Genomic DNA, 72,089 nt, shown 5'->3' with positions numbered 1-72,089 from the left:
TTGAACACTTTAGTTACTTTGTAGATTTTGATTATTATCACAAAACACATTTCGCCATTTGAAAATGCAAATAAACAATGCATTGTGATGTGATGCATTGTGAGCTCATATTTATTTCAGGTCGAAATAAATATGAGTAATTGATGCAACTTCTTGGATCAAGTGCAACTTCCTGCCCCTGATCAAGAACTGTGACTTTATTTTTAGATTGTTGGAAAAGCCACAATATTAGTTAAACTCAAATGACTAAAGAACAATACAGTAGCTGATGCACTGTGAGCATATAGCCTCTTATATTGTGTGTGAGTGCGCAAAATATGATAGCATAATAATACTGGCCTAATAACAATAATAATGATATTAATATTTTTCCCCTTAACATCATTCTGAATAATGTTGAGTACTAAAATAGGCTATAGCCTACTTTTATTCTCATAATTATTAACCCAGACATGCGACAGGAATCATTAATCATATGGCATCAGTGTTGCAGATCTACAAGCTCACAACATGTTGCTGATCGCTGCGTTGTGAGCTTGTAGATCAGATAAATTCGGGCTGTCATTACTGGACTGGAGTGTATTATTTGGGGGTGGGGGAGGCAGCTTTAGGCCGGTATACATTGCTGTCACCTTAGCGCATATAAAGACAGCTTACCTTATGTAGGCTAAATAGAACAATTAACATCGGGAGGTTTCCAGCGCGCATAATGACGCACAGATACATTAGTGGATTTCAAAGCTAACATTAAATACAATACACACCATACTGTAGCCTACATGTAGTCTACTGTATATTAATTGGGGGTGCCTAGAGTGTGTTGAAATAAAGCTCACCCAAGCACTGTCTATTGACCTGCTTTCTGCGTGTGACAAATGCGCTCTGAAAAAGCTGCTGGTGGTTCTGATATCTCCCAATGAGTCTCCCAGTTTAGTAGACCTTGTATTGTGAATTTGTACTTCCATGTAGGCCTACTGATGTTCTCATGTCTTACTAAATAAAGTACATCAATCAATCAATCAATCCCCGAAATAATGCACGGACACTCATGTGGGGTTCGGGACTAACGGGAGGTCGAACCACTGACATGTTACCATTATCATAATGTATAGAATCTATAGAATCAGATCTACAAGGTCACAATGAGTCACATTGAGCATTGTGTGCTTGTAGATCGGCTATTTTCAAATAGCCAACGTTTAAATAGGGCGGTTGGGGATGTAATAATATCATTCTAAATCTACATCATAACTAACGTTTTCAAATATTTGTTGCAGATTAAAAGTACAATATTTTTCTCTGAGATGTAGTGGAATAAGTAAAAGTATAGAAAAATGGAAATACTCCACTAATAATAATAATAATAAGGTCTATTATTGCAATAGAGGCTAAGGTATATAATAATAATATTAACAATAATAATAATAATACTGGCACCGGTGATAAAAACACAATGTATTGACACGAGGAATTAACAGTCACACTTTGGTGGATTAGCCTACAGTAAAATTGGAATGACAAATCCCAAGGTGAACTCTGCAGCCGCACTAAGGCGCTCCAAGCCGTCAGATATTCCCCGAATGTTGGTTTCCAAGCTATAACCTTGGATTGCCTTTCAAGAAAACCATATTTGATGGGCATATGTATCACCTACCTGTTACTGATTTGAGAGAATTTTATATTATTGTAATCAGTTCATTATTTCCTGTGTAATCCATGAATAAAAGTAAAGTGCGTCATTTGGAGCAAATGGCATTGCGCGGCACAAATCGTCTTCTTTGAATAGACTATCATCTTACATAAACACAATTGACACAAGGAATTGACACTCTCACATCTGCTGATAATAGGAAAATTACAATCACAGACATTCCTGGAGAATTAGAAGATATAGGCCTAATGTTGCAGTGCCAGGCTGTGGGTGTGTGTAGATATGCGCACCAGCGCATTCGTTTGTATTGTATTGGACCAGTGCACAACGAATAATGATAATATTATTATTATAATAATAATAATCCTTGAATAGCATACATTTCTCTACCATAATAAAGAATATGATGAATGCACATAGGCTATTATGTTGCATAATCCAAGTCAAAATGTCTCTAAACATGGCCTGAGTACATTTACTCAAGTACTGTACTTAAGTGCAAGTAAATTACTAATTCGTTCCCTCACTTTACTAAAGCGAGGCCTCGCTTTAGTTTATTTGAGGCAATGAATTAGCTAACTTGTTCCCTCGAATAAAGTAATGCGTTCGAATGAATAAGGTAATGCGTTGCCATGCATTACTAAAGCGTTCCCATGCATAACTAAAGCGATCCCACGCATAAATCTTTTTAAAAAAAATCCCCCTCAATGGCCACTGGAGGGCTCCGTAGATAAGACCTAATCTGGAAGGGAATGTCTGTGTCATTATTTTCAAAAGGTCTCGGTTCCCACAAAGCAATGCAAGAGTTGTCAAAACTAAACATGGTCAGCAGTGTTTTTAAAGATCTCTGGAGTCAGAAACGGCAGATTAGTATGGATGATAAGTAGAAACAGCAAAACGTATGTGTTTCAAACAAACAACATCCTAGTGTAGATGTGTGTATACATGGACTGTGTACGTTTGTGTGTGTGTGTGTGTGTGTGTGTGTGTGTGTGTGTGTGTGTGTGTGTGTGTGTGTGTGTGTGTGTGTGTGTGTGTGTGTGTGTGTGTGTGTGTGTGTGTGTGTGTGTGTGTGTGTTTCATACTGATCATAAGTTGTTTGTTGTTCTGTGGGACTTCCACAACATCACATCTCTCCAAGACCAGAACTTCCACTGGATCACTGCCCTGCATGCAGATAGAGCGAGAGAGAGAGAGAGAGAGAGAGAGAGAGAGAGAGAGAGAGAGAGAGAGAGAGAGAGAAGAGAGAGATGCGTTGAGATGCGTTGAGATGCGTTGAGATGCGATGCAATGTGCAGATTAGCCTACATCAACCATCAGGGTCCAGAGCTCTGCAGTGTTGCCAGCTCTGCTGTCACAACGCAGAGTGTTTACATAGGCGGTGCAACCCCTTCCCCTCCCAGGTGCGCTTTGGGTTGGCTCCCACAGTGTCAGTTTGATCACTACCAGTTCCAGGTGCCTGACGCAATGCCCACAGTGTCCAGCCAGCCTTCATCCTTCTCTCTCTGACCTTGTCCTTGACCCACTGGAGGTCTCAGTCAGTAGAGGTCAAGGTTTCTGATATTCTAACTAGATTAGGACTGAATATCATAATGCTTTATCAGTAGGATGCTTTGATTTAGTCTCAATGACCATACTGAATGACAGGAAAATAAAGCTTGAACGTTTTGTTGCCGTCTTTCACCAAAACGACCGATCAGTGCCAAATTTCTTGTGCACACTGCCAGTAAGGTCAGACTTTAATGTCTTTTGCACACTGCCAGTAAGGTCAGGTTTTACTGTGCACACTGCCAGTAAGGTCAGGTTTTAATGTCTTTTGCACACTGCCAGTAAGGTCAGGTTTTATTGTGCACACTGCCAGTAAGGTCAGGTTTTAATGACTTGTGCACACTGCCAGTCAGATCAGGTTTTAATGTCTTGTGCACACTGCCAATAAAGTAAGTTTTTAGGCAGAGATCCATATTGGAGTCACGCTGTTCACATGTGGATCCAGAGAAGCACATGATTTGAGTTGTCTCCGCCAGGCTGAAAGGCATGGCCGAGACTATGTTTTGCACCCTGTCAGTCCGTCCGTCCGTCTGTGTGGATTTGTCTGTGAACAGCTAATCTCCGGCACTGTTGGCTTGATTGCAGCGAAACAGTGCACACACACTCCTTGGATGCCAGAGCAGAGCCTCTGCCTCAATTTTTTCACATGGGCCTGTTATAGGACCACCAGGAGGCCGATTTTTTAAAATCATTATTTTACAGTACTCCTACATATTTTCTCCAAACATCAAGCAAATCGTCATTAATCGAAAAGGGTCTTTCAGATTTTTCCGATTTCATCCTGATTTGCTAAGATTGGCTTCCAAAGTTTGCAGGAGTGCTCCGTTTTAAACAAAATCCCTCAAATCATGAACAAAGAGTGCAATTACCGTGAAATTTTGAACGCATATTCCCACTAGGCCGAGGAAGAAATGCCACTTGATTCGTGTTTTTACCTATAACTGCAGCAATCTGTGTAAAACCTGAATGCGCACTCCCTAGATGCCAAGGAAAAACCTTTGCCCTGCATTTTTCACATCTGCCTTTTATAGCGCCACCAGGAGGCCGACTTATGTAAAACATTTTTTTAAATATTACTTCTTCAGATTTTATCCAAATTTCACACACATCGGTATACATGATCTCTATAGTCATGTGATCAAGACGGATCTGTTTGATTTTTCATATTCCATCCTGATTGGCTATGATTGACATCTAAAGTTTGCAGGAGTGGCCGTTTTGAACATTTCAAAATAACATTTTTATCTTGAAGAGGGTTTAACACTGGTATGTTCCTCTAACAGGTTTTAAATGTAAATATACAAGAACTTGTCTAAAGACCAAACACCTCTCTCTCACCGGTTTCTTCATGATGAACAGCAGGTTGCCCCTCAGACGACAAAACCTCTCACTGAGACCTAAGAAAGAGAGAGACAGAGACAGAGACAGACACACACACACACACACACACACACACACACACACACACACACACACACACACACACACACACACACACACACACACACACACACACACACACACACACACACACACACACACACACACACACACACACACACACACACACACACACTATATTGATGCCCAGTAGCTATCAGAAAAAAACACACCCTGTGTGAAAGAAGCGGTGCCTTTGGGGCGGGGCTTAACTAATTTCAGTTCGTCCCTATTGGTGGTGGAGTCCACTTACCAAATTTGTACTTGGTAGCATGCTGCAAACTGGAATAATGGCTGTTTAAAGCCCAGCCAATGGGCAGACAGAGGGGGCGGGGCTTAAGTAATTACAGTTCGTCCCTATTGGTGGTTTTAGTCCATGTACAAAATGTGTACTCCGTAGCATGCTGCAAACTTGAGTTATGGCTGTTTAAAGGCCAGCCAATGGGAAGACAGAGGGGGCGGGGCTTCAGCAATTTAGTGCTGGTCCCTATTGGTGGTCTAAGTCCACATACCAAATTTGGACTTGGTGGCATGCTGCAAACTGGAGTTATAGCTGTTTAAAGCCCCGTGCTCATACGGACGGACGGACATAACATACGGACAGACACACGGTCAAGTGTGTGTGTGTGTGTGTGTGTGTGTGTGTGCATGTGTGTGTGTGTGTGTGTACGTGTGTTCGTGTGCGCACATGTGCAGTGTTGGCTTGTGTGTGTGTGTGTGTGTGTGTGTGTGTGTGTGTGTGTTTGTGTTGAAGTGGCGCATGTGTTGCTTCTTTGCCGTGCTCAAACATTCGGACGGACGGACGGACGGACACACACACACGATAAAATGTAGAGCGGTTGGCACCGCTTAAAACAGCAGAGAATAGAATAGATGTACCAGTTTGGTTTGGTCCCACTCTGAGCGTTCCTTCTCTCTGGAAGTTTCCAGAATGTCCTTTAGACAAAAATACCAGCTGTCTGCAGTCTACCCTAATCTTCCTCATCTTTTTACCATCCTCCTCCTCCTCCTCAGTACTGCAACATGTCACCTGGTGGTGACCTTCGCTGTCATCTTCTTCATCATCATCATGGTCTTAGTGCAGGTCATCATCTATATATCAAAAACATGAATCAGTTTACCATGATTTTGTTATGTTGTATAATTTAGGGCTGGACAATTAACCAAAAATATATCGAAACTTATATTTAGAACCAATAACCGACATCTAGCTCATGTAGGTTAAAAGATTAATCAAGAAGCATGTTTTTTTTTTATTCATTATGTATTTATTTGTATTTGTATTTTTTGTATCAACGAATTGACATGAAGAAATTTGAAAAGATAGAAAAATAAATAAATATGCATTGAATATACTGTATACCCTACACTGGTTAAAGTCCAGTGAATAACCTGAAATGGTACAATGGTAAAGGATAAATGTTTGGTTATCAAAACTGAAAAATAATGTACATTTATGAAAAAGAGTATTTTCTGGGAACAAGTATCTTCCAGCTGTTCAGCAGCTGGAAGCAAATTAAACCTTGAAAGTTGATACAAACAATTCCTACATGTGTCATGTGTCCCTCCCAACATGTGATGACTGTGTGTGTGTGTGTGTGTGTGTGTGTGTGTGTGTGTGTGTGTGTGTGTGTGTGTGTGTGTGTGTGTGTGTGTGTGTGTGTGTGTGTGTGTGTGTGTGTGTGTGTGTGTGTGTGTGTGTGAAAGCAGTGTTGGAACAGACTGTATCCAACAGTTTATTTATTTGTTCTATAATTTCAGAGTACACTGAGACAAAGTATAGGATATTGACTATACAACAATAACCACGGAGAGAGAAAACTTAATTAAATAAAGTTTTCTATCAGTGTTAGTAGAATCAGAGGTGGAAAGTAACTAAGTGTACTCAAGTAACAGTACTTAAGTACAAATTTGAGGAATCTTTACTTTACTGGATTATTTTCAATTTTCAGTACTTTTACTTCTACTCCACTTGATCTCAGAGGCAAATATTGTACTTTCTACTCCACCACAATTATTTGAAAGCTTTAGTTACTAGTTACTTTGTAGCTTTGTATTATTATTATTATTATTATTATTATTATATAACATGCATTCACCACTTTATCCCTATATACTTTGGCTATTTGAAAATAGCAGATCTACAAGTTCACGTTGTCAGCTTGTAGATCTGCTATTTTCAAAAGATTTGGACATTTTGGACATTCTGCAAAATGAGTACCTTTACGTTTGTACTTTAAGTATATTGATACCAATACTTTTGTAATTTTACTCAAGTAAAACCGAGTACAGAGTATTTCAACATTGCAATATTGATACTTTATCCATCACTGAGTAGAATCAACAAACAGTAGTTGACATTAGAACACCACACCAATAAACATTACAACAATAATGAAACAACAATAACAGACGCTCATAGATATGAATACACAGTATAGAATGCGTCAATCTTCACTGTGTCAGTTGTTTTATATGTGTAAGAATGTAATAATATAATAACTCTTACCTGAGACAGATCATATTATGAAGTTATTCTACATGAACAACAACAACGTTGTAACCAGTGTTGCCAGATTTTGTGAGAGAGATAAGCAACCAGGTCTAGGAAAACAAGCCCAAAAAGAAGCCACATGAGAACTTTTAATTTGAAACCTATCGGCTGTTTGAAAATAGCCAATCTACAATCTTTACAAGCTATTTTCAAAAACTCTTCCAATAAAATGTGGAATATTTTGATTTTTTTACATTCTAACAACACAAATGCTCCCTGGCACAAAACATTTTCGTGAACATATTTGAGAATGAGAACCACTGGTTTATTTTAAATAATAATTAAAACACTAGGAAACAAGCATACACTTTAGAAACGAGCCCAAAAAACCGCAACCCGCAACTAACCAATATTTACAAGCAACTTTACAGCAAAATAAGCCCAAAACCGCTTATAATAAGCAGATATGGCAACACTGCATTGTAACGGTCGGAAGTTGAAAGCGAGACGAAAAGCTGTTCCAGTCTCACGAGATTGCAACTCCTCGACAATTACCCAAATCAACCACCAGGTGTCACCCGAACACCACTTAATATCCTGAAAGACATTAGACACAGACAGCTGTGAACATATTAACAATAATGTCTGGCTTAGCCTCTTGGCATGGAGCCAGTGGTGGAAAAAGTACTCACATGTATCAATACTGCAATGTAGAAATACTCTGTTACAAGTAAAAGTACTCCACTAATGTAAAGAATACCTCAAAATTATAGTCAAAATTATACTAAAGTATAGTACTTGAGTAAATGTACTTAATGACTTTACACCACTGCATGGAGGGGCACATGCATGTACAGCAGGTACTGGGGTAGATATCAAGCATGCTTCACATGGCCAGCAAGGAAGAAGTACTTCATCATGTGCTCCATGAGAGAGAAGATGACACGTTATTATTATCACCTTTGTCTCTCTGAACATTCAAATTGGTGGATGTGAAGTGTAGGAAGAATTAACTTGTCTACCCACTGTCAGTGCCAGTAGGATGGAAATGTGCAGTGTCCAGGTACTGCTCTATTATATATATATATATATATATGTGTTTAAATGTTCTTGGTCCAGACAGTTGATAGAAACCACTTAGGGGCTGCTGATACACTTCGAAAAGGCACTCATCACTTTCGCTCAGGACTTTGCCTGCATTTCCAGTGCTGAACCTTGCACCAGTTTTGCAATGCAGCTGAGGAATGACTGTATAACATGGATCCTACCAGGATGCACATTTACATTATAGAACTGTACCAGCCGGTTCCAGCATACCTGCTACACTGTAGGTTACAACAAACAGCAGCATATCAATGGTGAGGTGAATACATACTGTACATGTCATTTCCATAACAACCAGTGATCATATCTGCTGCTTGCATGCTTGGATGAGAAGGTGCAAGACTGACCTTGACCTGACCTTTAGCACATAAGATTGACTCACTAATATGTATCCATAACTTTGACAACTTTTACTGTCTTCTGGCCTCTGTTGCATTTTTATTGTTATTACTTTGGAACAGCATCTTCATATATTGACCCATCACATTTTCGGCTAGTGCTATAAAATAAAATGCATGATCGCATCCATAAAGCTATCTCTGGTGCAAGGCTATCACATGTTTTCTAACTGTAGACATCTATACCTTGTGAAGTTGTGAAGTTGTAAAGTTGTGAAGTTGTGAATGCATGGTGACTCAGCCGTGGAACGAAAGGGGAACCAGACACGGCTTCACAACCACTATCAGACTTCAGGATTCTCCTCTGCCCTTGGCTTCAAGGTGGCTCGGGGCCCAGCTGTGATGTTACTCCGCTGCTCAGGTCATACTGTGGGGTTAATTTGGAACCATTCCACGAGACAAATTTGCTGATATTGTTTATAATTACAGTAAAGTTATTGTCAGGATGCAGGGTACCTATTCTGCTACTTTCAATACATTTCGGGAACATGTGATGTGGTGTCCTTTCTTTCATTAAAAATAAAAAATAATAGAACCCATTTAATCTCTCAATTAAAAATGACAGTCCTTTAATAATTTGAAGAATTGAAATGTATGTATGTATGTAATCTAATTAATGTTTTTCTTCCTTTTCACTTCACTCTAGATTCATTATTCACCCAACAATGTAAGGCCTATTCTCGTCTCTTTCTTTTGGATAATGTCATAGGGTAAAAGACTTGATCACCTTTTGATTCTTTTGACTTATTCCAATTGTTACAACAGGATGGACTTGATAGGTCTGTTTTTTATCTACTTTATCAATTAATAATTACTTGTATGTGTAACAATTTGCATAAGACCAAATCATATTACTTTTCATATGATGATGTATTGTGCAGCTCAAATCTGGGGTCAAGCTGTTGCCTTTCACCTAGAAGTCATAACCTGACGCTACCAGATCCAAGAAGCTTGCTCCACACATTTGTTTCAGAACCTGGTTACTCAATACCGCCACCTCTGGCAGGGTCAGGTTATAGAAGTCAGGCCTTTCTCGGCATGTGTTTTGAGCTAAAAGACCGCATGCCCTCCAAGGTCACAGACTGTCTCTTAACGAAGACCTGACCCTACCCATTTCAAATGGGACAGCCCTCAAGCCCTTGCAGACTTCACATGAACGCGTGCCAAAGTCAGTGAGTCTGTAAGGGAGCAGATTGGAATTGGGTTCATTCTCTCTTTCTTTCTCTCTCTCTCTCTCTCTCTCTCTCTCTCTCTCTCTCTCTCTCTCTCTCTCTCTCTCTCTCTCTCTCTCTTGTCACAGGCATATGTCAAATAAGTCATTGCTACTGTAAGTGACATATTTATCAATTTATTCTAAAAATTGCAATAATGTTACATGTGACAAGGGAGTGAGACACGGGTCTATCCTAAACAACCGAGAAATTCGGAGTAGAGACGTTGCTCCTTTATGTGGAAAGGAGCCAGTTAGGTTTGGCATCTACTAGGATTGCTTCCTGGGTCCTTGGGGTACGTCCAGCGGGAATGAGGCCATGGGGCATACGCATACCAGAGACCGGATGGGGGGATTATATCTCCACGCTGGCCTGGCAATGCTTCGGGATACCCCAGTATGAAGAACTGTCACCACCATGGCCTTACTCTGGATAAGCGGATATGGATGGATGGATGGATGGATTGTTGCATATAATTATTATTTTACTTTTTTTAATGTGCAGTCTCAGCTCTCAGCTATTTGAGTACTTACATATTTACCTTCCTCACTGAATGTTAACATGTTCCAAGCAAGGACACAAGATAATACATCTTAATACACATAACACATCAAATGCATAAAAATAGTAATCTAATAATAAAGTAATACATAGTAAACCAAAAATCTAATAATAACTAATACATACGTAAACCAAGAACCTATCATCAGCCTACATTGAAACTATACACACTATGGGATGCCAGGTCAACAATGACCTGGCATCTGTCTACATAACATTCTATCTGAGTTACATTTTAGCCTTTCCATAATCCTGCAAGGTCGTCAAGGTTAGGGCAAGTGCTAAGTGCTAGTTCAACCTCACTCGGCTCCCCTCATTCCCATTCGCTAATGGACCATGGTACATCTTTTTAATCAGAACACAGTTCACTCTTCATGCTCAGCATTGGCCACAGTTCCTGCAGCTGTCCTGTGCCATCTAAATGTATGATTATGTGGATTGTATGATGTTATATCTGTGTATCTTAACTTATGCCTTTGTAGGGCTTAATACTTAAATGAATGTTTATTCGGAGTCACACTGCCAAACTGAACGCAATAGCATTGCAATAAATGTTTAATCCTGGTGATGTCTAACTGAAATGCAGTTCCAGTAGAATCTCATTGGAGCTCAACTATAACCGTTGGGTACATTTATTGTTGACAACACATGTAATGTCAGTACTACTCAGGAACAATGTTTTATACTTACTAACAACAGGATTGTTGTATTTTTTTTGCTCAGAAAAATATTATGAAATTGATATATTCAAACAACATATTTTCACAATTCCTAGCTATTGTTTGAAAGAGTATGGGTTACTATAAAGTATCATCATCAATGTTGATGCTTGACAGAACAAGCAAAACAGACCAAAATCCTTGGTCAATTCAATTCATTTAAGGTATAGAGCACAGACAATCACGTGTCTCCTCCAATACGCATGTCATCAAGGCTGCTTATTTTCACCCAACAGTGAGGAGTTTCCCAAAGAGGACGTGATGCATGTGTAGAATCAAGAAGAATCAAGTAGAATTAAGAAGAATCAATCAAGAAGGTTTTATTCGTCACTGACTTATTAACAAATAACTTATTAACTTAGTGTGTAGTTTCTCACTCCTCCTAGTTCCACAACCAACTGAACAGGCCCCCCAGACTCATTTTACTGTGTACTAGTTTCTTTGGTAAGTGGAAAAAAACATCATGGCATTCCAATCGTCACCTTGCTAAACTAATGGCCTAAGACATTTTTTGAGGAAAATTATATTTTTGCCTAAGTCAGCTCCTCATGACACTGGCCACCTCTGGTAAAATCGCCCATCTCCTAATTGAAAAGGATCATGCTGTTCACTCCCATTTTAGTATAATGGCCTAACTCCCTAGTGTGACTTAGGCCAAAATAGGCCATTTTTTTGGGCCTAAGTCACATGGTTTTGTGACTTAGGCCAAAATATTTACTGATTTAGGCCTTTTTTTTTTGGCCTAAGTCAGATTTATCCTATTTAAACCTATTTAAATCTCTTATGTTACATAACTGACAGACAGTGTTATTTCTATTTAAATAGTCATCATTTTTTATAAACATTTTGGGTGAAATGATTAATAAATATCCTATAGTTTTGTTTTGGATCAGTTTTTTTTATTTTTCCTGAAAAACTTAAAAAAATGACATAGGCCATTCGTTTAGCAAGGCGACACACACTTAGTTAATGCTGTGGCTCTTGGGCAAAGATGTTTGGCCTAGTTTTCTGCCCTGGGTTAAGCACATGACCCTTGGTGTCACTATTTTGGGCATGTCATTATAAGGCGCCAAAATGCAAGACAGGCCCTCACATACAAGCCATAAGTTCTTAAGACGTATAGGCTAATACCAATTACACGTTCTACTGGCAAAATGACAGCATGAGAACTGAACAGGCCCCCCGGGCCAACCTGGAGGACTAGTGCAGAGATAGCCCTCCCCACCTGCCTTCCTGCGGAAAAAAAATGTTGGAGCGCCTGGTCCAGCTGGAGGCTTTGAAACCCTAGTCTTTTACCCCTGAACCCCCAGAGAACCCTATAGAGCAGGGGTCTTCAACAGAACTCTGAGGACCCCTAGGGGGTCCTCAGAGTTACCACAGGGGGTCCGCCAAATCTTTGTGTGATATGATTTTTTTTGCCTTAACCACTTGAACCCTAACATCCCTTTTCTGAGGAGAACTTTAGCCAAAAATAGCAGATCTACAAGCTCACAGCGCCTCACGAGGCACTGTGAGCTTGTAGATCGGCTATTTTTGGCCTCTATAGCAGGGGTTGAAGACCCCTGCTATAGAGCAGGTATGTGTGTGATATTGGCGCAAGTGTGTGTGTGTGTGTGTGTGTGTGTGTGTGTGTGTGTGTGTGTGTGTGTGTGTGTGTGTGTGTGTGTGTGTGTGTGTGTGTGCGGGGCATGCATCGGTGCGTTATTTACATCTGCTTCCGCATCTGCATGTGATGACAGCACATCAAGGTGCTGTGCTTGCGTTGCTCCGGCAAGCCTGAAAATCTTAGTAAAACCCTGTAGAGTGGGGTCATCTGTGATGCACCATGATTATTATACGGTGAAAATACTGTATAAATACATGGCGTCACTTTGACAGTGTCTCTGCCACTGTCAAAGTGAGGTAAGACAGGAACCATCACGAAATGGCTGCATGGCTGATACATAATTGGCAGATAGGACAGATAGGACACTTATATAGACAGGAGGGATATGACACTTACACAGACGGATAGGACACTTACAGTACACAGACAGGACGGATAGGACACTTATACAGACAGGACGGATAGGACACTTATACAGACAGGACGGATAGGACACTTATACAGACAGGACGGATAGAACACTTACACAGACAGGACGGATAGGACACTTACATAGACAGGAGGGATATGACACTTACACAGACAGGACGGATAGGACACTTACAGTATACAGACAGGACGGATAGGACACTTACAGTATACAGACAGGACGGATAGGACACTTATACAGACAGGAGGGATAGGACACTTACACAGACAGGAGGGATAGGACACTTACATAGACAGGACGGATAGGACACTTATACAGACAAGACGGATAGGACACTTATACAGACGGATAGGACACTTATACAGACAGGACGGATCGGACACTTATACAGACAGGATGGATAGGACAGTTAGAACATAAGAATTAGAACATTCCCAACATTCCCAACACAAGTCTGGTAAGAGTGAGGTAAGACGGGAACAATCACGAAATGGTTGAGAAATGGCGGATACTGTAACAATTGGATAGGACACTTACACAGACAGGACGGATAGGACACTTACACAGACAGGACGGATAGGACACTTACATAGACAGGACGGATAGGACACTTATACAGACAGGAGGGATAGGACACTTATACAGACAGGACGGATAGGACACTTATACAGATAGAACATTCCCAACATTCCCAACAGCGGAGAGTTGTGCTCCGAGGAGCACTTTTTCTAGTTATTTTTGCCTTTATTTATATAGGTGAAGTCTCGAGATTGAAGCAGAGGTGTAAAGTAACTACATTCGTTTACTCAAGTACTGTTTAGTACCCTTTTTGAGGTATTTATTTACTTTACTGGAGTATTTCCAATTTTCAGTACTTTTACTTCTACTCCACTACATCTCAGAGGCAAATATTCCTGATCCCATATTCCAATATGTTTAATAATTTAAAGTAAATAGGAGGCCGATATTGACAAGAGCAATACTATATTTAAAAGATTTGCTTCTTTTCAGTGTTTACCATGAGAGTTGTTTATATATAGTTTTGCCTTGGCCTCCTACTTCAATTAAGTTGTTTATATATAGTTTTGCCTTGGCCTCCTACTTCAATTAATTAAATATTGGAATATTGGATCAGGAATGTGACCAAAACACAACCTCCATGAATTCAAGGCTTCATGGGGTGAGTAATTGATTAAAACAAATAAAAATAACTACCCCTTGGTAGTAGGGCTCATTCACTTTTCACCCTTTTTAGGGGCCCAGCTAGTTCTGTGCTCAGCCCTGACTATGGTCTATTCATTAAACCCACTAGATTTGGGTTTAGGCTATTTTGTATCTGCTTGATTTGATATAGGCAAGCGGTGACATTGACCTTGGACTGTATCAGCTGTGTGAGGCTGTGAGTGCAATTATCTGTCAATGAATGCATGTGCAACAATACGGTGAAATGTAATGTGATGAGTGCAAGGAATGGAAATAACGTTATGGGCCAGTAAAGGATCAAGTGACAGTGCCCATACAGTGAAGCCAGTACCAGACTATTTGTTGGAGCTGTTAACAGCTCATAAACATCCGAACTATGACCTACAAAAACATCAAAGTGTAAAGCTGTCAAATGTAGTTTCCTGAAATGCCATTTCAGAAAAAGTTTCCTCCTGAAAGTGGAGTGGAAGTATGAAGTACTGTAGCATACAATGGAAATACTCAAGTAAAATGACAACTTTCTCAAAATTACAGTATTTGAGTACTTACGTATTTACCTTCCTCACTGAATGTTCTAAATAATAATAATAATAGCTCAGATTTATATAGCGCTTTTCTAAGAACCCAAAATTGCTTTACATAAAGAAAAGGAAGGAACCAACTTTATTAAAGGGATAGTTCACTCAAAAATATGCTTTTTTTCTATCGATTAGTCAGCCCATGGAGACTTGAATTCATGGATATTTATTTGTGTTTGTCGCATTCCTAAGCCAATAATTTGATGACCGGCAGCGGTTCCGGTAGAAGACTCAAAGGAGACTTTTTGTGTCTCCTAACGGAACCACTGAATACCGATTCGCTGGTCACCAAATTATTGGCTTAGTAATGCGAGAAAAACAAAAGAATATCCATGAACTCCATGAACCATGTCTACATGGTGTGACTAATCTATAGAACTATCCCTTTAAGAAAGACAAAAAAAACAATAAAAAAGATTGCTAGAATAAAATGCTAGAATAAAATGATCATAGACCATCATCAGCTAGTAATGTATCTGACAAGAGGTGCAGTAACGTAATGACTTTGCCAAATGAAGAAACCCAGCACGCCGACCTGCTGCCAATTATACTATTTTTATACCATAGAAGCACGCACTAACAAGTGTATGAGTGTGAAGTATAATTTTACAAGTTTATGAATAGCTTTGAAATGTTGTTGCTTTTTCTAATGGGTAAATGGATACTCTATCAATTATGTCGACATGAAAGGACCTTGAAAGGCAACTACTACTTTTACTTTCTGCATAGGCTGCAATTAACACCTAATACTGTATATATGCATGCTGGGATGGTTGACATGGAACCCATTGCAGAGGAGTTCGGAGTTCCATTTGGTGGTGAGTGAGACTCTCATCTGTCCGTCATATTACTGTTTGAGTGATGTTAGCTATTCATAGTTATACACATCTATTAGACACGTTAGCTATTCATTTTTAAAATGACTCCGTACATAGTGTCACATAGCCACAGACATGATCCGAGGTTACACACACACACAGAAGAATGAGTGGACAGAATCATTTCTGTTATATTGTACAGATTTAAATGATTGATTGTGTATTATTTTATTTATAGTGATATGGTTTAGGTCAGATTGGAATTTGCTTTTGTTCATTCATCATTCTATTTAGACATTTCAATTATGTTATGATTATTAAATAATAATTTGCATTGTATGTGCTTTTACCAGATACTTTCTTATTCGTAATCAAGTAATTATTTGGAAGAGTATACTTTTACATCTACTATTATTACATCTAGTTATTATTTTAAAGTAACAATATTTTTACTTGAGTACAGTTTGGCTAGTCTACCCAGCTCTGAATGTAACCTCAATAAATACAATGGAATTAAAGTGTAAGAAACAATATCTAGCATTGCTTCAGTACAAAAAAGAACTAGGAGAAATTAAGAATAAGCAATAAAAAAAGAGGGGAAAAATGATAATTTAATTTCCTTGCATGTAAATAATATTGAAATTAATAACTCTTTTCAGATGTGGAATTAATGAGACATTTAAAAACGTCTCTCTTACAAAGTGGTGTGTGGCAAGAATGAACATTAGGATTAATATAATCCAATTTAATTCATGATTATAAATTGTATTAAATCATTCAACTCATGTTAATGTCCTCAAAGTATGTACTTTTTCCACACTTAGGGGTTGCACACACGATTCCACTGCTAGTGGTAGAAAGGAAAAGTGAGTGTCCATATTTTTTTATTAAACCTACAATAAGCTATAACCATAAGAATAGTCCTACAATTATCTGCTCAGATCTCAAGTCAGCAAAGGCATCAACGCCATCTATTTGTCCGTCTACAGAAAGCCGCCACCATGAGTACGGACGCAGAGATGGAGCAGTATGGCAAGGCTGCCATATATCTCCGCAAGCCAGAGAAGGAGAGACTTATGGCTCAATCTGCTCCCTTTGATGCCAAATCTGCAGCATTTGTGGTTGATGCTAAGGAGCTGTATGTCAAGTGTAAAATTCTAAAGAAGGATAGTGGCAAAGTCACCGTGGAAACGCTTGACACAAAGGAGGTAGGTAGAGGTGTATCTAAAATCAAAAAGTGGCACAGTATTTGTAATCATAATACATTCTGAAGTTGTTCTTTTTTGGGGGGTAATTTTAGGAAAGAACTGTGCCTGAGGCTGATGTCACACCTATGAACCCTCCCAAGTATGACAAAATTGAGGACATGGCCATGATGACCCACCTCACTGAAGCCACTGTCCTGTATAACCTCAAAGAGCGTTATGCAGCATGGATGATCTATGTAAGGTTTTCTACATGCTGAGAACAGCACAGTACTGCACCTGTCGATAGCAAAGAAAGAAAAAACAGAGTACAAGTTATGTCATCAAGTGAAAACCATAGAAAAACTAATTCAAGCAAATTCATGGTTCTGAAGTTAACTTGCTCATTAGTTGATGCCACTTGCAACTCGTGTCTGTAATCTCAACTCTAGTGATCGTTGTCCCAGATATGTGGCATGCTCAGTGCTATGTTGTTATATATTGTATGATGTTAATGTTCTCTCTCTTCTCCCCTTCAGACCTACTCTGGCTTGTTTTGTGCAACTGTGAACCCCTACAAGTGGCTCCCAGTGTACGACCAGGAGGTTGTAAGTGCCTACAGAGGCAAGAAGCGAATTGAGGCTCCACCCCACATCTTCTCTGTCTCTGACAATGCCTATCAGTTCATGCTGATGGGTACGTACTAATCAGGACGATGTAAAAAATATATAACTAATGATTTTGTGCTGTATCCATGACTAAAAGTTTGCTTTACATTTTACAGATCAAGAGAACCAGTCTGTCCTGATCACGTAAGTTTCCCATCTACTAGGCATTAAAAAAAGAACATCGTACACACATTCACTACTGCATTTCTCTGAATGTATGCATTTATAACCAGTGGAGAATCCGGTGCTGGAAAGACTGTGAACACCAAGCGTGTCATCCAGTACTTTGCAACAGCTAGTTCTGGTGGAGACAAATCAGCAGCCGATAGCGGTAAAATCAAGGTACATGACATGTTTTTGAACATAAAGCATTTATTTGCAATATAGCAATTTGATTTAAAATAATTCTGACCAAATTTTAAACTGGGCGATGTCTGAAACATTCTAGGGGTCACTGGAGGATCAGATTATTGCAGCCAATCCCTTGCTGGAGGCCTATGGTAATGCCAAGACTTTGAGGAATGACAACTCCTCTCGCTTTGTAAGTGAAAAATGACGTAATTTTATGAGAAATCCTGCAATAATTCCACAATGTAGAGGGATGCAACAAATTGTGCTGTATCAAACAGGGTAAATTCATCAGAATCCATTTCGGCACAACGGGTAAACTGGCCAGTGCTGATATTGAGACATGTAAGTATGAAGTTCACAGATGATAATTTATATAGTATGCCTTCATTTGAGGATTACATTTTGAGTTATGTACAACCAATATAGATTATGATTATAATGAGTTATGTACAACCCATATAGATCTGCTGGAGAAGTCCAGAGTGACCTACCAGCTTGCTGCAGAGAGAGGTTACCACATCTTTTTCCAGATGATGACCAACCACAAACCTGAGATTATTGGTAAGTGGAATTACTGATGATGCAGCGAGAACATAAATTAATGAATAAAAACACATGATCACCCTTTTTTAATCCCTTTTAAGAAATGTGTCTGATCACCTCCAACCCCTACGACTTCCCGTTGATCAGCATGGGTGTGATCACTGTGGCCAGCATTAACGACAAAGAGGAGCTGGACGCTACTGATGTCAGTGAACATTATTTTAATCTGTCTAATACTCACTGTGCACTGCAGTCAGTTGCTCTGCAAAACGTATTTTCTATAGCAGTGGTTCTCAAAGTTTTCAAGCCTTGACCCCCCAAAAAAAAATTAACTGAGGACCCCTCCCCCACCCTGACAAGCACTTGGAATGGTAGCAGTTGAGGCATTACATTTAGTTTGACTCGGTTTCACAGATAAATATTGTGAAAATAGTCGATCTACTGTACATGTTTTCAAATTGTTCTTTGGTAATATCTGTCAATTTGTCCAACGTTTGACCATTTTCATAGTATAGTTTGTTGATTACTTTTGACGCAGTAATGGTATCACATGTTTTATTTTTATGTATTTATTTTATTATTAAAAGGTCTTAAAAGTCCTTAAATTGTCACTTTAGAAATTCTGCAGATGCCCTGTATACACTTATACTGTATGTTGGTTTGTTTACTGTTGAGTTGTACATAGTTTTAAGGATGTTTGTTAATCTAATGCTTAATCTCAATCTTTTGATACATCTCTGCTTATTGACATCAGGATGCTATTGACATCCTGGGCTTCGACGCTGAGCAGAAACAGTACATCTATAAGTTCACCGGTGCAGTGATGCATCATGGCGTCATGAAGTTCAAACAGAAGCAGCGTGAGGAACAGGCTGAGCCTGATGGCACGGAGGGTGAGCTGCATCTTCAACTAAGGAATGAAAATAATGGATACTTTGTCACAAGTATTGTATTATTTTACTTATATTCTAAATTAATAAAGCTAAATATATTTTCAATATATTTCCATTATTTTTTTTTTAATATTATACTGTTTAGACTGATGGTTATTTGGTTAACCTATGATCCTAGATGACTATGGCATTTGACGTATTACCTCGTGTTTACCTTGCTTACTGTAAGTCGCTCTCTGGATTAAGAGCGTCTGCTAAATGCCTAAATTGTAAATTGCAAATTGTATGAACATTTCAGAGGCTGACAAGATTGGCTATCTGTTGGGTATAAACTCAGCAGAGATGCTTAAGGCGTATTGCTACCCCAGAGTGAAAGTTGGAAACGAGTTTGTCACTAAGGGACAGACTGTGCCACAGGTGAGTAAATTACATTATTTCCATGTTCTGATTTCATACACATCTTACAGTATATACTCAACACAGAATACCATTAGAACTCTAATATCTTTTTGAGTTGTGTCCAGACTGTCTTAAATCATCTTCTGTAATTGAAATGATCCTCCAACATTATTCAAATTATTAATTATATATTCTAATTATATTTATTTATTTAACATATGAAGAGCATACAAAATATAGCACTCTGCAGAAACATGTGCAGTTCCATGCACCTCTGACATATTATTTTAACAGTATTGTTATACCTGTAAAAAAGAAAAAAGAACACTTTGTGTATCCAACCACACAACCCCTCCCGCTCACTCAGATCAGCTAACACAGGGAAGCTGTCAGAACCTTCCCTAAAACACCCGGGACGGACACTTCTCCAGTCCTTTCTGGCTTCCAAACTGTTGAACGAACTCCCCATTGCAGTTAGAACTGCAGACTCACTGCCAATCTTCAGCCGTAATCTGAAGACTCACGTCTTCAGACTTCACCTTAGCTCGTATCACTTGCCCTAGCCTTGACGACCTTGCAGGCTTATATATGCAAAGGCTAAAATGTCCTTTTTAGATAGCATACAAACCAGGTTCATTTGTAGACCTGGCATCCTACAGTGTATATAGTTTCAATGCAGCCTACAGATTATCGATTTTTTTTAAATAATATACTGTTCAGACTGATGAGATGATAGGTTCTTGGTTTACCTACTGTACATGTTTTCCTTGCTTACTGTAATTCGCTCTGGATTAAGAGCATCTGCTTATGCCTGAATTCTAAATTCTAAATTGTGTAATTCCCACCCCTACCTGTATGTCCCTAGGTAATGAACTCAGTTGGTGCCATGGCCAAGTCCCTCTATGAGAAGCAGTTCTTATGGATGGTCATTAGGATCAACGAGATGCTGGACACCAAGCAGCAGAGAAACTTCTACATTGGTGTGCTGGACATCGCTGGTTTTGAAATCTTTGATGTAAGCATGGACTTTTTTTTAAAGTGGGAGACTAATTATTTTTGCCACAATTACAAGAGATTGGGCTAATGATATTTCCACTCACAGTTCAACACCCTGGAGCAGCTGTGCATCAACTTCACCAATGAGAAACTGCAACAGTTTTTCAACCACACCATGTTTGTTCTGGAACAAGAAGAGTACAAAAAAGAAGGCATCCCCTGGGATCTCATTGACTTCGGCATGGACCTGGCTATCTGCATTGAGCTCATTGAGAAGGTATGTAAATGGACTTGAGAGAAGATATACTATTATTATTATACTATAGTATTATATATTGTCATAGACCTGGCTGTCTGCATTGAGCTCATTGAGAAGGTATACAATTATTATTATATTATGTTAATAAATTATTATATATTATCATGGACTTGGCTGTCTACATTGAGCTCATTGAGAAGGTATATCATTATATATTATATATATATATATATATATATATATATATATATATATATATATATATATATATATATATATATATATATATATATATATATATATATATATATATATATATATATATATATATATATATATATATTAACATGGACTTGGCTGTCTGCATAGAGCTCATTGAGATGGTATACCATTATTTTGTGCTTTAATGGACATGATGTTAATATTGTTTTTGTCATTGTCTCTTTTGTCTCCTTTACAAAGCCCTTGGGCATCTTCTCCATCCTTGAAGAGCAGTGCATGTTCCCAAAGTCTTCAGACAAAACTTTCTCTGACAAGTTGATTGACCAGCATCTTGGGAAGAACAAGGCCTTTGAGAAGCCCAAGCCTGCCAAAGGCAAGGGTGAGGCCCACTTCTCCCTGGTTCACTACGCTGGAACGGTGGACTACAGCATCACAGGCTGGCTTGAGAAGAACAAGGACCCCCTGAATGACTCTGTCATTGGGCTGTACCAGAAGTCTTCATGTAAACTGCTGGCTATGTTCTATCCTCCGGCTGAGCCTGAAGGTATGTTTATTAATATAATAATATGATATGTGTTCTATCCTTCTCCTGAGTCTGAAGGTATGTTTATTAATATATTAATAAAATATAATGTGTTCTATCCTCCTCCTGAGTCTGAAGGTATGTTTATTAACATAATAATATAATAGAATGTGTTCTATCCTCCTCCTGAGCGTGAAGGTATGTTTATTAATATAATAATATGATATGTGTTCTATCCTCCTGAGTCAGAAGGTATGTTTATTAACATAATAATATAATAGAATGTGTTCAATCTCCCACCTGAGCCTGAAGGTATTGTTATATTAATACTATAAACACGCAGAATCTGACAAGAAGGGAGGCATTTTAATTCTTTATAACTAAAAATACAATATGTCTGTTGACTTTAACAAAATAATGAAGAGGGGGGGGGGGGGGTGTGGGAGAAACTGTCCACTCATGATTCTAACATATAAACAGATAACACAAAGAAGGGAGGCAAGAAGAAGGGTGGTTCCATGCAGACTGTGTCTAGTGCTTTCAGGGTAAGAATATTTATTCATTATTATCAACATCCATGTAAGAAATTGGCATGTCTTTTCATGTTGGAATTAAACAATTTCTGTATCAGATCAGCTATCTTTGAATGGCTGAAGTAAAAAATGGGGCTTAAGTGGTTAATGTGTATTTTAGAAAAATCTAAATCTGTAAGTAACTAGTATCTAAAGAGTTCAAATAATTGTAGTATAAGAAAAAGTACAATATTGTATCACTTTTGACTAATGATAAGCCTTATTGGCTCTTTTAATTTATGTCTCATAGGCGAACTTGGGTATGCTGATGACCAACCTGAGGAGCACTCATCCTCACTTTGTGCGTTGCCTGATTCCCAACGAGTCCAAGTGTCCAGGTAAACACAAAAACCCCCGATATAATTATATATATAATAATAATGATATATGATTTCCAACGAGTCCAAGACTCCAGGTAAACACAGAAAATACACGTCTAAACAATGATTGTGAGGTGGTCATTTAATGCAACTTTGGCCAGTTTGTAACTATTTTGTCCTAAGAATAATGAAGGAACATCTTTACAGGCCTGATGGAGAACTTCCTGGTCATCCACCAGCTGAGGTGTAATGGTGTGCTGGAGGGCATCAGGATTTGCAGAAAGGGCTTCCCCAGCAGAATTCCCTATGCTGATTTCAAGCAGAGGTATTCATTCCTTTTTCCAGAAGCTTTTAGTTCCTGCACCTACTAACACAAAATGACTCACTTTTACAAAACAGGTACAAAGTACTGAATGCCAACGCAAAATGACCATGAACTTTTACAAAACAGGTACAAAGTACTGAATGCCAGCGCATGTCCAGAGGGCGCGTTCATGGACAACAAGAAATCTTCTGAGAAGCTGCTTGGGTCCATTGACGTACCTATTGATGAGTACAAGTTTGGACACACTAAGGTAAACACACTCCCAATCTGGTTTAACATTATACAGAGAGGACTGACAGTAGAGTTTACGGTTGCTTAGTGCAGTGTTTGTAACATTGTATTCAGGTGTTCTTCAAAGCTGGTCTGCTGGGTACGCTGGAGGAGATGCGAGATGAAAAGCTGTTTACTCTGGTCACCATGACTCAGGCTCTCGCACGAGCTTACCTCATGAGGAAAGAGTACGTCAAGATGACGGAGAGAAGGTACTTTGCAAACATCAGTTCAATATTAAGTACAATTTGTAAGTAGATGTTGCCATTGCAAAAGAAATGTAAATGTCAAATCCCTATTATTATAAAATAGCAACAATTGCAGAGCAAGCTTTTGGTGATGGTGGCGCGGAAAAAACTGTCGAAACCTCGAGCAGAACTAAGCTCTAGGGTGGGCGGCCATCTGCATTTACCTTGCCGGGGATAAACAACAATAATACCAAATAATAACGAAAACAATAGCAACAATTATGACACAATAATAGCAGCTATAATAACAGCCTGCAGTCGTATCACATGGAAACCCTCGATCTGCAGCTCGGGGGGGTCCTCAATCATGATCCACTGAAACTGTTTTCCAGAGAGGCCATTTACACCATCCAGTTCAACCTCCGCTCATTCGTCAATGTGAAACACTGGCCATGGATGAAGGTCTACTACAAGATCAAGCCTCTTCTGCAGAGCGCCGAGACTGAGAAGGAGCTAGCCAATATGAAGGAGAACTACGAAAAGATGAAGACTGACCTGGCTGCTGCCCTGGCCTCAAAGAAGACAATGGAAGAGAAACTGGTGGCTGTGGTGCAGGAGAAGAATAATCTGATGCTGGCAGCGTCATCAGTAAGTAGCTACACTTGTACAAGAAATGTTGCTAATATTTCATATTGTTTATCATCCTATCTTAAATCTTTTATCTATTTAAGAATGGTGGTCGAACGGCTGTTAGCATCATTGCATAGCTACATGGCTACCATCACAAAGGCCTGACCCAATTTGTTGTTATTCTGTGGGGAGGGTGAATCTGCATAATATTCCACTACTCACCCACCCACACGCTACTTTAGTATGTCATTTTGGAGGAGGTGGGAAGGGTTAGCCATGACAGCCTCCAGCTTCTTCCTTGTTCTCACCTGCACCACTGCCTCCGTACCGTCCAGGCTCTAACAATGATAGAGCCTGCCTTTTTTCACCAGCTTATTCAGTCTGCTAATGTCCCTTGTGTTAATGTACCCCCCCCCCCCCCTTCCCCCAACTAGGGAGAAGACAGTCTTGCAGATGCTGAGGAGAGATGTGAGGGTCTTATCAAAAGTAAGATCCAGATGGAGGCAAAGCTCAAAGAGACGAGTGAGAGATTGGAGGACGAGGAGGAGATCAACGCTGAACTGACTGCCAAGAAGAGGAAGCTGGAAGATGAATGCTCTGAGCTCAAGAAGGACATTGATGACCTGGAGCTCACCTTGGCCAAAGTGGAGAAGGAGAAACACGCCACTGAAAACAAGGTTCAGCATTATACACTCTAGCCGTCTTATCAAGTTATAGAACAATAATGATCCATTCATGATTATACACTCTAGCGTCTTATCAAGTTATAGAACAATAACGATCCATTCACGATTAGCGTCTTATCAAGTTATAGGACAATAATTGATCCATTCATGACAACTAATTCTGTTCTGCTTATTTAGGTGAAGAACCTCACTGAGATGGCCTCTCAGGATGAAGGAATTGTTATTAATATTATCATTATTATTATTATTATTATTTAGGTGAAGAACCTGACTGAGGAGATGTCCTCTCAGGATGAAGGACTTGCTAAGCTGACCAAGGAAAAGAAAGCCCTCCAAGAGGCACATCAGCAGACCCTGGATGACCTGCAGGCAGAGGAAGACAAAGTCAACACTTTGTCCAAGGCCAAGGCCAAGCTGGAGCAGCAAGTTGACGATGTGAGTTCATCAAGTCAATTGGATGTTTTGAACTTAATACTGTACATTTATTGTTGTACTGAATGATAAGAAAAAATATAATGTTGTGCAGTTGGAGGGTTCTCTGGAGCAAGAGAAGAAGATCCGCATGGACCTTGAGAGAACCAAGAGAAAGCTTGAGGGTGATCTGAAACAAGCCCAGGAATCCATCATGGATCTGGAAAATGACAAGCAGCAGTCTGACGAGAAGATAAAGAAGTAATGTGGACCACAATATGAATAATTAATCCATAATAATAACAATATGAAATGCCATGGAGAAAAACTTCCACTAAAATATGATGTACTGTATTCCACAGAAAGGACTTTGAAGTAAGCCAGCTTTTGAGTAAGATTGAGGATGAGCAATCTTTAGGGGCCCAGCTGCAGAAGAAGATCAAAGAACTCCAGGTACTGCTTTTTTTCATCTTCTTTGAAATCATTGATAATTATTAAGTGTATGTTAAGATTTTAATATGTTCATTACTGAAAGGCTCGTATTGAAGAACTGGAGGAGGAGATCGAGGCTGAGCGTGCCGCTCGTGCCAAGGTTGAGAAGCAGAGATCTGACCTCTCCAGGGAACTTGAGGAGATCAGCGAGAGGCTGGAGGAGGCTGGCGGAGCCACCGCTGCTCAGATCGAGATGAATAAGAAGCGTGAGGCTGAGTTCCAGAAGCTGCGTCGTGACCTCGAAGAGTCCACCCTGCAGCATGAAGCCACTGCTTCTGCTCTCCGTAAGAAACAGGCGGACAGCGTTGCAGAGCTGGGCGAGCAGATTGACAACCTCCAGCGTGTCAAGCAGAAACTGGAGAAAGAGAAGAGTGAATACAAGATGGAGATCGATGACCTGTCCAGCAACATGGAAGCTGTTGCTAAGGCTAAGGTAGAATAGAATGCTTGTGTAATTCTTGACAAAATACTTGTTTAATGAACTAATCAGAAAAAAAACAAGGGAATACATTGTAGGTTACTGTAGTGATTGAATTTGGCCATGTTAATCAACAGGGAAATCTTGAGAAGATGTGCCGCACCCTTGAGGACCAACTCAGTGAAATCAAGGCCAAGAGTGATGAGAATGTTCGCCAGATAAATGATATTGGGACTCAGAGAGCAAGACTGTTGACGGAAAATGGTAAATGTTCATCGTATAGTCTACTAGCCTACATGGTTTGTCAATGGTTAAAAAAATATTATTTTATAAATGTTTGAAACTAATTTTCAAATTTCTAACTAGGTGAGTTTGGTCGTCAACTTGAGGAGAAAGAAGGTCTCGTCACTCAGCTCACCAGAGGCAAGCAGGCCTTCACCCAACAGATTGAGGAGTTGAAGAGGCACATTGAAGAGGAGGTTAAGGTAAGGGACAGCTTTTTTTGCGAATAGGCGTAATCCTATCTTTTTGTAATTTCAACCTGCTGAATTTATTTGGGCATTTTTCTTTTGACAGGCAAAGAATGCCCTTGCTCATGGTGTGCAATCAGCTCGCCATGACTGTGACCTTTTGAGGGAGCAGTTTGAGGAGGAGCAGGAGGCCAAGGCGGAGCTGCAGCGTGGAATGTCCAAGGCCAATGCAGAGGTGTGTCAGTGGAGGAGCAAGTACGAGACTGATGCTGTCCAACGCACTGAGGAACTGGAGGAAGCAAAGTAAGTGATCAGTGTTTTTACACCATCAGGTACCACTCACTATACAAAATATTGCTCATAATAATTTGATTCCATTCCAAACTGATCAACAGGAAGAAGCTCGCCCAGCGTCTTCAGGAAACTGAGGAGCAAATCGAGGCTGTGAATTCCAAGTGCGCCTCTCTGGAGAAAACCAAACAGAGACTCCAGGGTGAAGTGGAAGACCTCATGATTGATGTGGAGAGGGCCAATGGTTTGGCTGCCAACCTTGACAAGAAACAGAGGAACTTTGATAAGGTGCTTTGACATACATTATTTTAAAACAAAAATAATTATTGCCTCCTTAAAGTGGGGTAAATTACACTTTTCATCACAAATGCCGTGCAGGTCCTGGCAGAATGGAAGCAGAAATTTGAAGAGGGCCAGGCCGAGCTGGAGGGAGCTCAGAAAGAGGCTCGTTCTCTCGGCACTGATTTGTTTAAGATGAAGAATTCCTACGAGGAGTCTCTGGACCAACTGGAGACCATGAAGCGTGAAAACAAGAACCTGCAACGTAAGTTTTCTTTACATCATTCTTTTAATAACAGTACAATTGTTGATCAGGCTACGTCTTTATTCAAAAGCAAATACAAAATAGTTGCTGATTGGAAAGTTCCTCATTCATTAATTTCAATCAACTGCAGAGGAGATCTCAGACCTGACTGAACAGATTGGTGAGACTGGAAAGAGCATGCATGAGCTGGAAAAATCCAGGAAACAGATGGAGACAGAGAAGTCAGAGATCCAGACAGCCCTGGAGGAAGCTGAGGTAAAACTTTTAAGTTCTAGATGTCTATATTCTTTCAGTACGTTTTATATTCAAACGCAGTATATGATCGATGTTACATTAAAAGGTCCTACAACCTATACATTCCTGTATTACATTTTAGGGTACTCTGGAGCACGAGGAGTCCAAGATTCTTCGTGTCCAGCTGGAGCTCAACCAGATCAAGGGTGATATCGACAGGAAGCTGGCAGAGAAGGATGAAGAGATGGAGCAGATCAAGAGGAACAGCCAGAGGGTGATTGAATCCATGCAGAGCACTCTGGACTCTGAGGTCAGGAGCAGAAACGATGCCCTGAGGATCAAGAAGAAGATGGAGGGAGACCTGAACGAAATGGAGGTTCAGCTGAGCCACGCCAACCGCCAGGCTGCTGAGGCCCAGAAGCAGCTGAGGAACGTCCAGGGACAGTATAAGGTGCAAAACGTATTAGTTATAGACACATATTCAAACAATGGAACTGCTCTGAACAAGTCACATTCTGATGTTTCTCTTAACATGACCACCTCAAATGTGATTTGTTTTAGGATGCCCAACTGCACCTTGACGATGCTCTCAGAGGCCAAGAAGATGCGAAGGAGCAAGGTGCCATGGTGGAGCGTAGGAACGGCCTCATGGTTTCTGAGATCGAGGAGCTGAGAATGGCTCTGGAACAGACAGAGAGAGGCCGCAAACTGTCTGAACAAGAACTAGCGGAGGCCAGTGAACGTGCTGGCCTGTTGCACTCCCAGGTAAGTCAATGGAAAAGCTGTCAACATATTTAACATACAAGTCATGCATACTTGCATTGCTAAACTGAATCTTTATTTTAGAACACAAGCCTTTTGAACACCAAGAAGAAACTTGAAGCTGACCTGATCCAGGTCCAAGGTGAAGTGGATGACAGTGTTCAAGAAGCAAGGAATGCTGAGGAGAAGGCCAAGAAAGCCATCAATGACGTAAGTTAAGAGGTCCGCCCCAGGACAATTGGACATCCTTATGGCATGCTTAATATAAACATACAATACAATATAGCTCGCTCATGCGCATGTTGAAAACCTTTGCTCTGTAGGCTACAACAGAGGATGTATTTTAGAAGGCTTACACTAAATCCTAAACTTGCATGATGTCGTATTCAAACAGCCATGAAGATCATAGGTTAAAAATAAACTATTTTCAGTACTTGAAAAATATATGTGCTCAGGGAGACAAAGACAATTCTGAACCCAGCATTCCGAGGTGCTGACTTCAGGTAGATGGTTCAGAATGCTAGAATGAACTGAAACTATTCATTCAATCCTCCATCAAGATATGTATTAGTGGTACTACTGAATATGATGAGTTTTGTGATTTTGTCAATTTAAGCACACTTATAGTGTGGTTAAGTATAATCTAGGTACCATGTTTGTATATTGTGATTTTCTTGGCAAGTGTGTTGTGTGATGCAGTGGCATGGAGACCAAGAAATGTTTTCCTTGCGGAACAATAAAGTATAATTTATCTTATACAAAAATGACTTTCCAGGCTGCTATGATGGCCGAGGAGCTGAAGAAGGAGCAGGACACTAGTTCTCACCTGGAGAGGATGAAGAAGAACCTGGAGGTCACAGTCAAGGACCTGCAGCACCGTCTGGATGAGGCTGAAAACCTGGCTATGAAGGGAGGCAAGAAGCAACTCCAGAAACTGGAGGGCAGGGTAAGGTGTAGTTTACTTCAACACAGCTTATAGTCAACAAAATAAAAAATCATTTCATAATGTATCATTCAATTGTGAAGGTGCGTGAACTGGAGGGAGAGGTTGAAGCTGCACAGAAAGGCGGAACAGACGCCGTTAAAGGTGTCCGCAAGTACGAGAGGAGGGTGAAGGAGCTGACCTACCAGGTATGTCATGTTCACTTTAATGACCATCATGCCATTGATAAAATGAAAAGATTGCATGAACAAACAACTCATGTTATAAATTCACTCTCACTCCAGACTGAAGAGGACAAGAAGAATCTAGCCAGGCTTCAGGATCTGGTAGACAAGCTGCAGATGAAGGTGAAGGGCTACAAGAAGCAGGCTGAGGAAGCGGTAAGACAAAGTGTAACTAAGGAATAATAAAAATGATGTAAAAAAATGCATTGCACATATGGGCGTTGACCTGTAACTTTAACATGGGTGCTGGAAGGAAGAGCAAGCTACTACACAATGCACACATACTGCAGTGTGTTTCAGGTATATTCAGGCAAAATGGACTACAGAAAGCAATAGATTCTGTTTCCTATACGCTGCAATTTTTGTCTTGGGGTGCCGAGCAAGAAGAATAACACAGCCCTGATTGTGCCGTTCCAATGAGAACCTGTCAAGGCTAATTGATGTAGTCCCATGAAGGCACTCATGAACATGCATATGGGCCACTGCATTAGCCACAACCACACATTACAATTTCCTGAAATTGTCTTGTTCGAACTATAATTGTAAGATGCTCCTTTCAAATATAGAGGCTTTGAACCATTTCTGTCATTTTGTAGGAGGAAGCAGCCAACGCTCACCTGTCCAAGTGCAGAAAGGTTCAGCATGAGCTGGAGCAGGCAGAAGAGCGTGCCGACATCGCTGAATCCCAGGTCAACAAGATGAGAGCTAAAGGTCGTGACTCCAAGGTAATACATGCGTAATATGAAGGTTCATTTTGTTGACTATCTTTAACTAAGATTTATGTTGAATATCTAAAATTATATTCCTATTGTTACAGGGAAAAGAAGCTGCTGAATAAGTGCTCCAATTCAAGTCAGAATCAGAAGACTTTATTGCCATGACATGTAAACAATATGTTAGGAATTTGGTTTGGTACAGTGGAGCGCAGTTTACAACAGGACTGTTGCAAGACAGGACAAGACAATGCAAACCAACATCATAGTGCAAAAAAAAGTAATAAATAAAAATAAATATAAGAAGTGCCAAAAGTTACTATTTGTTAATGAATATTGTTGAATGTTAGTCACCATACAAAGTCATAAAATATGACCCATGTATTCAATAAATGTGGAAAAAAAATGTTTTGTCGTTTCTTGTATTCATTACTTTGTCTTGTCAATACTTTTTTATTGTGAGGTACTTTTTCCACCACTGAATCCTAGAGCACCAGTGGCTGACAAACTCCCTTCACACTCCAACATTGAGCTGAAGCATCCACAGCAGATTATAGCAAGAAAAACAAGAATGGCTTTATTGTTTTGCTCAAGAGCACTACATCACATGACATTGATGTACACATATCATCATAAGTTCCTGGATTGACAGTTCAATCCCAGAACATTATTTGAAGAGCCTGTTAAAGTGATCATGATTTGATTTCTGTTCTCTCACAAACCTCTACCATGTAGAAGGAAAATAAATTATTCACATTCCATCAGTTGATCAGTCATTTGTTTTTTAATGCATTGTGCTACTTGCATTAACACTGATAGTGTTAAATAACATGGAGAATATGACAACAACAACATATGCTCAAACCAATTTCATAGAGCTGAAGAAAAAAAAACAATGATGGAGTATGAAAATAAAGATTTAAACATATCACGATAGATATAGCTGCCACTGAAGAATCACATAAACAGAAGAAAGTGAGTAACATGGTGATAATATACAAATTGGTCATTTATTTGTATGTTATATTTGAAAGTAACCAGCTGTAAAAAACAATGTTTTGTTAATTATTTAATGTATGTGCTTTCATACAACTGCATTACCAGCCAGTGTTTTGTTCAATTTCATTTTGGAATCAATTTGAATCAATTTACCAAGACAGTGAAAAACAAAGATGCACATTCTGTTACTATTCCTGAAGTAATTACTGTACATACAGCATGCTATAGGAACAACATAATTCTCAGATGTATAGATTACATGAGTTATGATGTAGGATAGGCCTACTCGGGGAGTGGTAAAATGTGGAAAAACTTGAATGCTAGGTTTATGAATATGATTTAGTCATATTGATTGCTAATAACGTTAAGTTATCTCGCTAACTTGATAATCCTGCTTTGTGAAATATTTGTTATAATTGATGGTTTTACAGTTGACAAGTTTCATTTCAAGATGACCTTTACACTTATGATCCATTACATTTGTAAACTGCTAAAAATGACAATACAATTTTAAATAACAAGTGTCATTGATATGGGGATTCTCAGTTGCCCTGGATGTACTTTCAGCAATATTATTAAAACCGAATTTTTGTATATAATGATTGCAGTAGGCATATAATGTAAAATAAAATTCAGATAATAGTGTCCCAGATGCAACCAAATTTGATCTGTCCCTTCCTGACTCCAAAATACTTTGAGCTCAGCCCCTTATGCATTCAAACCTTGGTTACCCACTACCCCCGAGCCTGCCCGGAACCAGCCCAGGCACCCCTCCTCCCAAAAGAATGACACTGTCACCATTTACAGTAGCTGCCTTGAGTGTAATGAAATAACATAAATGAATAACAGATAACTTAATGTTATAAAAAAAAACTGTTCAAAATTCTTAGCATGAGCTTAAACGTGCGCCACTAAAAGTTTTTCAACAACAATTTAAATCATCTCTACAATCCTGGACAAGAACATTCAATATTATTTCATTGTAAATTGAGGAAATGTACACCATGATCTTAAGTTTAGTGTAGGCCTACATATATATATATTCAAAAAACATTTCCTTTTCATAAAATGTGTCCAATAGAAGTGAATTGATGACTTTGTACAGCTCCTGTGCCAACCTGTCACTCAGTAAACATATCCTGGGGTTTTCTCCTTACATTGTACAGGTTCTTCTCAGGAGTACAATAAGAGGAAAGTTCATTGTGGGTTTGGGAGGGAGGGTTGTTTTCTGTCTTTTTGTTTTCTATTGTCTTTTCTTTTCTTGCTGTATAAAATGTAAAATGGATGGATGTACATTGTACTCTGTCAATAAACAAATCTTAAAAAAAAAAAAAAAACTAGAAAAAGTGCTCCTCGGAGCACAGGTCTCCGCCAGGTCAGGTACGTTATTGTGGCCTCCTGGTGGCGCTATAATAGGCCAATGTGAAAAGGGTGCCATTTATTCTTAGGTCTTTCACGGCAATCAGACACTGCATTCATGATTTGAGGCATTTTGTTCCAAAAATATGTTTTGCTAAATTAGACCTGCTGGTGGCGCTATAACAGGCCAATGTGAAAAGGGTGGCATTTCTTCCTCGGCCTAGTGGGAATGTGCGTGTGAAATTTCACGGAAATCGCAAGCTGCGTGCATAGTTTGAGGCTTTTTGTTCAAAACGGACCAATCCTGCAAACTTTGGAAGCCAACCATAGGCAATGAGGATGGAATATGGGAAATCGGACAGATCCGTGTTGATCACATGACTATAGAGATACTGTGTACCGATTTGCATGACGTTTGGATAAAATCTGTAGGAGTAATGTAAAGAAATGGGTTTTGCACAAATCGGCCTCCTGGTGGCGCTATAACAGGCCCATGTGAAAAAAATTGGGGCAGAGGTTCTGAATTGGCATCCAGGGAGTGTGTGTGCACAGTTTTGCAGCGACCGGGCCAACGGTGCCGGAGATTAGCTGGTAACACACAGACAGGACGGACACACACACGGACACACACACGGACGGACGGACGGAGGGTAAAACATACTCTCTCGCCATGCCTTTGGCCTGGCGGAGACAAAAATCCTGGGGGATGGATAAATATATATATATATATATATATATATATATATATATATATATATATATATATATATATATATATATATATAAAAAAGTGTTTGCTTTGTACAAATTATATTTAGGCACTTAGACATTCTTATCCAGAGCGACTTAGAAGTGTGAAATCAGAGTGACATGATCCCTAGTCAACAAATGACAGGGTAAATCATGCAACAGTGCAAAGCATGTAGTGCTTGTAGTTATACTAGGATACCAGGTCTACATCAAAACTAGCATCTGTCGAAACAACATTCTAAAAAACATGCTTAAAGCTGCACTATGTAACTTTCCTCTTCTACCCCGGATTTGAACCCCGGTTTCTCGCACAAGCGCTGGCATTTTTACCATCATTGAGCTAATAGAGCCTGCCTACTTGCTCAGGGGATACATTGAATCTTGACATTCAGGTCAAAACATTAGTCAGATCCTGTGTCTAGGTGAGACATGACCTTTGACAAAATACAACCACCGCAATTGTTCAAGTTATATTGTATTAACATCCTCTACATACTGGACAAAATTGCATTTTATTCATTAAAAGAAAGTAACGTAGTGCCGCTTTAACATTTGTGGTCAAAATAAATAACAATAAGTAACCAACATACAGAATGCCAGCATTCTGGATCATTTGGAAGGGCTTCAGCGAGAATGCCGGGAGACCGGTTAAGGCGGGAGTTGCAATAGCCAAGCCTGGAGATGACTGAGGCCTGGATAAAGAGCTGGACAGACTCCTTTAGTGAGGAAGGGTCTGATCCTCCAGATGTTGTAAAGTGTAAACCTACAGGACCAAGTGATTGCTGCCTTGAAGGACAGCCGACTGTCCCGGACAACGCCCAGGCAGTTGGAACAGGAGCCACCAGGTAGCAGGCAGGACTTTCCAGGGACACCGTCCTGGCCCTGTCCTACCCCTACAGTCCATCTGTTGCACAGCTCTGCTCAGTAGACGGTGATACTCTAAATTCTATTGTGTTTCTTTCTTTAGCTCCAGTCACAAGTTCATATGGGAGTGACTGACATTCTTAAGGAAGTGTGTCGTTAGGTTTCCAGACAGTAAGTTAGTGATACTGTGTTGGCCAGTAGAATTAAACATCTCCCTTTTCATGCTCTGCCTCCAATTCAAGTGTACTAGTGTCTCATTTCCATCAACATTTACTGTCCAGTGATGATGAGGTCAGAAGTTTCTCTTCCAACACTGTATCTGTTTGCTTTGAACTTGACTCCAGCATCCCGTTCATCTTACTGGAATCTGTTGGCTATTGGAGCAAGAAACAAAACAATTGATGAGGATGAGATCATCTTTTGAATAATATGAAGTTGTTTAATATACTATGATAAATACTGTGGATAAATAACAGCATGTCTTGAAGTATCAAAATAATGTATTATGCCAGTAATATATTTATTGATATCAGGTGCTTTAGGTATTGTGACGGTGTTGTGTTGTGTTTTACAGTGACAACATGCACTTAACCACAGCATCCATAAACCTTCATACATGAGTCATGACTGATCTGACTTCCACACCTCATGTGTTTGATATGAATATATTTGAGTTTTACACATATACTAGCCCTAGCCAATCATAAGACTATTATCAATCAACTTTGTCAGAAAGACAAGCGACAGTTTAACAGAGAAACAAGATGAGGACATTCCTCTTTTGTTATTTGACAGAATTTTAACCACTTCAGACCCTATATACTTTTTCGATCTACTCCAAACCTCTTCACCGAAAATAGCTGATCTACAAGCTCAAAAAGCGTGTTGCGACGCGCTGTGAGCTTGCTTGTAGGTCGGCTATTTTTTTCCAATGATGCCTCCAGAATAGGAATGCTGTTGTTTAAGTGATTAAAAAAGTGACTAGTAGCAGGTGACTCACATTTTGTTGTTTGTGTTTCCTTCGCATGTAGATGAATCGCATGATTATCAGCAATATTATCACCAATACTGAAGTGATAACAACAGCAGCTATCACACCACCAGATGACACACCTGGAAATTAGAAGCAGTTCTCATTATTCTGTGATGAAAAGCATTAATGAACCAACATGACAGCTCCCTTAAAAACACATTTAGTTGTCTAATAATACTATCAGAGGTACAATAAATAGTTAGCCGAGTAGTGTAAAAGCTTGTTACCTTGCAGGTCACTGTTATGTGGATTCAGTGTTGTATGTGGTGCCTCTGTCCTCACATTGCTGGTTGTGGTGGTTGGTTGTGCTTCTGAACAAAATATAAAAGGGTTTTGTTACAAAAAGTTAAAATTTTTAGTTCAGTGGGAATTAAATAAAAAGTGCTGTCTCACAATAACTTGTCATCATGTGATGATGGCATCATTGTATCTTAGGATCTAATAGTTATGTATGGTCTTCTAAACACTACATGACAAAGAACCCTCTACTCTGTGTATAGGGTGTGTGATGTACTACAGACTCTGATGAGCAGAACATGTCTGGTGATTTTTTTCTTCAAGGATGAGATCCAGGTCCATGTTATACAGGTCAGGAGGTGGTTAAAAAGAAAATGGCAATGGAACTACTGTAGGTCTGCATCTGTGTGGTAAACAAACTGGGGCATCATAAATGGTTCTTTATCTAATGTTTTCAAAAGTTAGCCAGGGTTAAAAGGGTGTCCACACTTTAGCGCTACCAATTTAAAAAGGTACCTTCCCTGAAGGTACCTGTCCATTTATGGAGTTTTGAAGTGAAAACCACTTAATTGACCGGAGTCCCCCTAGGGCCAGCCCTCCTTTCTTCTCTCCGCACCAAATCTCTTTGCAGAAAATAGCAGTCTACAAGCTTACAACATTCGTTGCAAATGTTGCCAGATGTTCACCCCAGAATAGGGACGCTAGGGTTCATGTGGTTAATATGTGTAGGTTTGAGTGGCCTCCCAGACTTACCAACAACAATGATACGGATGGTATGCTCTTTCATTTGACTGCGTAACTTGGGGATGAAACATCGGTAGCTGCCGTTGTCAGAGAGCGTCACATTAGTCAGTTTCAGCGACACGTTGCCGTTCGTCAGTCCATGTTTGGGGAGCATGGTCCTCCCAAAGTACATAGGGTTCTTCATTGCAGTCATCTCCCTGCCGTCCCTGTACAGGTAGACATACTTTCGGTTCAGGCCATCCTTGGGGTTGGGTTTCAGGTCGGGTCGGGACCACTCCACCGTTAGGTCAGCTACGTCTCGCGCAGGCACAAGGTAACAAGGTAGGACGATGTCATCCCCGATAACAGCCACGATTGGCTGGGACGGACCAGCGACAAGAGACTGCCCTGAGTGGAGAAAAATACTGTATAAATGGTACATTCATTATACAGTATTTTAGATGTATTATAGAGTACAACAGGCACATTCACTAGTATTTTAGTACAGAAGATGTAGATAAAATGTGCAGGTGTACTATTAAGGATATAATCTGGAGTAGAGTGGTGTTCGATGCCACACATTTAGACGATACAGAATGCCCAGAACATGAACATGAACAATTAGCTACTTTTATATTATAGAGTAATTAACTTATGGGGGGGGGGGGGGGGTCCTAGAGGGGCTTCCAGGGAGTCCCCATCTAAATGATAGTAAGGAACCAAATGGACCCAATTACAGGTCTACAACTCAGAGTTGTTGATAAAAATGGCCTAATGCATATCAACTGGGGGTCCGTCCTTGAAATGAAATTAGATGAAACACTATGTAATTGAGGCTAATTTGTGTCATTTGTTGTGAATGTATTGACCTTTTAATTGTGTGAAATAATGTGTTTCAATTTATTTAAATCAGGGTCTGTGGACTGAGCCATTTCTACGAAGATATTATATCTGTTGAAAAGTATGTTGGTGGTGACCACGATAAAGTCTTCTCCTGTTGATGAACAAAGTCAATCATTTTGTCTTTTAATTATAGACTAACCTCATATCACCAGGCTTTCTGCAGTACCGGTGATAAGCCTGTTTTTTTTTATTTCATTTAATGTTTGGCGCTCTGATCCGGTCTAGAGCCTGCCTACTGTATTCAGTAATTTGCACACACACACATATACATGCACACCGTTTTCCGTATCCGCGCTAGTCTAGACCCAGACCGGATCAGCAACCAGCAAAGCAAATTGATCCCAGTCTAGACAGGAGAGTAAGTGATCGTCGCGCTTGGTATAGACATAAGCAGAGCAAGTTCTGTCAGGGAACTCAGTGCAGTTGCTGCTGGCTGACCATTGGTCGGTCTCAGCTCCATGCTTCTATTCTCAACCAACCACATAATAGAGCACCCCATTTAAATGGGGAAGTTTCATTGCTCATTCCTTGCTTGCCTTTGCTGCTACCTATTGCTGTCTGTGCTGCTGCTGATTTAAAAACTTGCTGCTCACCCTCCTCCACCCCAGCTAGTGCTACCACCTGTTGTTTTGGATCTGCTTTTATGTACTGGGGAGTCCCTATTGGTAGGGAGATGTAATGTGCCTTTAGGGTACCTAAAAGCAGATCCAATTTGTCGCCAAACCAAAATAAATATATTGCTCATTTTATATTCAATACAAATATATTTGATCATTCATGGGTTGTCCTGACTGAAATGGCAGATGGTGCATGTCTACTGCGCCTTTAGCAATTTACAATGTGTGTCACATTCCCCCATTCACACACATTCAACAAACTAATTGCAGAGGCAACCATGCATGCATGCACCAACCTGCTCATCAGGCACAGGGTTCAGTGCCTTGCTCAAGGACTTTCCACCATGACAATGACATCATGGCAGGAGAAGCCGGGGAACAAACTGGAAAACTTCCGGGTAAATTGAATGAGGTCAGAGAGGTGGAAAGACAGGTACAACAATAGGTTAATAACAGGAACTAAACCACTGAGACATTTTAAATTATAGTATTTGGATACATTTAAATTATGAACTGTAGATAGGGAATCTCCATGATGACATCTAACCCTGCAGCCCTGAATTATAATCTTCAACGTGTCATTGTTATTACATGTAGACAAAATAAAAGTGTTTATCCTTTTGACAATCAGATGTGCGCCTGCTGCTGCTGGTGAGGCTGTAAATATATTATTTATAGTCTAGTTTTAGCTTATCATCTAGTTTTCAATCAAGAATGTCAAAGATCAATCAATCGACAGTGATAGTGTCACTTGAGCTCCAATCCTAAACGTTTACAACAGAACGCCTCGGTGCCGTTTATGTGATCAACAGTCGTCGTCGTCGTCGTCATGGAAACGATATCCAGACAAACCCTTTTATTGTTTACACGTCATCGACGTAATCAACGTAGCCACGTCATATTAACGTCAACGTCGCACGCCAGTCGGTGTTTTGAAATTTGAAACCACAACATGTGCGACCTAAATAAGTTAATGTTGACACAGACAGTATTCATGTCTGCTTATTATAAGCGACTTTGGGCTTGTTTTTCTGTAATGTTGCTTGTAAATATTCTTACCTTCAACGAGCTTCAGAACCAGCAGAGAAAGGATCCAAACAAAGTTATTCTGTGTAAATAAATCCCAGGTTGAAATGACTGGCGAGGTTGAAAATCCCATGATGATGTAGGTGAAAAATCACCAAACACAAGTTTAACTTTATATGCAAGGTTGAATCAACGTCCATGTAGTTGGAGAAACAAAGTGATTGATTCCTTTGAAGAAGAAGAATCGACTGTTTGTCCAGCTGAGCTGTTGCCTTCGTCTTGTCTTGTCAGTCAGACTTCGTCTTCTAGTCTGCCTCTTGATCTTGTCTTCTTTTTAAGTAGAAAGAGTTTCAGTGTTCTTCCTCTTTTTCTAATTTTGGCTTTAGTCTAGACGCCCTAACCCGTGGGCGTATTGCTGCCTCCCACTGTTCTCTGGGTTCCAGTGTTGCCAGATTTTGTGAGTGAAATAAGCAACCAGTTCTATGAAAACAAGCCCAAAAAAGCAACTTAGACCAATTATTTTACCAACATTGAGACTGGATGCACCGGTGATTGTTTCATGCTATCAATTCTCAACCTGTTGTTTCGGGGTGCGCTGGTTTCAGCACACCCCAACCCCCCTCTTGTGTGTTGGCTAGTGAGGCGCGTCCTAGCGAGACCTGACAGAATGGGTTATTTGCAACCAGTATGACGCTTGCAACAGTGTGACGTCGTCTGTAAGGGGTCTATAAGGCACATATGCCATTATGAGCACTTCAAAGTTACTAGTTACTTTGCAGATATACATTATTATGTTATCAATCAAACATACATTAACCACTACAGCCCTATTTCATGCATAGGATATTTGAAAATAGCCAATCTAAAAGCTCACAACGAGCTTTGTAGAGCTGCTATTTTCAAAAAATCTTGAAATAAAGCGTGGAATATATTGGAAGGTTTTTGAAACATTCTAACAACACAAATCTGGTACGGGGCATTCGGGGCTCCCTCGCAAGATACTTTCAGATGGGGTTTATAGGGACAAAACATACATTTGGGGGTCCATGACATGAAAATATTAGCAATCCGCAACTACCAATATTTTCAAGCAACTATTGTTTTTCTGTTTATACACAGAAAAACAAGCCCAAAGTCGCTTATAATAAGCGGACATGGCAACACTGCCTGGGAACCACTTTTATTCGACACCGGTTATAAAAAACGTTGTCACGTTACACTGAGCGTAACAATTACGTCAATTGGGCGGAGTTTTCCAATACAACGGTAATAATAACATAGGACTAGTAGGTTGTTACAACACACACCATGGTAACAGATTGTAGGCTATTTGTATTTAATACAAACGTTGTAGCCTACATAGTATCCTATTCACATGACATGCTGTATCACACATATTTATGTGTATATGACTCATATAACTCAGTGAGTCAGCTAGCCATCGTTCACATGTCATGTCATGGTATGACAGTCATGTTTCAGGGCTATGAGTCAGCATGTCATTTGATTTTGATCACTGACTGTCTATTCAGCAGTGTGGACAAATAGCCTAACATGGCCATCAAGTATTCAAAAGTACAAATACGAAGTATATTTTATTTTTCATATCAATCTATTGCTGAATTGAAATGTAGAGCATTTCCTCCAAAACGGGGGGGAAATCATAATGAAAATAGCAAATCTAACCAGTTCAAAAGGAGTAGCTCGACTATTTTCACTATTTTAAATCATGGGATTAAGTGGTTAATTGATTATATATTGTTTGTAGTTTGGGAACCAAGTCGAGTACCTTCCTCGAAATGTAGCAGAGTGAGCTCCCAAAACCTCCAAAAATGTAGGCTACTTAATTAGGCCTACAGTACAAGAAAATGTACTTAATTAGGCCTAATGTCCACCAACTGGCTACAGTGGAGGCTAGATAATCACCTTCACCTTGATTAGGCCTACAGGTGGTTTTGAGGTTTATGCCAAAAATAATGTTGATAATGTTTCCAAAACTTCTATTTAACTTTATATAGGACTATTCAAATATCAAATCTTAACTAAACTCACTTTATATGAGAACAATTATCTTTAGCAGACAGAATAGACTAACTATCAATACAATTAAATAAGTAATGTAAGTCGATAAAAATATAATAATAATAATAATTTGTTTTGGTCTCCGCCAGGCCGGACGGCCGAAGGCCAGAGACTATGTTTTGGACCCTGTCTTATCGACCCTGTTCAAATCGGACTAATGGTGGCGCCTTAGCTGCTTCATGTTTTGGCTTGTAACTCTTGAACCGTAGGTCATACAATAAAAAAAAATCCCCTTGGATTCCATGGCTCATGATGCAACTCTCCATGGCCATTTTCACCAAATGAGATTATCCCATTTAGCGAAACACAGTTTTTGCAACTACTCCTACAGATTTAAGCTTTCAAAATTTGTGTGAGGGGCCCGTTTTGCACAAAATGGCACAAATCTTGAACGCAGCATTCGATTGCCGTGGAACTTTACACGCACACTCCCAATAGGCCAAGGAAGAACCTCCATCCAAAATCTTTCAAATCCACCTCCTGGTGGCGCTATAACAGCTGGCTTCACATTTTGGCCAATATGTCTTGAATGTATAGGTCGTAGGTCCCAGCCAAGATTTCCAACAATTTGCGTTTTCTTCTACACTTTTTGCCACTACTCCCATAAATCTTAGGTCCAAAACTCACACAAATTGATTACACATTGTCTCTGGACTCATGTGACTATGATGTATCGGGAGACCTGTGCTCTGAGGAACACACTTTTCTAGTTTTTCTTACCTTCCTCAGAAAGGTGACGGTCTTTTGTTGATATTGAAGTGTCCCACTGATAGCCACATGTGTGGTAAGAAGCAAAGAAATGCAGTACCTCCAGGGTTTATGCTGTGTTCACATAGTGGTGACAAAGCTAAAAAATGACCAAGCGTGGGTGGCCAGCTACCTTTCTCCTGAGTCACCGTTGAAGTAGCCTCGGAAACCCATGCCTTTTTTTTTTTGTTTCACCGTTGAAGTGTTGCTCAAGCTACACAGTATAAAGTGTAGTGAAAAGGGATTAACCCACAGGAACTGGTTAACGGCAAGAATGGGCTTTTCCATTTATAGAACAGAGCAGCAATTGTAGGGCGAGAGGGAAGTGGAAATTATGAACTACATCATTGGAGTGCTGAATTGACTCCAGCTCAACTTTGATTTGTAGCACGTGCCAGTGACAAGTGTCAGGGGTCACTTTAAATGTCATTGCTGGAGGCTGCCTGGGACACAGGGACAGCTGAACACTTTCCCTTCTTTGTGTTATAAGATGTGCACTGTTATAACACAATTTGTAATACAAATGTGATGTCCAATATATATATACACAAAATCTGAAATGCACTTAATTTTATTTTATTTTATTCTTCTAATTTGCTATTTTGTGTGTCTTTTTAAAGCAATTAATTTCATTGTAATCAGATAATCAGATGTAAAACGTTTAATATGAATGAATAAAAAGGGTCAGCTTATCCAGTTGATCAAATTTCTCATTGCCTTTACAAATTAAAAAGGTTATATGATGACTCCTCTGGCATTCATCCTGTTGGATAAACTCAGGCAATGACAAGTGTGAGAATCTATATGTGTTGTGTGTTTGTGTGCAGGTTGAAACAGCAGGAGGAGATAAAGGATATAACATGCAGTGACAGATCCTGGCTGCTCATTCTACCCAACATCACAGGAAGTTGTGTTTTCACCTCTAGACCCCAAACATGCAACATGGAGACAGCAGCGTTGTGCACTATAGCATGTGAGTAATATACAGAGAGAGAGAGAGAGAGAGAGAGAGAGAGAGAGAGAGAGAGAGAGAGAGAAAGAAAGAAAGAGAGAGTTTGTGTATTTGTTCATTTATATAATGAATTTGCAATATAATTCAGACACCATTTTAATGAATACATTTTTATTTTGAATCTGTATGGTAGAGTATGTTAATACAATATAACTTATACAATTGGGGTGGTTGTATTTTGTCTACCTGCTTTGTGGTCATGTCTCACCTAGATACAGGATCTGACACAAATTTTGACCTGAAGGTCAAGATTCAATTTATTCCCTCAGCAAGCAGGCAGGCTCTATTAGTCCAAAGGTAAAAACTTCAGCACTTGAGCAAGAAACCGGTCTCAAATCGGGGGTAGAAGAGGAAAGTTACATGTGCAGCTTCAACTGTTTAATCTACTGTATGTCTTGCTATAATTCAATATCTGTTTGACATGAATGAATACTGGATTTTTAAATCTATGTTTGCTTGCAGTTGTGAGGTTTCAGACATTCATGTCTCCCCCATCTCTGTCTCTTCAGCTTTTCTGACGATCACTTCAAACAGATCTCAGATGTTTCAGTATGAGTCTCTCGGGCTGAGCTGTGAAGTCCAGTGTAACAACACCCTTAAGAGGAATGCTTCTGTCACCGGGAAAGTTTCTGAGTGTTCCACAGACTGGGGACTAATAATCACATCCCAGTGTGTCATCAAAGACCTGTACCTTGAAGATACTGGAGTGTACTGGTGTGAATCTGCACAGGGAACACGCAGCGATGCTGTCAACATCACTGTGACTGGTAGGGTCTATTTAAAAAAAACTCTTTATCATCACATCACATGGTTTTACACCAAGTGTAAAAGAGTGGCTGAAATAATTTTGTGAAAACGTCCTACGACTGCAGTTATGTTAAATAGAAATAAATAAATAAATGAGAGAAATATGCATAAAGGTATAGAATGCCATAAAAATGTGTGGTATTCAGTCTATTGCACTTGTCAAATATAATTTGCATAAAAGAGTATGAAGTCGGGCGTCTATGCGAACACAATTGGCCCATGTTCGGGGAACCGACAGGGTGATATTTGTCACTGCAGCATGTATTTCTACGGACTGGGGCGGCACTTGTCAGCAGGGAGTGTTGGGGGGGAGGAGTAGGACGAAGGCCCTACGTCCTCCTGGCAGGGGCTCCTCACTGGCAGGTGAGTCAGTAGGATACAACAGTAGTGACAACACAGCAATGTGTGTGGGGTGGAATTAATTGGTATTAAAAAAAAAGAAGTAAAAAAGTATGAGGATGAAATATACAGTTTGGTATACTTGTATAATGTGCGCATACAAGCAACGTATGGGTATTCCTGTGGATATAATATGGAGAAACAATACAAAACAGATTGTGCGCTGTGGAAATTCATTAGTCTGTTCATTCAACATTTGATACTGCAGTATCACCTGCATGATGGTAGTAGTGTGAAAAGATTGTGGCTGGGGTGGTTACTGGTTAGTGTCCCACTCAGCCTATAGAGCGTGCCAACGCGTCGTCACCACGGGGGGCGTTGGCATTGGGCGTGCCGCGTGGCATTGGGCAATGTTAAGTCAACCTGGTTTTTACCCCTCAAAGATGTCCGCAGCTACCAAAAGACACTTGTTGACGCCCCTTTCAGGAATTTTGGCACGCTCTATACTTACTTGTTTCTCTGTCCTGGAGCGAGGGACGCTCACCGCCGATGATGTGCTGGGCCGTCTGCACCACCGTCTGGCTCTGTAGTGCTCTGCAGTCGGCTGCTGACTGCCTTGCTCAAGGGTCCACTAATTGTTTTTGACTGAGGGAAAATTGTACTCATTGACTTTGCTTGCTGGTGAATTTGACCCAGCCATCTAAAGACAAAAGCTTACTTATCTAACCTTTTATTCTGTAACAACTTTGCCTTTTATTTTTTTAATGTTTAGCTTTCCAGTGGAGAAAGATGTTGATTGAGAGACTAACTTTGCAACTGTTTTTCAGATGTATATGTGATCCTTGACAGCCCTGCACTTCCTGTGACAAAGGGAAGTGATGTCACGTTCCGATGCTGGTACAAAGATAGGACAACTGGTAATCTGTCCTCTGACCTCCCAGCTGATTTCTATAAAGATGGATCCCTCATTAGGTATGAGTCTACAGGACAGATGACCATCCACGATGTCTCCAAGTCTGATGAAGGATTCTATAAGTGTAACATCTCTGACCTTGGAGAGTCACCAGAGAGCTGGATGGAAGTGACAGGTGACACAGCACTCTATTCTTTTTTATTTTTAAGTTAAATACATCTAATTTGATACACATTGCAATGTTTTGAGGTGATAGTCCTTTCAATATTGCATTCATCGATTTAGTTTTTAATTTAACTTGAATCTCATCATGTGAGGTTAGATAGGGCTGGGCAATCTAAAATATATAGAAACCAATATTTAGATGATTGACTTTCTTTTTTTTGAATAGCGAATCGACACAGATTTTTTTTTATAGATATTTGAAAATAGTCAATCTCCAAGCTTGCAACGCAGCAGTTGTGAGCTTGTAGATCTGCTAGTCTCACAATTTTCTTTTATTTTAATGATTGCTCATTAATCGTAATCGAGGTAAAAGTTTGAAATAATTTTGATATTGAAATAATTGTAATATTGATTTGAAGTCATATCGCTACTGTGTGGTGTGACTGTCCTGACCTTTTGCAATCATAACCACCCCCGCATGTGAGTAGCATTGTTCTTGTTTTCAGGACAGAATGTGGGTGTTGAAGTAGTTGCTCCTGCGAATGAGGAGGCGTCACATTTCCTGTACATTCTACTTCCTGTGTTGGGAGGCATGGGTCTCTTGGTTGCTTTGATGTTGATGTGGTCACAAATCTACCGAAAATGCAGAGGTGAGACTTTCCCAACAAACGCGAATAAGGTGACATGAATTCAACACCACTCTGATACCGTTCTTATCATTTACAGTTTACACTATTGCAGATAAATCTAAAATTCTTCTGGTACTCTTTATTGTCCTACTGTATCTAATCAAACAAACAAACAAACAAACAAACCAATAAATGATCTTAAAACCTATTATTATTAATCATGTTTACATAATGGAGACATTTTGACTAAACAAAGATCAAAAGTTTGTAAATCTTGTTTGTTTTAAAGTGTGATATTTTGATGCCAATTCAAACACACCATATTAAAAAGTGATATGCAGTCGTACAAATTGAAAATACTATATGTTATCTATTTTCAGAAGACTTCCTTCCCACCTCCCCCAACCCTGTGAATAATTTTCCCCTCCCACGTCTATCCCTCTACTTCCTTTTACAGAAGCCTATATCTGTTCTTGTCTTGATTTACATGTTTTAATATTAAATAGTAACTCAACTTGTTAATTGTATATACTGCATGGCAAATGCACTGGCATGACCATTCTAGGACCATATGAATATTATCTGGGCTCAGTGGCTGAACCTGTACACTTGTATACTGTCTGTTTCTTGAAGACTTCTGTACACTCAATAAAGAGTGTCAATGTAATGTCTCAGACTCAAATCAGGATGTAAGCCCAGACGTATTACACAGAACCACATTGATGAATGACGGGTGTATTCACAGTCTCAAAGGTCAATCACGCATTCAACGTGCGGTTGATGATCTCACTGACCTGAATACAGCTATTGTCTGTAATATTTATAGCTGTTATAAAAATAGAGGTGTAATCAGTGAAACTGAACTTTATAACAGTAAAGTTTTTGGGCGTGTATTTATGTTTAGTATACAGTACATTATACTTGTGTTCTTTCGATAACTTTACGATACATTTATGCGTGGTTTCTGGTGCCTCATGTGTTCTAAATTTGTTCTGCAGCTATAAAATATCCCCCCCCCACCCCCATTTTCTTGGGGATGTGTTTGTGTTCTAGGTCGAGGTGAAGTTGACCTCACAGCTCAGACCTACACTGACATCACTTTCACAGAACCAGTCCAGACCACCACCCCGATGGGTAAAGACATTCAACACACATTATACAATATGTTTGTATGCTTGTATGTGTAGCCAACAGCCATCATTATACAAACTTTTATTTAATTTTAGTTTTTTTTTTACCATATGAACCCTAGCATCCCTATTCTAGGCAGGTCATCAAGGTCAAGGTCAAGTTTATTAATATGTCCCAAACTGGGCAATTTATGTCATAATTGAACATTTCATGAAAGTAGGTGAACGTAGCATTCCAGATCTGCTATTTGTATGTATGAGGGATCAAAATACAGACCCATGGGGGACCTCAACAAAGTCTAAGTGGTTGAACTCATTTCTATCTCAGATATTTGTGTTTGTTTTGTGTTTTCCATGAAGGAGGATGGGCGGTGGTCTCTCCTCTGTATTATCTCTTCATTGAGATGAACATCAAGGAGACTGGGGGTGCCACGGTGCAGGAGGGACACAGAAGTAACATATCCCCATGGGGACTGGAACCCAGGGCCACCAGGGCCTCATGTGGTTCTGGAGGCGAACGGCCAAACAGACACACAATCAACACACACTCCAAGTATGAATGTTAATGTCATGTCAATCGGTATTTTGTGTAATGATTAGCTGTTTAATTTTCAGATGCAAATCTGTCTATCTAGTTTAGCTAGTTATAGATAACCATATATTTAGCCTTTGTGATAATAACTTTATTTGTGCCAAACTTAGTTAGTTTTAACAAAGATGTACAGTATAGCCATGATCCTGTACATTTACAGATTTGAACCTGGTTTCCTGCGCCTGTGCAGACATTTTTTACCATTGAGCTAATATAGAGCCTGGCTGCTTGCTCTGGGGATACATTTAATCTGGACCTTCAGGTCAAAGTTTGTGTGTCTGTGTGGATCCTGTGTCTAGGTGAGACATGACCTTTGACACAATCTAAATGTCTCAATAGAAGAGCAGGGAGACAAGATACAACCACCCCAATTGTATAAGTTATATTGTTTAACATGTTTAACTCTACCATACAGATTGGACCAAATTGCATTTTATTCACAAAAAAAGGTTAATGGTGTTGCTTTAATCTATCCCAGAACAAAAACAACTGTAGGACATATGAGATGCCAGAATTTACTGTTGCCTCTGAGATTGTTTCCCATTCATTTGTTAAGGTGGCAGCAGGCTCTTTTGTTCCACCAAAGATTCAGAATTAACCCAAAATGTTGTTACTTGTACTTTGATACTAATAAAAGATCACTATTGTATCTGCTTTGAACCATCGGTTGACAGTTGATTGAACATTTAAATGTGTGTTTCATTTAAGTGTTTCTGTGTGCCAGCATGAAATTAACTATACAAGAGCTGTGCATTTTAATTAACCAGCATATTGATATAAGAGCACGTTTTTATTACCATTTTAGAACACACATGAAATTACTTTCAGAACATAATACTGTTTGTAGGCACCCTGCCATACAACAAGGTGTAATCTAGATGTAGCATTCATCAAAGCCTGGCCTCGGGGTTGACACATGCACTCTATACATCAACAGGTTCTCTAATCATGTAGATCAGTGGTTATCAAACTTTTTTAATTCCAAGGACCCCCATTTTTATGTGGATTAGGCCATGGACCCCCATAACTCAGAGTGTATACAAATGGACTGCCCATACTCAGAGTGTATAAATTAAACCAAATAGACATGTCAGGACCCATTTGTACACCCTCTGAGTTACAGACCAGGACAGGTCCATTTAGGGACCCCACTTTGAGAGCCACTGAAGCTGAACAGCAGACCACTCTTAACTGTACGTATACCAAACGCCGGGATTACTGGACATAGGCCCATGCAAGCTGTTACGATAGTCTGTCTAACTGTTCAGCAAAAGAGGAAAAACTGAGGATCCTGCCACACTCAAATGACTGTAGTCACAAGCTTTGAAGCAAGGAACAGGAAGAGGAAGTTACTGGTCACAAGTTTGTGACAAGGAACATGTATTTGTTTAAAACACATGAAGCTCTCCAGTTCACCCAGGGACAGATTAACTGGCAAAGAGGTCCAGAAACATCTACCCAGAGCAGCTGTTTTCATGGTTAAGTAATGGTGTTCTTAATGACCACAGATGTTGCATGACACACATTAGTGTTACTGTTCATTGTAAACCTACAGTGTTTTAGCAGCTTTAAGTTCACTCTTATGGAGAAGGCATTTTACACCACATGATGTCAAATGCCTTTGTCTGTAATTCTGTATGTCAGAAATGAAACTCTTTGAATACGTTGAAAAATCACGATTGATCAAATGATTGATCTTAATTACTCGAAGCTCATGCATAAAACAAATACAAGTACTGTGGATATACTTCTCTTATTTATACTATATGAATAAATAGGCCACACCATTGAGCACCTTTATAAATAATGTACATTTACATTAGCTACAGAGAAGTCTCCAGTTATTCTGTTGACTTGTGGATACCTCAGGTATTTATGGTTAAACAATGACCTCTAGTGGTAGAACCGCACAGAAATACCAGCTGAAATACTATCACTTTACTGGTAAATTGTCATTGTGATTCACAATTTGTGAATGTGATGAATTAGTGGGTTGTTCACACAGAGAAAATCAGAGTTCAGACAGGTACAATGTCCCTATCACCTAACGCAGTTTGTCATAGAAATGTATATAGAAATGCATTACACTTTTAGAACACAATAACACAGCAGAATAACAGTGACCTCTACTGTCGCAATGTCTATAATCCAGGGGTCTTTTGATTGATTGAATACTTTATTAGCAGTTTTCAGTCCAAGGACCACTTAGCTGAGAGAGAGATGAAACAAGGACCCCCGCTACATATTAGATAGAGTTGCGTTGCAGATTAAACTTTTTCATAGATTTCATAGATAGCTTCATAGTGTAGCGACCCCACAAAAAAGACCCGGCTGTAACTCGGTGTTCGATTCCAGCTTGTGTTGCGCAACGTTACAACAGACCAGTTTGACAGCACTATCGCCATTGTTAATGAATGCTTTTTGTTCATTTTGTACACAATAGTTTCTCAGACATTAACTTAAGCCTCAATACTAAACTTGACCATTGGCTCTGTATTTGGTTTGCTCTTTTTCTCCTCTTTGCCAAAAATAGCAGATCTACAAGTTTAACATCTTGCAGTGCGAGGCGTTGTGATACTTTAAGTATATACTTTATGTATATTTTGATGCCAATGCCTTTGTAAGGTACCAAGGAACTGGTACAACAAGGAACAACTACACCAAGCTGCTCGCTGTGAAAAGTTCTGACATTTTACCACTGAGCTAACTGACTGCTTACTCAGGATCATGTCAAAGGTTGTGTCCAACCTAAACACTGATCTAAATGTCTCAATCGAAGAGCAGGGAGACCAAATACAACCACCCCAATTGTATAAGTTATATTGTATCAACATACTGCCATAGCCTACATATTGGACAATTTGGACAAAATAAAATGTTATTCACTGAAAAAAGTTACATAATATAGCTTTAATGTCCTGAGTTTAACTTGAGAGTTTCTTTTTTTTTTCTTCAATATTTTTATTTGATATTTTATTACATACAAGACATCAACTTTTACACACATTCATACACACATACCCCCTTGCACCTGCCATAAAAAAGAAAATGATCACATTGCTTACACTTTCTCAAATAAAAAAAATAGAAATAAAAATAAAATAAAAAAATCAGTTTCCTTCTCTCTCAAACAGTAATATCCACAGCATTCATATATATTTCCCACAGTTGGTCAAATTCATTTTGCTTTCCCCTAGTTATGTTCCAGTCCAATGCAACTCATCAGGTCATGCCATACCCTTAATGATGGTATCTCCATATTTGTCCAGTTAACGCTACAGCTCTAGGATTTTGGTCTGACTTGGACTTTGTACAAAGTTCTTAGGGTAGATTCCCAATATACATAGTTTCATAACTTGAGAGGTTTTTATCTGACTGAAACCACTCCCATTTCATACTATCAACCTGAATATTGACTATCTTTGTCTGCAGATTATCTTATAATGCAGATTAAGCTTGGAACTTGTCAAGTTGCTGACATACTTGTAATATGACCTCGGTTTAACATAACACTGAACTTTAACAAAAAATAGCAGCGGTCAGCACATACACGCAAACATCTATAGTTGATAAGGTGGTAAATTACACGGATTCCTTGGGATATGTGTGTGTGTGTGTGTGTGTGTGTGTGTGTGTGTGTGTGTGTGTGTGTGTGTGTGTGTGTGTGTGTGTGTGTGTGTGTGTGTGTGTGTGTGTGTGTGTGTGTGTGTGTGTGTGTGTGTGTGTGTGTGTGTGTGACTCTTCATATTTGATCAACTTTTTGCTGATGTGACAACATCTGCATAAAGTATAAAGTATAAAAAGCTGAACACCATGCAGTCACTGCCCTGACATCACAGGACCCTGCCAGCAACTAAACCAACCCGGTGAGTTCACCACATCTCTCACATTCTGTTAGATCAGTGGCTCTCAAAGTGTTCGGGGGTCTAAGGGGGTCCACAGCAAAATATAATATCAGCATCAGCTTAACCACTTTAACCCTTATACAGTACATAGGCTATTTTCCAAAAAATCTTGGCATATTTTTTAAACACAAATCTTTTATGTGGCTCCCTGGCACCCCTGGGGGTCCTTGATGTGACACACACACACACACACACACACACACACACACACACACACACACACACACACACACACACACACACACACACACACACACACACACACACACACACACACACACACACACACACACACACACACACACACACACACACTCCAATACTTTCAAGATTTCAAGATTCTTTTTTTTAATGTTAAAACAAGAATAAATATGACTTGACAGTCATATTATTAGCAGCTGCATGCTGTATTGTGTGTGTGTGTGTGTGTGTGTGTGTGTGTGTGTGTGTGTGTGTGTGTGTGTGTGTGTGTGTGTGTGTGTGTGTGTGTGTGTGTGTGTGTGCCCCCCCCCCCCCCCAACTACTCAAGTGAAAGTATCAATCCTGCACACACACACACACACACACACACACACACACACACACACACACACACACACACACACACACACAAACACACACTGGCCATGCTGTTTCACCGGTGTCGTATTTCCACATTCCATTCAAACAGCTGTGAGAGGGGGACGGAGGGGGAGCGACACACACACACACACACACACACACACACACACACACACACACACACACACACACACACACACACACACACACACACACACACACACACACACACACACACACACACACACACACACACACACACACACTGGCCATGCACTGTTTCACCGGTGTCGTATTTCCACATTCCATTCAAACAGCTGTGAGAGGGGGACGATACATGTCACAGGACAGCCAATGAGCAAATACTGTACATGTCGCAGGACAGCCAATGAACAAATACATGTCGCGGATGACTACGTCTGAGCCTGTTTCTAGAGCAGCTTGGCAGCTGCTAAAATGCAGATGTACAAGCTCACAGCGATGTACAAGCTCACAGCACGTCACTCCGTGCCACGCTGTGAGCTTGTAGATCTGCTATTTTCAGTTTAGTTTGGGTCCCGGGCAAACTAATTTCTCTTTTGGGTCTTAAGCTAAAAAGTTTGAGAACCACTGCTATATATAGCATATGATTACAACCAAACAACCACTTATAGTGCTAAAGCTTGTTGCTTTAGCACCATTTGTTTTGTGTGTCAGATATAATCTACTGGACCACACATGTCATGTGTTCAAACAGGGCAACCCAAGGCTGTTCTGAGTGTGTCTCCTACATGGGTGAGTCCTGGAGCGTCCTCGAGCGAAGTGTTTCTGGCCTGTGTAGTTAAAGAAAATAAAGAAATTAAACAATCATATCCAGACGGGTACATGTTCTACACGGCTTATCTTGGACCAGACGGCAACTACATCAATACGGCCGTACCACATAGCTGGAATTCAGCTAGCTGGAAGATGGTACCTGGATGACAGAGGGTTCCTGGATGTTGAATGGTGCTGCTACAGGCACAGGAGGATATACGTGTAGAGCTATGTACTCAGAGATCAGTTACACTACTGACTTCAGTGACAAACAGTTTGTGTTTTCTGGTGGTGAGTGTGACTCATAATTCATCATTCATAATTCTTCTAGATTGTTTTCTGTTTGTATTTATTTCGCGTTCTCTGATCTTTTTATCACTTTTCTCGAGTTTTGTTCATTGAGTCATTGTAAAAGTGGTGGACAGTAACAAAGCACATTTACTTGAGTACTGTACTCAAGTAAACAAGAAAAAAATAAAGGCAAATGTTTATACTGACTCATTTCTAGGAAGGGAAAAAGTACATTATGAATTAACCACTTAAGCCCTATTTCAAATATCGTGAAAATACTCACTAGATTGGCTATTTTGAAAGTTTCTAGATTTCCTTTTTTTTTTATTTCAATACAGAAATATATTGACATTAAAAGGAAAATGTACTTTGTAATGTTTTACTTTTGAATATTTCACTTGTTTTCTTTTTTAATATATTTCTAATATACTGTTGGCCTACTGTAGGCCTACTGTACTCATGTGTACAAATATGACAACTTTCCCTTGCAGTTGAATAATATTTGACCAGGAGCATCTATGCTCTGACTCAAGTACTGGAGTTGAGTACTTTGTCCGCCACCGTGTCAATGTAACAGTGCTCTTTGTTTGACCTCTGACCCTGTGTTGTGTTTCAGAGCGTCATTCTTCAGCTGCTCTCACAGTGAGTCCAGACAGTTCTCAACACTTTATCGATGAGCCTGTCTCACTGATCTGTGAGGGAAACCCTACTGGATGGACAGTAGAGTATTTGACTGAGAAAGGAGCCTGGCCCATCCAGTGTTCATATCCCACCACGTCTATGACCACATGCAAAGTCAGCAGCACCTATGACATCAGCCAATGCATGTTTCAATGCAGGAAAACACCCCAGCATCATTATATAGTGGCTGATAGAGGAGAAAAAATGCAAAATATATATATTTAGAAATATTCTTGAAATTTAGGCTTAATGTTGCCTACAATCCCTTTAAATGAATACATAAAATAAAAAAATAAAAAAGAATGTTTGTTAAATGTTCAAACAAATACAAAATGTAACAACAAACAACAAACAAAAAGAATCTGTGAAAACACTTTTAATAAATAGTGAACATTGTAGATCTACAAGCACACAACCAGTCATATCGAAAAGCGCACTGAGCTTGTAGATCTGCACTTTTCACTATTTTGGAAATAGGTTTTAAAGGTAGGGTAAGTGATTTGCATTGGTTAAAATAAGTGTTAAATAGCTCTACTGATAGTACTCCTTGTATAGAGTGTTTGTTCAGTAACAGGAGTCTCCTTGTCTCTCCAGCTCTTTATAAAACAGAAAATGCATTTTCGTTTCAGTTTCATTTTCATTTCCAATTTTATCCAACCGGGACAGAGAACTCAATCAGGATATAGATTGAACAAGTGAAATTGGAAGTGATGACACTAAGAAATGAGCAGACAAAATTGGAACTGGAACACTATACAAATTAAGCTTAAAAATGGGTACTTTCTCCTGATTGGCTGAGATTTTGACACCTACCGAAAAATCTATTTTCTGTTTATTAAAGAGCTGGAGAGACGGGGAGGCCCCTGTTACTGAACAAACACTCTATAGCAATGATTACTATCAGAATATAGTATTTTAACCTTTTAACAAAATACTTTTTGTTTTAACCCAAAAATATCACTTACCCTACCTTTAAGTCTCTGCTTGTTATACATATTTACATTTTATATTATATTTATATGAGAATTATATACTATATACACTATACCTAAACCTAACCTTAACCCTAATCCTAACCTCACAAAAACTATGCCTATAACCCAACCTTAACCCTAACCCTAACCTCACTACAGTAACACTATGCCTAGTGCGAGACGCAAGACACGGCTTGTGATTGGCTGAAACGGGGGTAGAGAGCACTCGGTTGTGTTCACTTGGACCGTGCACGAGGCGGTGTAGACGTGTCAGAGGTATCAAAACTAGCGCCAAAGAGAGAGTCCGCTGGATTCACATTGGCTGGCATTTAGTACTATAGCGGATCTGTTGTAACTTAAAGAGCAATCCTGCCAAATTCTGACTGCTTACAACTGACTGCTTACTCAGGATCATGTCAAAAGGTCGTCTCCAACCTAAACACTGGATCTAAATGTCTCAATAGAAGAGCAGGGAGACCAAATACAACCACCCCAATTGTATAAGTTATATTGTATCAACATACTGCCATCAGGGGCGTAGCACCTGACTGCCATAGCCTAAATATTTGACAATTTGGACAAAATACAATACATAATATAGCTTTAATGTCCTGAGTTTGACTTTAAAGATGTTTTATCTGACTGAAACCACTCCCATTTCATACCATCAACCTGAATATTGACTTAAATCTTTGCCTGCCTTGCATTTATAATGCAGATTAAGCTTGGAACTTGATAGGTATGATTTTGTACCATTTTCTGATGGTTCTAAAGTGTACCATTTTCCATTTGTATGTGTTAATATGGTTAAAAGTGTCAGTGCCTCTCTGGCAGCCTGCAACAGTGTTTTGGTCTTCTGGTATGTCAACAATATTAGATAGCAGGTTAACCTCGATACCCCAACCTTGGTTGCCCAGGAAACTGAGCCATTCAAGCCATAACTTACGGCTGACGTGATGACGAAAGGTGTAACACCACGTTATGTGTATAATTACTCTGTATCTCTGTTTTAACGTCAGAAGAATATATCTGGAACCATGCATGTCCAACGCTTGTAAGATCTCTTCTCTGGAATAAACCCAAATACTATTATAACACGTTTCCTTCCTCCGTTTATTGATGTAATTCATTCTTATCTGACCGATAGATATGGGCCGGTATTTAGTAGGAAAAATAAAGCTATCAGAACTGTTGTTGACATACCTGTAATCTGACCTTGGTTTAACATGACTAATACTGAACTTTAATAAAAACAGCAGCGATCAGCACATACACGCAAACACCTAGATGATAAGGTGGTAAATGATACAGTGATGTGCGTGCACGTGTGTGTGTGTGTGTGTGTGTGTGTGTGTGTGTGTGTGTGTGTGTGTGTGTGTGTGTGTGTGTGTGTGTGTGTGTGTGTGTGTGTGTGTGTGTGTGTGTGTGTGTGTGTGTGTGTGTGTGTGTGCGTGTGCAAGTGTGTGTGTGTAACTCTTTATATTTGATTAGCTTTTTGCTGATGTGACAACATTTATAATGTATAAAAAGCTGAACACCAGTCACTGCCCTGACATCACAGGACCCTGCCAGCAACCAAACCAACCCGGTGAGTTCACCACATCTCTCACATTCTGTTATATCAGTGACTCTCCAACGAAATTTGAAAATATAATATCAGTTTAACCACTTTAACTCTATATACAGTACATAGGCTATTTTCCAAAAAATCTTGGCATATTTTTTAAACATAAATCTTTTATGTGAGTCCCTTGCACAAAATATTTCCAGATGGGGTTCCGCGGCCAAATACATATTAATTTGTGGGTCCTTGATGTGAAAATGTTTGAGAACCACTGGGTTAGATAGACCTTTATTGATCCGCAGGGGAGGCAGCACAGCAGTTAAGTTACAATCAGAGAGTAACGAAATGTGTAAATAAATAAAATAATGTGTGTGTATGACTTGTGTCCAGAAAGTGTCCATCTTGGCAACCATGCAGACCTTCACCCTCTCAGTGATTCTGTGCTCTGTGCTGGCGTTGGGCACTACAGGTAACGTACAGTACAGCGTTTGAGAACCACTGCTATATATAGCCTATGATTACAACCAAACAACCACTTATAGTGCTATTTAGCACCATTTGTTTTGTGTGCCAGATATAATCTACTGGACCACACATTTCATGTGTTCAAACAGGGCAACCCAAGCCTGTTCTGAGTGCGTCTCCTACATGGGTGAGTCCTGGAGTGTCCTGGAGCCAAGTGCGTCTGACCTGTGAATTTGAAGAATCACCTGAGAACTACATGTTAGAGAACGGGTTGGAGAACTGGTACAAGTTCTACGCGGCTGTTCTTGGACCAGACGGCTACTACATCAATGAGGCCTTACCACATGACTGGGGGACAGATCCTACCATGAGGATGAATGGAGCGACTACAGGCACAGGAGGATATACGTGTAAAGTTTTGAGCGCTTTGGGCAGTTACACTGACTACAGTAACAAACAGTTTGTGTTTTCTGGTGGTGAGTGTGACTCATAATTTATCATTCATAATTCTTCTAGATCGTTTTCTGTTTGTATTTATTTCGCGTTCTCTGATCTTTTTATCACTTTTCTCGAGTTTTGTTCATTGAGTCATTGTAACAGTGGTGGACAGTAACAAAGCACATTTACTTGGGTACTGTATGGTAAAGAAAAAAAAATAAAGGCAAATGTTTATACTGACTCATTTCTAGGAAGGGAAAAAGTACATTATGAATTAACCACTTAAGCCTTATTTCAAATATCGTGAAAATACCAGATCTACAACTCACTAGATTGGCTATTTTGAAAGTTAAAATATTGACATTAAAAGGAAAATGTACTTTTTTACTTTTGAATACTTCACTTGTTTTCTTTTTAATATATGTACTCTTGAATACTTTTGAGCACTCCAGTACTTGCTGGAGTACAAATATGACAGTACTCATGTGTACAAATATGACAACTTTCCCATGCAGTTGAATAATATTTGACCAGAAGCATCTATGCTCTGACTCAAGTACTGAGTTGAGTACTTTGTCCGCCACTGTGTCAATGTAACAGTGCTCTGTGTTTGACCTCTGACCCTGTGTTGTGTTTCAGAGCGTCATTCTTCAGCTGCTCTCACAGTGAGTCCAGACAGTTCTCAACACTTTATCGATGAGCCTGTCTCACTGATCTGTGAGGGAAACCCTACTGGATGGACAGTAGAGTATGTGACTGAGAAAGGAGCCTGGCCCATCCAGTGTTCATATCCCACCATGTCTATGACCACATGCAAAGTCAGCAGCACCTATGACATCAGCAGTGTGTTCTGGTGTCAGTCTACCTCTGTGTACAGCAATGCTGTCAACATCACAGTAGCCTGTGAGTCCAGTTCCTTCATTCACTACCTTACAATACTGCTGCATTCCATCAACTCATTATAAACATGTTTTTTAAAAGTAGGGTAAGTGATTTCCTTTGGTTGAAATAAATGTTAAAGGACAACTTTGTTTTTTTACAACAAGGGTTATATTTTTTGGTTTGCAATGATAATAATTAAAAGATGAGTGTTAAAAAAAACATCTCCATGAATTCAATGCTTCATAGGGTTTTGGTGAACCTTTTTACAAACAAAACGTTTTTGTTTTTACCAAAACATATAACTTACCCTACCGTTACATTAGTTCAGTGTGAATGCTAACATGTGGTCTGTTTTTTTTTTTTTTTTTTACTTGTTTTACAGCTGGTTCTGTCATCCTGGTGAGTCCTGTTCACCCTGTGACTAAGGGAAGTTCTGTCACTCTTGAGTGCCAACACAGAACAGACAAGTCACTGTCCAACGTGGACTTTTATAGAAATGAAGAACTGGTCCAAACTAAAACCAATGGACAGATGATCATTCCTGATGTATCTCAGTCTGATGAGGGATTCTACAAGTGTTCCATTTCTGGAGAAGAATCACCACAGAGCTGGATGGCAGTGAATATGTTAGTATACTACTGACAACTGTGACATTGTTTAGGATTGTTTTATTTTTCATATGCAGTGTTTGCACATTTTTTATTTTGAGAATAAATTCAAAATCTAGCCTATATGTTTTCTTCATTATAATATAAACATATTCAAATGCGTTTGAATAACTTTGGTGACTCGTAAAGTAACATGCTCATTAATATGTTGCAGGAGATAATTGCACATGGTACAGTACCTGAGTAACCTGACCTGTACACGTGATTGCATCAGGTGAAGACAAGACAGCTAGAAGAAATGATTGCTAACAGCTGCCTCAATTCTGTGAAAATTGCTAAATGTGCTTTCAATCCTTTGTTGGAGAAAAAACGTTTTTTCGTTCTTCTTTTTTAAGACAACAGATGCATGGAGTGTGTGTGGTGTGGTTAGACAATTAAATAATTTATGTCAACGGCAATGACAACTATAATACCACTCCACAATCATAATCCTTGGAAACCCTCCATCCACAGCCTGGTTCCAACCTAAAAGTTATCTCACCTCTGATCAAAGTTAGGTGCCTTTGCAGATTTAACTATTGTGACACTGCATTCAATTAAAATCTTGGCATGCCCTTCATTAATCACTCATCATGTAGGCCCACATATTGTTTTTGTCTCTCAAGTTTCCTTGTTCCAGTGTTCCATTGGCATTTTATCCTTGACGTTTCTGTGAGAATTATTTAACATGTAATTGTTATGTCTACTCTAATAAATCAAAACAAATCAAGTGTAGCTTGTAGGGTGTGTCTTTGTTTCCATGTTACATTTGCATGCCTTGGACTTTCTCATCAACAGAGAATACCTCTTCACCTTAATGGAAACCACAACTAGCTACCGTACCATGCCAAACCAAACCAACGGTTTAGCTGGTAGAACTTGATCTCCTTCTGTCCTCAAGTAACACTGTCCTTTGAAAATCCAGCAATCTTTATAATAGGCATATGATGTATAATACGCACCTATGCATAGGTGGAATTCATGGTCTCTATGAATTCAAGGCTCCATGGGATGTGTAATAGATAGAAAATTAGTACTTTTTTGGGGTGAACTATCCCTTTAAATAATCAAAATGCAACCACACTCAATAAATATATAAGTCAGTAACATTAGTGGTGTACTGTATGCTGTGAGTGGATGAGTGTGTTTGTCATAGTGTGTGTGTATGTGTGTGCAAACTGCAAAGCATAGCTTTAACCAAAGCAAAACCAGGTAGGCTACTTCTATACAACTCCCTACATAAGATGGGGGTGGTGTTGACGTACGGCCCCACTGGCCAATGAGATGTCTACCTCTATATGTCCATGCGTTCCCTTTTCTTTTGAAACAAAAAAAAAGTCTGGGTTTCCGAGGCTATGCGTTCACTCACTCAGCTGGTCAAGGGCTATTCGCTGTCCATGGTGCTGACGTCTCTCCTCAGGCCTTGACTCCCCCTGGTGGCTGAACTTGTACGGGCCATAGTGCAATGGTAAGCCAACAATGGGTCACACAGTCATTTTTCGGTGCCCCTCAGTTTAGCCTTGTGCCCCTCAAAAAATGGCATGCCCTGAGGCCACAGTGGCCTTAATGCCCCAGCTGACTGTACCACTTTCTCCTCTGTCTCTTTCTTGTCAATATGTAGAGTGGACACCAGTGTCTCTTTCTTGTCACGTAGACACCAGTGTCTTTTGTTGAGATTCTGAATTCTTAACTCCCCTGAGTCCCCATCTTTAAACCAATCCAGTAACTTGGATTGGTGCAAGTATAGTGTTTGTTCAGTGACAGTGTTAAATAGCTCTTTATTGTGAAAGTAATCATTGCTATAGAGTGTTTGTTCAGTAACAGGAGTCTCCCCGTCTCTCCAACTCTTTAATAAACAGAAAATTCATTTTCAGGTGGCTCACCAATTTCACCCAATCAGGATAAAGTACCAATTCATCAGTTTAAAATGTTGTGTGTCCATATGGACAACATACAAAAAGCTATTGGTGTATTGCTGTTAAATAGACACTGATTATATAAAGATATAATCATACAGAGGTAGGTTATATGGAGTAATGTTTAATAAATCATGTTACAGTACATAATTATCACTTATTGTTTGCTGAACTTCCCATTTATTCATTTTTAACTGTCTGCATGGTCACATTCCTGGAACCTGCAACATTTTCAAAGATATTTATGAAGAAAAACAAATCTGCTAATCAGACAAATGTATTAGCACAAGCAACCCTGAATCACAGGTATGAGTAGAAGTAATAAGAGGGAGCAAAACAAGTGGAGAAGAGAAAAAACAGATCATTTCTCCTCGTCCAACTCCTCTCTGTACTCAGAATCAGTGTCAGTGTCTGAATCCTCTCTGAAGGTGATCTTAATGAACATCTCTGAGTTCTTACTCCACCTGTGCTTGGCCTTCAGATTGAGATCATTGCAGTGCCACTTGTACTTTCCCTTGTTCTTCCCCATCAGGTTCACATGACACTCCAACTCTGACATGTCATTTTTATCAGTTACAATGTTTTTGATGTTTGTGGTGCCCTTTCTCTTTTCAGTATCTGTTCTCTCAAAACTAAGACTAGCACTCACTTCTGGCCCTTCAAGACCCACAGACGCCCCAACCCCCACCCCCACCGTGGTACCGCACTCCGTGGCGATGGTCTTGCTGCTCCCACACTCGCTCACGATCCTCTTGAAGGTGATGATTCCTCCACAACCCTCCGTATTTGAGTCCTTCGCCAGGCGGATCATGCCGGGGTCCTCCGCCACCACTTTACCACCGTCCAGCACCGGTACACCGTGGTCCAGGCTGGTCGGGTGGTTGATGATCACTACGGCGTTGCCCATTCTAAACAAAAACAAAACAAACAACAAGTAAAAATATAGCTGCAAGCAGCGATAATACGGGGCCAGGAGAGAGAAAGAGAAATGATAGTTCCTTTAACAGGTCAGTTCATGAAAGTCCTTGCGGTCTTGTTTCCAATGCGGGCCTGTGAGCAATTAGGGGTTAAGAGTCTTGCTCAGGAACAAATTTCATCGACACATTTGCTGACCTGGCCTGGAATCGTACATGGGGCAAACCAGAGCCTCTGGCTCCCTAGGCGGGCTCACTAACCACTCAGCTATGGCCGCCCCTCAGAGAGAGAGAGAGAGAGAGAGAGAGAGAGAGAGAGAGAGAGAGAGAGAGAGAGAGAGAGAGAGAGAGAGAGAGAGAGAGAGAGAGAGAGAGAGAGAGAGAGAGAGATTGAAGAGAAAGACATGGAAACGGAATAGATTGAAGAGAGAGAGAGAGAGCCATGGAAACGGAATAGATTGAGTCATGTTTTTTGCAATTCAACTTAAATGAGTCTGCATCAAGTGAGGCTTGAACCAGCAACATTGCGGTCGTGAGGCACTCTTAGGTAGCTGCAACACTACCTATAGTGCTATAGCTTTGTCCAGGCTGATATTGTCTGTTGAGGATCACAAACTCTTGCCTTCTGTCATGACCCAAGCCCCTGTTTCACTAACACTAAGATGACTCGTTCACAAACCATTTACCAATGAAGAAATTGTACATCTCCTCAGAAGCAAAACTAGTGAAAGTAGCCGATCTACAAGCTCACAAACCATTACAAGTTGTCAGATTGTGCATCGGCTATTTTCACAATGAAGTATGTTATACATTGAAAAAACATACTCTCATTGCTATCTGAAAAGTTGTGAGATTGTAGATCAGCTATTTTCACAATGAAGTATGTAAAACACTCAATTAAGTATTTCATGTTATCTTTAACAATTGCAGATGTATTCATTGATAGTCATGTTGTGTGAAATGCAACTTAGATGAAGTCTGCACCAAGTGAGGCTTGAACCTGTGACCTTGAGGTTGTGAGACATACACTTAAGCGGGACGCTATTGGACCAACAGACAAACCTCTGAAAAAAGAGATCACACTGATCATACAGTTTCACGCAAATAGCTCAAAAATCCTGGGTTTAAGTGTTTCTCAAACTGCTCAAGATTGCGGACAATCTAAGGGCGGTGCTTACTGGTCAACGTGATAGATGTGTTCCTCATTAGTCAAGGCACATGTGTAAGCAGGTCTAATGGCTGTCGGCCAAACGAGGCATGACTTTTGCCTGTTTAAAGTTTGCATTTTCAAAAAATTGCTATAGCGCCCCCGTTTGACCAATTGGAGTAAGATTGGTTTCAGTGATACTTGGAATGGCCCTTTACATTTCTGCAAAGTTTCAAAGAATGGTAAGTCTGCATGTATGTGTTAGGGGCAGATGAATAATTGTCATAAAACTGCAATATTCATTGGCTCATTAAAGCTTCATTTTTTCACTTATGGAAAATATTTTGCAAACGTTTTTTGGCATAGGTCCAAAGTTCATGTGTAAAAAGTTTCGTGCAGATTACTCAAAAATCCCAGGAGGAGATAGGTTTTAACTGTTTTTCATATAATTCAAAATGGTGGGAGATCTAAAGGTCAGAGGTCAAAAGTCAGAGGGTGAAAGTTGTTAGGCATGAGGAGACGCATGTGTGCATCGAAGTTTCATGGCTGTAGGTCAAACAGGGCATGAGTTGTACCTGTTCAAAGTTGGCATTTTCAACTGAGTGCTATAGCGCCACCTTTTGACGAAAGATTGTGAGATTTATTTTTTGATCGTTTTTCATGACCATCTATCATATGGCCGAGTTTCGTAAAAAGCGTATGCACGGTTCAGCCAGAACTGGCAAAAACGGCAGAAGAAGAAGAAGAAGAAATGGAATAATGCCAATAACAATACGGGTCCATGCTGGAAGCCTGGCCCCGTAAATATACCAGAATCAGTGTTATCTGTCACATCACAGGGTTTACAGGTGTAAAGCAGTGGGTGAAATACTTTTTATTTCATGTCGTTTTGTAGCATTCTGTGAGAAGAGAGAGGATAGAGATAGACAGCAAAGGAAAATAGATAGAAAATCAAACAGATAAAGACATGCATACTGTGTTATACACATGGTGGATGTGAATGCAGGTATGTAGGGTACATCCCCTCTTACAAACCTAAACCTAATACTGTAACTGCATCAAACTCAATTAAAGTCATTTTCATCAATTAATAATATCCTGTTTGCTTTAAGAATAAGATTATTTATTATTTTACCTCTTGAGTTGTTGTTGATTGTCTCTCTCACCTCCCTTCGTTTATCTGACTGTTGAAATGAGAACAACACCTCTCTGTACAACATATTAACATATTACCAGATGTATTACAGATTATTTTAAGATAAATGTATAATTTTACCTTTTTCTGCGTCTCTTCCACCTCCTAAAGTTTGTCTGACTGGTGAAATAAGAATATTTATATGTAAACATAGATAATAACAAACTTCACGTCTTAATTGACATCACTGGATTAGTCTTCCTACCTAATTAAGAGAGCACCGATAATTGGATTTTCAAATTCAACCTTAGCCTTGATTTTTTCACTGTTGTAATTTTGTATTCATACTGTGCCGTATTTGTTTTGTTTTTTGTACTTATGTTTATTTTAGGTGTATGTTTTGTATTGATAGTTATAGATCACCAATTTTAACAGCCTGCTCAGGGACTACAGATGAAAATGAGCTCTTTGCTAATTAAAGGGATATTTCACTTTTATTTTTTAATTGGGTAATTTTATCATCTACTCGGGCTTTTGTGAAGTTGCTCGATTCAGTATTTAGATATTTGATATTCATTTTATCAGACACAACCCCTTTCTATACAAACCCATTGTACCATAAAACTCCATTTTAACCATGATAGATTCAGCAAGAGCACCCGTCCTTCATGCTGACTAAACCGCCCTCCTAATACGTGAGGGGGCCATGTTGATTACTTTAATTAAAACATTTTATTGTATTGAAATGTGTCATTTTCCAAATCTTTTTTTTTTAATAAATGAAAAAAGTAATTGAAAAAACACGGCCCCTCACGTATTAGGAGGGCAGTATGAGTCAGCAGATCCAAGGACGGGTGATCTTGATGAATCTATCATGGTTAAAATGGAGTTTACAATGGGTTTGTATTGGAAGGGGGTGTAAATAAATAAATATCAAACATCTAAATACTGAATCAAGCCACTTAAAAACTGTCTGGGGTGTTCACAAAAGCCTGGGTAGACAAATGACCGAATTTTTTTTTTGGGGAATCGTATACATTGTTGTGCAAACTGAAATGTTGATTAATGTGCATTGTCACTGTTATATACAATTAAAAACATAATAAATAAATATATGCACATTAATAAATTGATAAATATCTGCACATTAATATATTATATTGTTATAACAGATTATATTAAGATGAATTAATTATTTTACCTCTTGTGTGTTTGTCTCTTCCACCTCTCCCTTTGATTTATCTGACTGTATTATGCAGCATGGAGAAACTATTTATAATGATCATATGACACACCTCTGTCTCAACTATACTGTGCACATACTGCACACACACACACACACACACACACACACACACACACACACACACACACACACACACACACACACACACACACACACACACACACACACACACACACACACACACACACACACACACACACACACACACACACACACACACACACACACACACACAGGGACGGCCTCTTGAATTGTATCACATAGCTGAATGGTTAGAGAGCCCGCCTGGGAAACCAAACGCCCCAGGTTAGACTCCAGACCTCAGCAATGTGTCAAAGTGTCCCTGAGCAAGACACTTGACCCCCCCCGCCCCCCCCCCCCCACACACACACACACACACACACACACACACACACACACACACACACACACACACACACACACACGCTCACTAATGTAATAGTAGTAGTAGTAGTAGTAGTAGGCCTAGTAGTTCAAATGCCTGTGTTGTAAGTAGCACATTATATTTATTGAACACTAATGTTGAATACAGGTCATATTATTCAATACAAAGCATCGTGTCAATCATGATGACCATGTACCCCCTGAACTAATCTGATAAAATTAGTTACAATGAGTGAATACATGTATGAAAGAGTGAAAACTAAATTTAGGGAGATATAGAGGGATTAAGCAGTAATGTTGATGATAGGTCAGCTCTCCTTTCTTTAACTTTAGCTTGCATAAAGTGATCATTCTCAAACAACTATTGTACCAATTAAAAGGATATCTTTATGCAAGTGACTCAAATATGGATACATTTAATCATTACATTTGACATGAATATTTTCTACTGTGGTAAACTAAATCACCTGAGAAGCTGCCATGATTCTCTTCCATTCTTCTTGTGTGACCTCTCCAAGGATGAGTTGCTCAGCCCCCCATTCTCTGATTGGTCCAAACATGAGGCAATGCTTTTTCACATACTATGTGGTCAAATAATGCCAAAATGATTTGTATTTTTTAGATCCACAGTTTGAGATTTGTAACTTGTATTAGCAATTTGAGATTTGTAAAACAGGATTTGTAATTTAAGAATTTGTAAAAAAGGTGTGAATTGATTTTTATGGTGCACAAAACACGCACGTTCTGAAACACGTGTAAATATTGGCACTAAATTAACGATGTGTCATGATGCAAGGAATGTGTTGATTGTGGAACTAATGTGATCAGACCAGTAGAGTGGTGAAGGGTGGCAAGTTTGCTTAAAGATGATAGCTTTACGCTCATGACTTCTAAACAACTATGTGATGCCAAATGAAAACAAAACACCATGAAAAACCCCTGCACATTATTTGGATGTTTGGTAAAGGTGCAGTCGAAACTAAACAGACACGTACATATCTATTCTACAAGTCAAGTGAAAAAAATGCAGAGACCTTGCAATTTGCACTGGGCCAATCCAAAACACAATGTCCCACAGACCGCAGTCCAAGATGTTGAAACTTGCAGCCATTTAACACACAATGTCTGACACTTTGACACTTACAAAAGACACATGTATTAATGATCACAATAAGAAATAGCTCTAGGCTCTTGCTACTGTGGCCACACATCAGCACCATGGACAGCGACAGGAGGGCCTGCGGTGAGAGAAAAGACAGGAGGGCCTGCGGTGAGAGAAAAGACAGGAGGGCCTGCGGTGAGAGAAAAAGAAGAGAAAAGGTTAGGGTTAGGGTTACTTTTCTGAGGCAACCAACAGGGGGTCAGCGACCTTTTTGACATGAAGTGCCATGTTTTGATTTTCTTGATAGTCATTGTGCCACATCAACATTAGGTTCAATTATGACCACATCAAAATGAAACAGATTTTGATTGTCCATAAATAAAACAAACTTTTTTCTCTTCTAAGTATTTTCTTTAACATCAGGACAGTGTAATGATCATTAGATCATGATCATTATTGTAAAAGAAAAATCCTCTCTCACACTTATGCCAACCAATGTGCCTACCCTATAGACAGTGCAGACACAGTAGATTTCTTCCTTCCAGTGCTTCTGCAGATTGATCTGAGATATTCTCGAATCCCATAAAACTCTGTGGTAACTCAGATGACGATATCATTTTAATCTTTGCGAACTGTGATTTACAGTATATCTGAAAATGTGATCGACCTTATTTAAATAGTAGTGTCCATTGTAACTGAATAAACCTCGGCTTCCTCTTGCGTACTTTCTGTGATAATAATGATAATAATTATATGATTAAATAATTAACTTTGTTTATTTTATCATGCAACTCTTGCATTACAATGGGCGTATATCGAGCCAACATCTCCATTAGCCAGAATTACAAGAAGAAAATGTCAGAGTGACATTCTTTTTAACACCTGACGCTTGTGGCTGGCTGTCAAACTGGGCATCCATCATCCGGTATGGTTGTTTTTTATCCACTGTACGGTTGTTTTTCCAGGTACCAAATACCTTGCATGCCGCCTGATGAGCAATGATTGATGTTTCTTTATTTTCCCAGACAGCCCTGCCGGAGAAATATGAGTTTGTTAGAATGAGGAAGTAATCACTAATCAGTGATCAGATTCTACAAGGGGTGCCCAAAGAGGTTTTAAACAGGAAGTGACCGCCTAAAGCAATTGACACAAAAGAAAACATAAAGGGACGTCATAAAAGTGTACTAGTAGGGGCTGCTAAGTGAAAAATCGTTACGCGGCGGATAAAAGCATGAAATTTGATACAGATGTCCCTTGGGTCATCCTAAAACCTCCTAGAAGGGGTGCCCAAAAAAATCTTAAACAGGAAGTGAGTTATGGACAAAATCCAAAATGGCCACCTAAACTGTTGACCGTTGACTCAAAAGACACCAAAAGAATCTCCAAAAAGCATAAAATTTGGCACACATGTCCCTTAGGTCATCCTAAGACATCCTAGAAGGGGTGTCCAAAAAAATCTGAAACAGGAAGTGAGTTATTGACCAAATTGAAAATGGCCGCCTAGTGTTGTCGATTGACTCAAAAGACAACTAAAGAATCTCCAAAAAGCATAACATTTGGCACACATGTCCCTTGGGTCATCCTAAGACATCCTAGAAGGGGTGCCCAAAAAAGTCTTCAAAAGGAAGTGAGTTATTGACAAAATTGAAAATGGCCGCCTACAGTGTTGGCGATTGGCTCAAAAAGCCTATAGAATCTCCAAAAAGCATACAATTTGGCATATATGTCCCTTGGGTCATCCTAACACATCCTAGAAGGGGTGCTCAAAATAATCTGAAACAGGAAGTGAGTTATTGACTAAATTGAAAATGGCCGCCTACAGTGTGAAAGATGATGCAAGATACCTAAAGAATCTCATAAAAGCATGAAATGTGGTACAAATGTCCCTTGGGTGATCTGAACGCATTCTACAAGGGGTGCCCAAAGAGGTTTTAAACAGGAAGTGACCGCCTAAAGCAATTGACACAAAAGAAAACATAAAGGGATGTCATAAAAGTGTACCATTTGGTACGTACATTGAGTGCTTCTTAATATATCCTAGAAGGGGTTCTTTATTTGTTTGTTTGCTTGTTTATTAAACTTTTTAGGAAGGGACCATGTTGAAGAAATTCTAAATGGCTGTTTAAACAGTTGACCACGGCAGTCTGCATATTATGCAGACTCTACCTTCTGTTTTCATTTCTACATCAACCTTCTGTTTTCATTTCTACATCATCTTATCTATTTTACTTTCTGCATAATTTTTTTTATTTTACTCTTTGAATCTTCTTTATTTATCTAACTCTCTGCATATTCGTATTTATTTTACTCTGCATCTTATCTTACTCTGCATATTCTTATTTTACTCTCTGCATCTTATTTATTTTGCACTCTACATCTTCTTGCTGGTTTTACACTCTATCTTCTCATGTATTTTCTTCTTGATCATTACTGTTTTTTTGTGATTAGTGTTTAGTAACTACATGTATTCATGTGTGCCATTTCGCAATTACCAGCACATTGGCATAATGCTCTGCAAGGTAACCCAGCATCCCGGCATCTACACTTTCTCGAACAGAAGGGCTCAGCTTTGCAGCCACACTTGAGTTATCCACAAACTTTGGCAGCCTCTGGCAAGAGTGTCCATAAAGGTGTCCACGAATCAGCGACTTTAATCCATCCATATTTGTCAGGAGATGGTAGAGATTGCATAGCTTTCAGGCTTCTGGACCAAATGCCAGATTGGCAAACTGCTCGATTTGAATGTTGTAGCAGTGCAGCCCGTGGGGGAGGAGTGTTTTCCATTGAGAGACTATTAAAACCTTTTTTGGGCACCCCTTAAGATGCATTCAGATCACCCAAGGGACATTTGTACCAAATGTCATGCTTTTATGAGATTATTTTTTATGAGTGTCTTTTGCATCATCTGTCAACACTGTACACGGCCATTTTCAATTTAGTCAATAACTCACTTCCTGTTTCAGATCATTTCAGGCACCCCTTCTAGGATGTCTTAGGATGACCCAAGAGACATGTATGCCAAATTGTATGCTTTTATGAGATTCTTTAGTTGTCTGTTGAGTCAATCGACAACACTGTAGGCGGTCATTTTCAATTTTGTCAATAACTCACTTCCTGTTTAAGATTTTTTTGGGCACCCCTTCTGGGATGTCTTGGGATGACCCAAGGGACATGTATGCCAAATTGTATGCTTTTATGATATTCTTTAGTTGTCTTTTAAGTCAATCGATAACACTGGGCGGTCATTTTAAAATTTGTCAATAACTCACTTCCTGTTTAAGATTGTTTTGGGCACCCCTTCTAGGATGTCTTAGCATGACCAAAGGGACATGTGTGCCAAATTGTATGCTTTTATGAGATTCTTTAGTTGTTTTTTGAGTCAATCGACAACACTAGGCGGCCATTTTCAATTTCGTCAATAACTCACTTCCTGTTTCAGATTCCTTTGGGCACCCCTTCTAGGATGTCTTAGGATGACCTAAGGGACATATGTGCCAAATTTTATGCTTTTTGGAGATTCTTTTGGTGTCTTTTGAGTCAACGGTCAACAGTTTAGGTGGCCATTTTGAATTTTGTCCATAACTCACTTCCTGTTTAAGATTTTTTTGGGCACCCCTTCTAGGATGTTTTAGGATGACCCAAGGGACATCTGTATCAAATGTGGTGCTTTTATCCGCCGCGTAACGATTTGGCCATTTTTTGTGGTTAGCAGCCCCTACTATTGCTATAGAGTGTTTGTTCAGTAACAGGAGTCTCCTTGTCTCTCCAGCTCTTTATAAAACAGAAAATGCATTTTCGTTTCAGTTTCATTTTCATTTCCAATTTTATCCAACCGGGACAGAGAACTCAATCAGGAGATTGAACAAGTGAAATTGGAAGTGATGACACTAAGAAATGAGCAGACAAAATTGGAACTGGAACACTATACAAATTAAGCTTAAAAATGGGTACTTTCTCCTGATTGGCTGAGATTTTGACACCTACCGAAAAATCTATTTTCTGTTTATTAAAGAGCTGGAGAGACGGGGAGGCCCCTGTTACTGAACAAACACTCTATAGCAATGATTACTATCAGAATATAGTATTTTAACCTTTTAACAAAATACTTTTTGTTTTAACCCAAAAATATCACTTACCCTACCTTTAAGTCTCTGCTTGTTATACATATTTACATTTTATATTATATTTATATGAGAATTATATACTATATACACTATACCTAAACCTAACCTTAACCCTAATCCTAACCTCACAAAAACTATGCCTATAACCCAACCTTAACCCTAACCCTAACCTCACTACAGTAACACTATGCCTAGTGCGAGACGCAAGACACGGCTTGTGATTGGCTGAAACGGGGGTAGAGAGCACTCGGTTGTGTTCACTTGGACCGTGCACGAGGCGGTGTAGACGTGTCAGAGGTATCAAAACTAGCGCCAAAGAGAGAGTCCGCTGGATTCACATTGGCTGGCATTTAGTACTATAGCGGATCTGTTGTAACTTAAAGAGCAATCCTGCCAAATTCTGACTGCTTACAACTGACTGCTTACTCAGGATCATGTCAAAAGGTCGTCTCCAACCTAAACACTGGATCTAAATGTCTCAATAGAAGAGCAGGGAGACCAAATACAACCACCCCAATTGTATAAGTTATATTGTATCAACATACTGCCATCAGGGGCGTAGCACCTGACTGCCATAGCCTAAATATTTGACAATTTGGACAAAATACAATACATAATATAGCTTTAATGTCCTGAGTTTGACTTTAAAGATGTTTTATCTGACTGAAACCACTCCCATTTCATACCATCAACCTGAATATTGACTTAAATCTTTGCCTGCCTTGCATTTATAATGCAGATTAAGCTTGGAACTTGATAGGTATGATTTTGTACCATTTTCTGATGGTTCTAAAGTGTACCATTTTCCATTTGTATGTGTTAATATGGTTAAAAGTGTCAGTGCCTCTCTGGCAGCCTGCAACAGTGTTTTGGTCTTCTGGTATGTCAACAATATTAGATAGCAGGTTAACCTCGATACCCCAACCTTGGTTGCCCAGGAAACTGAGCCATTCAAGCCATAACTTACGGCTGACGTGATGACGAAAGGTGTAACACCACGTTATGTGTATAATTACTCTGTATCTCTGTTTTAACGTCAGAAGAATATATCTGGAACCATGCATGTCCAACGCTTGTAAGATCTCTTCTCTGGAATAAACCCAAATACTATTATAACACGTTTCCTTCCTCCGTTTATTGATGTAATTCATTCTTATCTGACCGATAGATATGGGCCGGTATTTAGTAGGAAAAATAAAGCTATCAGAACTGTTGTTGACATACCTGTAATCTGACCTTGGTTTAACATGACTAATACTGAACTTTAATAAAAACAGCAGCGATCAGCACATACACGCAAACACCTAGATGATAAGGTGGTAAATGATACAGTGATGTGCGTGCACGTGTGTGTGTGTGTGTGTGTGTGTGTGTGTGTGTGTGTGTGTGTGTGTGTGTGTGTGTGTGTGTGTGTGTGTGTGTGTGTGTGTGTGTGTGTGTGTGTGTGTGTGTGTGTGTGTGTGTGTGTGTGTGTGTGTGTGTGTGTGCGTGTGCGCAAGTGTGTGTGTGTAACTCTTTATATTTGATTAGCTTTTTGCTGATGTGACAACATTTATAATGTATAAAAAGCTGAACACCAGTCACTGCCCTGACATCACAGGACCCTGCCAGCAACCAAACCAACCCGGTGAGTTCACCACATCTCTCACATTCTGTTATATCAGTGACTCTCCAACGA

At 39.6% G+C, this 72,089-nt stretch overlaps 5 protein-coding genes across 8 annotated transcripts in view; 2 read left to right on the top strand and 3 right to left on the bottom strand.

Annotated features, from left to right (window-relative positions):
* Positions 1-7,205, bottom strand: part of LOC311035532 (type II inositol 3,4-bisphosphate 4-phosphatase-like) — a 58,344-nt gene extending 51,139 nt beyond the window's left edge. For 2 of the 3 annotated variants that reach the window (XM_084043802.1, XM_084043803.1), the window contains exons 1-4: positions 7,149-7,205; positions 5,519-5,731; positions 4,538-4,596; positions 2,737-2,818 (exon numbers count right to left, since the gene is read on the bottom strand). In XM_084043802.1, the coding sequence (XP_083899928.1) occupies positions 2,737-2,818; positions 4,538-4,596; positions 5,519-5,624 (247 nt within the window). In that variant the 5' untranslated portion in view covers positions 5,625-5,731; positions 7,149-7,205. Of the gene's footprint in view, positions 1-2,736; positions 2,819-4,537; positions 4,597-5,518; positions 5,732-7,148 lie in introns of those variants that run through there. The other variant, XM_084043804.1, reaches the window with a different exon arrangement.
* Positions 7,206-16,762: 9,557 nt separating this feature from the next.
* Positions 16,763-30,417, top strand: LOC311034365 (myosin heavy chain, fast skeletal muscle-like; the record flags this gene model as incomplete). The annotated part of the gene is made up of 39 exons (XM_084042246.1): positions 16,763-16,969; positions 17,062-17,205; positions 17,485-17,641; positions 17,730-17,757; positions 17,847-17,955; positions 18,062-18,154; positions 18,243-18,306; positions 18,427-18,525; positions 18,609-18,712; positions 19,262-19,400; positions 19,699-19,817; positions 20,665-20,814; positions 20,902-21,072; positions 21,517-21,820; positions 22,280-22,344; positions 22,622-22,709; positions 22,899-23,016; positions 23,143-23,266; positions 23,362-23,498; positions 23,867-24,122; positions 24,539-24,781; positions 25,049-25,225; positions 25,317-25,462; positions 25,564-25,654; positions 25,737-26,126; positions 26,249-26,375; positions 26,478-26,596; positions 26,688-26,884; positions 26,977-27,160; positions 27,251-27,416; positions 27,547-27,671; positions 27,793-28,101; positions 28,212-28,415; positions 28,497-28,622; positions 29,188-29,358; positions 29,439-29,543; positions 29,640-29,735; positions 30,176-30,304; positions 30,397-30,417. The coding sequence occupies 39 exons, from the start codon at positions 16,763-16,765 to the stop codon at positions 30,415-30,417; spliced, it is 5,802 nt and encodes a 1,933-aa protein (XP_083898372.1).
* A 3,027-nt stretch (positions 30,418-33,444) lies between these two features.
* Positions 33,445-39,135, bottom strand: LOC311034922 (uncharacterized protein). Its single transcript, XM_084042951.1, has 5 exons — positions 38,837-39,135; positions 36,288-36,665; positions 35,525-35,608; positions 35,265-35,377; positions 33,445-34,638 (listed from the first exon to the last, which is right to left on the bottom strand). Exons 1-5 carry the CDS (start codon positions 38,934-38,936, stop codon positions 34,528-34,530), a joined length of 786 nt encoding a protein of 261 aa, XP_083899077.1. The 5' UTR covers positions 38,937-39,135; the 3' UTR covers positions 33,445-34,527.
* A 3,368-nt stretch (positions 39,136-42,503) lies between these two features.
* On the top strand, positions 42,504-47,826 carry LOC311034790 (uncharacterized protein). 2 transcript variants are annotated; one of them, XM_084042772.1, is made up of 6 exons: positions 42,504-42,605; positions 43,154-43,411; positions 44,618-44,878; positions 45,375-45,518; positions 46,551-46,631; positions 46,988-47,826. In XM_084042772.1, exons 1-6 carry the CDS (start codon positions 42,575-42,577, stop codon positions 47,191-47,193), a joined length of 981 nt encoding a protein of 326 aa, XP_083898898.1. In that variant the 5' UTR covers positions 42,504-42,574; the 3' UTR covers positions 47,194-47,826. The 2 variants fall into 2 exon arrangements, with proteins under 2 accessions (XP_083898898.1, XP_083898899.1); XM_084042773.1 differs by lacking the exon at positions 42,504-42,605 and adding an exon at positions 42,893-42,941.
* A 12,616-nt stretch (positions 47,827-60,442) lies between these two features.
* Positions 60,443-64,833, bottom strand: LOC311035271 (uncharacterized protein). The gene is made up of 4 exons (XM_084043377.1): positions 64,736-64,833; positions 63,676-63,714; positions 63,535-63,583; positions 60,443-61,246 (listed from the first exon to the last, which is right to left on the bottom strand). Exon 4 carries the CDS (start codon positions 61,243-61,245, stop codon positions 60,700-60,702), a length of 546 nt encoding a protein of 181 aa, XP_083899503.1. The 5' UTR covers position 61,246; positions 63,535-63,583; positions 63,676-63,714; positions 64,736-64,833; the 3' UTR covers positions 60,443-60,699.
* Positions 64,834-72,089: the final 7,256 nt, after the last annotated feature.

The sequence above is a fragment of the Gymnoscopelus microlampas genome, assembly GCF_963454915.1.
Source record: "Gymnoscopelus microlampas genome assembly, chromosome: 19".
NCBI classification, from domain to species: Eukaryota; Metazoa; Chordata; class Actinopteri; order Myctophiformes; family Myctophidae; genus Gymnoscopelus; species Gymnoscopelus microlampas.
This window is presented reverse-complemented; position numbering and strand designations above follow the sequence as displayed.

Excerpts from the sequence above, each read along its gene's own strand:
- LOC311034922 (XM_084042951.1), bottom strand. The coding sequence starts at position 38,936 with ATGGGATTTTCAACCTCGCCAGTCATTTCAACCTGGGATTTATTTACA. Across the intron at positions 36,666-38,836 it reads GGTTCTGAAGCTCGTTGAAG|GGCAGTCTCTTGTCGCTGGT; the intron begins GTAAGAATATTT and ends TTCTCCACTCAG. Across the intron at positions 35,378-35,524 it reads ACATAACAGTGACCTGCAAG|GTGTGTCATCTGGTGGTGTG; the intron begins GTAACAAGCTTT and ends TCTAATTTCCAG.
- LOC311034790 (XM_084042772.1), top strand. The coding sequence starts at position 42,575 with ATGGAGACAGCAGCGTTGTGCACTATAGCAT. Across the intron at positions 42,606-43,153 it reads AGCGTTGTGCACTATAGCAT|CTTTTCTGACGATCACTTCA; the intron begins GTGAGTAATATA and ends CTGTCTCTTCAG. Across the intron at positions 43,412-44,617 it reads TGTCAACATCACTGTGACTG|ATGTATATGTGATCCTTGAC; the intron begins GTAGGGTCTATT and ends ACTGTTTTTCAG.
- LOC311035271 (XM_084043377.1), bottom strand. The coding sequence starts at position 61,245 with ATGGGCAACGCCGTAGTGATCATCAACCACCCGACCAGCCTGGACCAC.